Consider the following 60,948-nt stretch of genomic DNA (forward strand, 5'->3'; position numbering starts at 1 on the left):
TTAACATACGAGCGAAAGTGAGAATCAATGAGCCAGGTTTTTTTTATGACCGTGCTCTGCTGCGGTGCTTTTTGGAACAGAAAGAAACTCCTCAGTGCAACGGCGATGTGTTCAACCGCGACGAAATATCCACCACAGCACTTTAAAGGTAGAGAGGGAGATGATTTTATGGAGCTTTTTTGTTTACTGTATTACTTAAAAACCTCTTCACAACAGCAGTAAAAACAACATCCAAAAACAGAGCTTCTATCAAATAACCACACATACATGACAGACACAAAGGCTTTTTGCAAATTGCAACCAACAAAAATGCCGTAAATAATGCCAGCTGCACGTAAAAATGCGACAAAAACTCGCCAAATGCAGACAAAAGCAGCCCAAATTTTATTCACCCGCTCAATGTATTGTTTTCCCGCCAAAAGTAGCCCAATTGGCCGGAAAACCGCACACTCTGATAACACCGCCGCTAATCCCGCATGCTCACAAGACAACGCCAGAGCTTACGCTAGCTTGCTAAATCCAACGAAACAGTTGCAGAAACGTTATGGCGGAAAATAAAAGCTAACAACAACAGGTGTCGGTCGCAAACGAAAGACGTTTTTTAGGGGAAAGCTACTGCTAAGACAAATGCTAACGCGGAGCTGATCCAAGACAAGACTCAAACATCGGGATTAGGGCTGCAGTATTTTTGTAATGGAGTATTCTATCAATTATTCTTCAATTAATCGAGGATGCAAAACGCAAAATCATTATTATCATTTATTTTTTTTGAATAATTTTTATCCAATTACTCGATTAATCGAGGAATAATCGTTAGAATACTCGATTATAAAAATATTCGATAGCTGCAGCCCTAGTAAGCTACATTACATCAGCTAACATCGATGTTTTCGTTAGCGTGTGCCGGAAGTGTTAGCAACTGGATGCTATCAGCTCAGATGCTGAATCTTTGAGGATGTGCTGTTGTGGTACGCTAGGCTTCTTGTTTAAGCGTGAAACGGTGGCATCGCAGCAGCTGAAATCCAGATGTGTAATGTGCATCTGCTAAAACGGTCCATGTGGAACAATGATCCCTGCGCTGAACAGGCCACATAATGCGCAAAATAGAAATTAAACTAATAATTAAACTCTGCCTTGAGGAATTTTTGTCATCAGGTTACTCGAATAACTCGAGTAATCGTTGCAGCCCTTACCGCGATATATTACTGTATGTACTTCCCCCTCATCCACCGCTGCTGAATAGGTGTGCGTCCATGTTTTTTTCCCCCACTTCTCGCTGCATTAGCGACGTCACGCCCAACTCCAACTTCCGAGTTTTGAAGTAAATGGAACACGGCATAAAAAATGCATGCATACATTAAAAAATAAAAAATATCTCCGCTCCCACTTCCATCATTTCCACTTAAGAGCTAAATCACAACGCCCAGGCCTAATCTACAGCGACCTGTGAGCAACCGTCCCACACGCTTATACAGTGTATGTGTGTGTGTGTGTTTGTGATTTGTGCAAAAATATGCACATTGCATTGTGCATTGTGTCTCTGTGTGCGATCAATACACAATATGTGCCTGGAGCTACGGCTACGGCAGGCAATCAAAGTGATTTAATGGTCAGGTAATGAAAACAACTGCATATTGATCAGCTTTACAACAAAATAACACACACACGCACTTGTTTTTATGTCTACGTGAGGACACATTATAGACTTAATGCATTTCCTAGCCCCTTATGCTTCAATGTACAGTATATACAGAGGCTATAATATAGAGTGTCTTAAATCCTTTTTTCCAGCACAACCTACTATTTCACCAACTTTATAAAACACACTTGAGCAAAAAAAAAAAAAAGCTTAAAATTGGAAATGCGTCACAGTTCAAAGCTCACGTGGCTCATTTTTTATTAACTAAAAGGAGAGAAATACACGTCTAAAATGCATTTCGGTGACCTATAAACACACAGCCCGAAGGATGTCCATAAAAGGAGTTGTGTGTTACTCCCACGGCAATTTACCAAGGGTGCACCTGCGGCTCAGATCTGTGTCGCGTGAGCACTATAATCACAACTCAGTGCCAAAACATAACACTTAACCTAAGCCTAAGCTAAACCAAATTGAAATCTGAACCCTAAAACCAGATCTTAACCCTGAAAATGCACATTAAAGTTGTCTCATGTATCAGCATATATACAAACATATATACAAACACACACACACACACACACACACACACACACACACACACAGTGTTTGGAGGAACTCAGCTGCGCTTGGGGTAAATAAACGCCACTTTGTGCATCCATATACACGTGTAAGTGTGTGTGTGTGTGTGTGTGTGTGTGTGTGTGTGTGTGTGTGTGTGTGTGTGTGTGTGTGTGTGTGACTCAGCTGCATCCCTCACTTTCCATTAGACTTCTCATGCATCTATAATACAGCCCACATGCATCCACATAACTCTCTCTCTCTGCTGGGGGAAGGAACACACACACACACACACACACACACACACACACACACCAATATGGACGTACACACTGTATGAGATTTATGCAATAGAGCACGGGGGAGGGTATACTACTACACAAAAAGAAAAAAACTCATTTTTCATATCCTCAGCTTGAAGTGAGACACCGTCAGCGTCGCTCTGCTGCAAATCCTCATCAATCATTGACACAAAATCGTCAGTAAATTAGAAACGAGCGGAGAATATGTGATGGAAACTGTCAACACAAACGCTTACAGTCAGGCGACACAATCACCTGCACAAGCCCAAGTTTCTGCTGAGAGTTCACTTAAGGGAAAAACACATTGAGGTTTCTGTGTCACTGCTCATGCGACTCATGTAAAATATTAATAATAATAATCTGCATTCAGCAGTGGGGGTTTTTTTTAAGAGAGACTTTCTGCAGACCACGCCTGGGAGAGCAGGGAAATACAATGAGAGGCTTTGCCGCATGTTATTAAATCAATTATTTACCTTTTCTCAAGTTCGTACGACAATTTAATGCGAGTATCTTAAATGCGGAGAGAAGTGGGGGGAACAAAACATGGACGGAAAACTATTCAGTAGCGGTGGTGGATGAGGGGGAAATTGAAACATTAAAATATCGCGATTACGGCTGCATAAATTACTCGAGTAATTCAAGTAACACGATTGCAAAAATTCCTCAAGGCAGAGTTTTTTATTATTCCTTGAATTCCTATCTCAACGCATAATGTGGCCTGTTCAGCGCAGGGGTCATTGTTCCACACGGACCATTTTAGCAGACGCACGCCCGGATCAGTCAGGCTACACAATCACCTGCACAAGCCCAGTTTCTGCTTAGAGTTTCAATAAAGGGAAAAACACATTTAGGTTTCTGTGTCACTGTTCATGCTACTCATTTGAAATATTAAAGATAATCTGTTTTGAGAGAGAGACTTTCTGCAGATTATGCCTGGGAGAGCAGGGAAATACAATGAGAGGCTTTGTCGCACATTATTTAAATCAATTATTTACCTTAATATGACAATTTAATGCGAGTATCTTCTTAATAAACTACATGACATCATCAAGTTTGCAGTCAAAGTTGTAATATATTATGATATTCAGATGAAATTCACTCTCAATATTTGATTTTCTTATGTTTACACCACGTTGTGACGCATTATTATTGAAATATCATCATCATATATTAATTATAGCTACATTGTGACATAATTCAAGGGTAAGACAAACAAAATGACCATTTAAATTACGGTTGCTGATTTTTATTGACATTTTTAAACACCCTGTGCATAGTCACGCGCGTGCTACAGACGAATCCGGCGAAGGAACCGGAAGTAAACAAGCCGCCATTGCTGCTGCCGTCTGCTGCCTCGATGATAAAGAAATTAAAACATTTTGCTGCCACATGGGTGGATAAAAACAACAACAAACAACATTTAGCTGAGGGATCTGTGATAGGATATCGATTAATCGATGATCGGCCGGTCAACTCGACTCACAAACACGGACACACACACACCCACAGACACGCGCACACACCCAAACCACTCTCCGCAGTCATTATTTATTCGGTCAACAAAAAGTGCGCAATGTGCACACGTTAACGCTCAACAAGTGCGTACATTTTCACTCACCCGCCGTTAGCGCCACCACCTGTCCACCTGCTCCTTCTCCTCCTCCTTCCGTTAGTCCATCAAACACGAGCACTTCCACTTCCGCATTTAAATAGTGTCAATTCGCGCGCTTTTGGTAGTCAGGTGACCAGCGCGACCAACACATGTATGTACATGGGGGCCACATTAAAGGTGCATTACGTGACTTTATCCAAGCAATGTGACCAAGTAAGAGGCATTAAACTGTGTATAATTATGTTTTTTCATTTATCTTTAAGCCTGGTGGGCGGGGCAAAGCGTTTAAAAGGGGTTAAATAAAATAAAACCTTAAAATGGTTTTGTTTTACTCGTTGCTGGTGGTTTCTTTTGGGGGCGTGTCCTTCGTCCTTGTTGCGATCAGGTCTTGCATCACTTTGACATTTTTAATCCATGCTTTCATCACGACTCGCTCACACTACGGTTTGTTTTTGATCAATTTTATTCTCCTTAGTCGTCCCTAAGACCTAAGATCTTAGAGATTTACTGTGGAATGCGTGAACACATCAGGTGACCGACCCACTTCCTGTTTTCTTTTTTCTGTCCGTCTTTGGCGTTCTCAAACTCAGTTTGAGATGTTGGCGTTGATTTGCTTTTATTGTCCCGTGTGACTCACGTCTGCGTGCAGCACTTTGGCCGACCGTGTCGTCGTCGTTAAAGTGCTGCATGAATAAAGTTGGATTGAATTGGAGTGGATCGGAATGACACTTCTTAGCATTTCATTGTTGTCGCTCCAACGTTCGAACTTTAAAGGGCTCTGCGATGAAACGACGTCAATACTTCACGGGATAACTTCCTCCAATGGCGACATCATGTTTAAAGTCAAATTTCAATATACAATCACAGATTTAGATATTAAAATACACATTTAGACATAAAGTAAACTAGTAGAGAAGAAATGTTTATAAGATAAAATAGCTTTATTTTATCCCACAGTGTAGAGTACAGTGTTACAGCAGCTAAATATATAGAATATGTATATATATATGTACATATATGTATACACACTAACCACACACACACACATATGTGTATATATATATATATATACACGTGTATATATATATACACACAAACACATATGTGTATATATATACATATATATATGTATATATATACACACACACACATATGTGTATGTATATATGTATATATACATACACTTATATGTATATATTCATACACTTATATGTATATATACACATACATATATATGTGTGTGTGTATGTATATATGTGTGTGTATATATATGTATATATACACACACAGAGACACATATATATATACATACACACATAAATATATGTGTGTATATATTTACACACATATATACACACATATACATATATATGTATATATACACACATATACACACATATATGTATATATACACACATATATACATATATATGTATATATACACACATATATACATATATATGTATATATACACACATATATACATATATGTGTATATATACACACATATTTACATATATATGTGTATATATATATATACACATATATACCCATATATACACATGCATATATACATACATACACACATACATACCCACACACACACTTTATATGTACTATATACTATATAGTATATACAATATACTATATACGCAGTACTATGTACTGACAGAAAAAAATGGGAATAAGGTGCAGAATGCAATTTGAAAAAAATGCAATTATTGGTAAAAAAATTAATATATATATATATATATATTCTGTAATATATTTTGAATAGTCTCAGAAACTGACCTTCTTTATGATAAAGCAAATCAAATCAAATACTACATAATATTAGAGCAACGAAAGCCCTTTAGTCGCCCTCGTTTATTCCTGCAGCTACTTTACGTCTTTATTCTTATCAGACCCTCTGTTTTGATTATCCCTTTTTCACCTCACTGACCGAAGGAAAACACTGTCGAATCACGCGAGGAGGGAAAAAAAAGAGACGTCATTAACGAGCGTTGGAGCGAGCGCTGCTGAAGATGCTCCGCAGCACTTAATGTTTCCTCCTCCTCCTCCTCCTCCTCCTCCTCCTCAGCAGAAGATGAGGTAACGATGTAGCAACTGAGGAGCAAAGTGAGGCAGAGGAGGCAGAGCGTGGCAGTGATGGCACTCGACAAGCAGAATATTTCCATTTTTAATCAGAATTTAAGATTGTAAAAACCAAACTGTGAAAGTGCCAAGAGTCAGATCTCATCTCTTTCTCCTCCTCCTCCTCCTCCTCCTCATCTTTCCCCCTAATACCTCTCCATCTTCTCGTCCTCCCCCTCTCTTCTTTTACTCTGCTACACTCTCTTCACTCCATATTGCTCGTCTTGCTCTTGTTTTCACGGCTCGCCGCCTCCTCCTCCTCCTCCTCCTCGCTGCCTCCATCCCTTCACCTTAATTGTGCTGCTTTCTCTTTCCCCCACTGGTCTAGTTTTTTCTATCGTGTCACTGACCGTTTATTTAATACAAACCCTTCCTCCTCCTCCTCCTCCTCCTCCTCCTCCTCTTTCATCCACCACTTTCACATTTTGCTTTATCTCTCCTGTTCTCTCCAAATGTCATTTATTATTCATGAATCTGGTTCAGAGGGAGGGGGAAAAAAAAGAGACTAAAGATGCATCTGCAGTTTCAAGAGAACCCCTTTTTTGCCAGAGTGTGTTTATGTGTGTTTTCATATATGTGTGTGTGTGTAGCTTATGCTGGGCTCTGCATTGGTGCAGTGAAGGAGCCTCACATGGATCTTTGCTGCCGTTTGTGATGGATTTACAGTTTGCCATCCACGAAGCTTAATCTAGACTCTTTTAGGAAGTGTTTTTTTAATGGTGTACAATCACTTTGATGAATTTTAACACATGAAAGGGTTAAATATGACATAATGCTGTCAGTAAATAATATCCAGGGTACTACGGTGGCCCTGAGGTGCAAAACACAAAACACAACACAAATCAAAAACACAAACACAAATCAAAAAACACAAAAACATTAACTCAAAACGGAAACACAAATCACACATAGTTCAAATCCCACCCCAAGCAGAAAACACAAAAGCATTTAACACAACAACATTATCTCACAAGGGAAACGCAAATCACAAAACGCAAACAAAAAGCAGACACCGCAACGGAAATGCATGTCAAAAACAGAAACACAACTCAAAAAACAACGAAAAACATTGTTTCCCGCGATCGACCAGTGTCATCACTCATTGCAGTCCGTGTTTTTAACATTTTGCGTTGCGAGTGAATATTTTTGTGTTTTCTGCATTTGTGTTTGCGTTGTGAGTTAATGTTTTCGTGTTTTCTGCATTTGTGTTTGCGTTGTGAGTTAATGTTTTCGTGTTTTCTGCTTTTGTGTTTGTGTTTCCGTTTTGAGTTAATGTTTTTGTGTTTTTGATTTGCGTTTGTGTTTTTCTTATTTGCATTTGTTTTTTTTATTTGCGTATGTGATTTTTTTGATTGCGTTTGTGTTTTTTGATTTGCTTTTGTGTTTTTTTTGATTTGCGTTCGTGTTTTTTTATTTGCGTTTGTGTTTTTTTTATTTGTGTTTGTGTTTTTTGATTTGCGTTTGTTTTTTGATTTGCGTTTGTGTTTTTTGATTTGCGTTTGTATTTTTTTTGATTTGCGTTTGTGTTTTTTTGATTTGCGTTTGTGTTTTTTTTGATTTGCGTTTGTGTTTTTTTTGTTTTGTGTTTGTGTTTTTTTTTATTTGCGTTTGTGTTTTTTTTGATTTGCGTTTGTGTTTTGTGATTTGCGTTTTGTGTTTTTGTATATGTGCGCAAACCTTTTAGAACGTTCACTCTATCAGACGGTCTCCTAAAGGCTGATTTATTCTCTATCGTGCAACAGTTTTAGATTACAGTTGAGATTATCACCTCCTGTACTTTAACATCTCTTCTTCCTCCAAATCCATTCACTGTCAAATGAAAACTAAAGATCATCATCATTAAGACGACTCAGTTTCAACAGCATCTTCTGCTGAAATTTGAAAATGTCACCAAGTATTTTTATACTCGAATGATCTGTCGATTGTTTTCTCAATGAAATCCAGTTTGTTTGGACAGAAAATGTTGAAAAGATGACGATGATGTTCTGACTGAAAAATTAAGCCGTTATCGAGCGACAATTATCTAAACTGGCAGATTTAGACGAGTCTCTGATGTCAAATCAGAGAATTTTAAAGCACTTTGTAACATAAGAAAGAGTCAATATGAGAAAAAACACTAATTTTAACTTTGAAAATGGGAAAAACGTTGATTGAGACGTCTAAAATAACGGAGTCTGATCACGTAGACAAAGGCGCCGCGGTTACGCGCTGATTAATTAAACATGGTCGTACATCACACACGTGAAAATAAGACGCCTTTGGTCGTTTGCCAGATGTTTAATATTCAATATTGACATTAAATACCGAACATGAGCCTATAAATAAACACCGACTGCCCTGAAGAATGACTTATATCCTGCTGAGCCCACAGCTGCTGCTGCCCCCTGTGAACACACACACACACACACACACACACACACACACACACACACACACGCACACACGCACACACACCTACTTTAAATTCACTCCTATTCATCAAACAACCTCTTGTGGATATGATTTGCATCAACAGACCTATCGGGTTAATAAAAACACTGCATCTGCAGATCAAACGCGTCTTTTCTCCCTTTAATGTTTTTGCCGCTTCAGCAAAAATAATTAAAAAGCGTTCACGGCGCCGTGTTAACGTGGTTTAAATGGTAACTCTTTTAACACCATTACTTATTATTTAGTGTTTTACCGGAATACTGGGTCTTATTTTGTCAAAAGCACTTCTTCACGTCCCATTGTGCGTATTCTACGATTATTCAACGTTCTAATTACTGCTTATTGATTTTGAGTTTGTTATTGGAGGCTAAAGAACATGTGAAATTTCCATATTATTTTTTGACAGTATAGCGAATAAAACCTTAAAAAAGACAAAACGTCGTCCAATAAACAGGCAAAAGGGAACGACAAGTCGGATTTTTGTGTTTTTATGTTCCTCGAGGAGATAAATGCTATGGAAGCACATACAAAAAAGTGAAGTGGGCTGTTCAGTATTACGTTATAACGAGAAACTATCACGTTATTTCGAGATAAGATTGTTTTCTCGTTATAATGAGAAACAATCACATTATTTCGAGAAACTATTACGTTATATAACGAGAAACTATCACGTTATTTCGAGATAAGTTGTTTTCTCGGTATAACGAGAAACTATCGCGTTATTTCAAGATAAGTTGTTTTCTCGTTATAACGAAAAACAATCACGTTATTTCGAGAAACTATTACGTTATATAACGAGAAACTATCGCGTTATTTCGAGATAAGTTGTTTTCTCGTTATAACGAGAAACTATCGCGTTATTTCAAGATAAGTTGTTTTCTCGTTATAACGAAAAACAATCACGTTATTTCGAGAAACTATAACGTTATATAACGAGAAACTATCACGTTATTTCGAGATAAGTTGTTTTCTCGGTATAACAAGAAACTATCGCGTTATTTCAAGATAAGTTGTTTTCTCGTTATAACGAAAAACAATCACGTTATTTCGAGAAACTATTACGTTATATAACGAGAAACTATCACGTTATTTCGAGATAAGTTGTTTTCTCGGTATAACAAGAAACGATCACGTTATTTCAAGATAAGTTTTCTTGTTATACCGAGAAATTATCATGTTATTTGGAGAAGCTCTTACGTTATATAATGAGAAACTCTCACGTTTTTTCGAGATAAGTTGTTTTCTCGTTATAACGAGAAACAATCAAGTTTTTTCGAGAAACTATTACGTTATATAACAAGAAACTATCAAGTTATTTCGAGATAAGTTGTTTTCTCGGTATAACGAGAAACTATCACGTTATTTCAAGATAAGTTGTTTTCTCGTTATACCGATACACCCCAATTTTTTTGTATATGTGGCGGCAATGCGCTTCCCTAAAATGGTGACCCCATCTTCAAGTTCTTCTTTAACGGCGCTCTTAAGTTAACAGTACCCCGACAGTACGTCATGTCTCCTCATGGCGGCGCTGCCCCAATGAATGAGGGAAAAACTTGGGGATAAAATTACCTGGATGTAGAAGACGGCGGGATAAAGTTGGAGAAATCTACGTTAAGCTACGATCAATACATAGACTTTATGCAATTCGTTGTGAATAAACAGAGAAATCCTTTATAATGACTCTAAAAAAGGGTCAGTATTCCATTCATATATGTGCTTATAAGCAGCTAGCTAATAGCGTAATATGTGTAGCCTAATATAAAGTGATTATAAAGTATTTTTCCTACCCGTCCTATCCCGCTACCAGCGCCTACATTATCATAAACACTGTGAAAACTGCATCCAGTTGAGAGGCTGTTTGAAGCAACTTCAAAGAGACTTCAATGACTGTGAACGCGATGCGTTCAAAGACGCACGTGAAAAAAAAACTGCTTTACAGCGACTAAAAATAGCCTCGAATCGTCCTCAATGGGTGTCGGGCGGAAGCGCAAACAAACCTTTAGAAAAAAAGTGAATGAACACGACCTGATTTTCACTCCCACCCATAGTTCACCCATCCTCAGCTAACGGATAAGATTGGTTTAGATGCATCGTAGCTTAAAAACAGCTAAGTTTGTAATGCTAATTCTGATTTACTGTTGACACAGATCTGGGATGCATTTGCAAGCGCGTGCTTCAGTGTCCGTCATCCCAGTCCTGCAGAAACACTGGGTCACATTGAGATTTGGTGAGTTTGTGTAGCTTGACGCTGTGATTTAAGCTTTAAAACAGTTTAATTCCCTCATTATTGAGCATCAGGGTTTCAGTTTTCTCTGTGTGTTTTTTTTGTGCTCAACGTGTCCTACATTTTTTTGGGTAGGAACTGTTGTTAGTCATAGTTGCCGACTGCCAGGTTTGCCTTCTGTTCTCGTGGTGACACCAGAGCCTAAACAGATGGCACCATTAGCAAACCTGCTAATTCTGTATAGTTCTCTCTGTTTGTGTGCACATTGTTGGGTCTCGACCTTACTACGAGCCTCGAGATGATGATGATGTACATTGTGATTTCGAGTTGAACTGAAGACGTTTGTCTTCTTCTTCTTCTTCTTCATTTGTGACTAAAAGAACCAGGTATTTAACCTCTGGGGCTGAAACCTGTCGCGAGGGTCGTCACGTTGAACAATGCGGATCAGTTCATCCCCTCTGATCCACTGTCAGCTGAGTCAAGGTGTGAAAGTGGGTCATTAGGTTCACATGAGAGACTTAAGAGTGTGCTATTGTGTGGGTGTGTTGGACTTTTCACTTTTGATGTTCTCTGTGTGCGACTGTGGATCCTTTTAGGGAAAGGACAGCATTGCAGGTGGGCTGAGAGTTGGTTTCCTGACAGGAAACGGCATCATTTCATGGAACATCTATATACTATATAAGTCGTGCTGTAACGTTACACCAAAAACAGAGAAGAAGACATTTTACACATTGCAGATATAATAACAGAAACGGAGACAGAATCCAGGCTAATAAAGGGAAATAATGTCTGGTTGTTTACGCTTTGATGCCATTTCAAAGTGTGCATATTTAGCGACTTTACAAATCCCTGACAAAAGATTGTCCCTGAACCTTCAGATGTAGGTGGACAGAGGCGATTCTAGAGTCTGTATGGGCCCTAAGCAAAAGTTCATAGGAGGCCCTTCCTTCCAACCAGTGTTCATCACCATTATGTTTTAAATAATCTGACACCAACGAAAAATGTATGAGTTCAAAATATTATTTTTTCTTCGAAATGAATGAAATAACATGGAAAAACCTTGTAATTAAAAAGTATGTGAAAATATAATGTATAATAAAATAAATAATAATAATAATAATAAATAAAAAATATAATGTAAAGAACAATAAAATACTGTAAATAGCTTTTAAAAAACTATATAAACTTGGTTAAAAAAAATACATTACACTGTAAAGAACCCACATTATAAAACAATATAAATATATAGAACAATAAAATACTGTAAATAACTGAAAAAAACACAAACTGAGTAAAAAAGATGTGCATTACACTGTAAATAATCCTCTTCATTTTCCAACTTGCAGAACGATAACTTCACACAGGTTAAAGTGAGGTGGGGCCCCTTAGGGGGGGTTCCTACTGAGATGTCATTGCAAATCGCCCATTGTTTTTTAAGGGGGACGCGGAGGCGGCTGCTCACTGCACATTTCAGTAAAAACAGCCCTCAGGCTCCGAGTGTCGGGGGCCCCCCATCAGCTCGGGGCCCCAACCAGTTGCCTGTTCGCCTGTTGCTGCGCCTCTGGATGGACAGCCGAGTCCTGTCCAGGTGAGTCAAGTCGTAGTTGCTCTTGTGGATCGGTTCAGAAGACGACTACGACGTGGACGACTGAGAACCTTCACAGACTTCAGAATGGTTTGAATTTTAAAATCTTGAAACCTGATGGCAGGAGTGGAGATGGTTTGAAGACTAAAGCACAAGGGAAAAACTCTGCAGCTGGAGGTAAAGTTCAAGAAGAGGCGATTGACCCATTCCAATGCATAAGTTCATGATCAGAATATATCGTTGTGTTTTTCCAACATCGATTGAAAACGCAAAGACTCCCCCAAAGACTTGGAAAACGATCAAATGTGCGGCGTGGATTTCAATTTGGCAGGAAGCGTTTGAGCCAGAGCGCCAGAAACTATTCTGAGGGCTTGTTTTGGAGACCTGGCCAGTTTGGGGTTTTTTTTTGTTTTTTTTTGAAGACGGCAGACACGGACTCTCACAACGTTCTCCAGTTTCCCTCGTAAACACACACTCTCTGCTCACAGCGAGGTGAGGCAGGTGTCTATAAATAGCTCCCACCACACCCACCGATGCTGTAACACACACACACACATGCGCACGCAAGCATCCATAAAACATAAAGAGAGACACACTGCGCTGCCACACATGACATGATTCTCCTCGTTTTTCCCGTCCTCTCCTTTCGTCTCTCCTACTTCATCATCATATGCTCTGTGACAGATGGTGGACGTGATCGTTACCAAAACAGGCCAAACAGTAAGAGAACCAAAAAATCCAACAACCTTTTTTTCGAGGAGAGAAAAGGAAGTCGTCCCAGGCAGCGTAATGGAAGCGAGTGCACACACACACACATACACACATAAGTGGAAGATGAAGATGAGAGCTGTGCTTCATCTCCTCCCCACACACCATCCAAACAAATTAGAAAGCCAACACATCTCTAATGAACCCTTTCATTAAAAAAAAACAGCAACATCAAAATGCAGGTTTGGTGCAAAATCCCGCACCTCATTACAAACCACAATAACACGTCCTCCTCTTCCTCCTCCTCTTCCTCTTCCTCTTCCTCTTCCCTTTCTCCAAACATGACCCACTTCTTCTACCTCTGCTGCAACCAATGCCCTATTTTTGTCGGCAAAAACGTGGAATAATAATCAATGTAAATCAGAGAAATGACCAAGATGTACAGTAGATATGTAAATACGGTGAATTTTCTGGTTATGTAATACTGTTTCACACACACACACACACACACACAGGCTAGTGTCCTCCTCCTCCCCTCCAAGGAATAAGCAGACAGCTGCTGAGGCGACAACAACAACAACAACAACAACAACAACCAAACACCTGGACCAGATGATCAGGGGGGGAAATGTGAGCCGACATCAATTATCATCCTAACTTCACAAAGCATCTGCGGAAGAGGAAAAGGAACTAAAGATGATGTACTGTGCTATATATATATTTATATACATATATTTATTAAATAAAACGGGGAAAAAAATTATCATTAAGTAAGTTTTCCTGTGACAAAATTATATCACTTTTGCAACACAGTTAGTTGTTGTTTTTTTTATTTATTATTATTTTTAACTGAAATTACAAATAAACTTTTTATGGATTAGCATTGAAAAAAACAAAAAAATAAATTGATGTTTCCGTCCCCTAGGTGGTGCCAAATTCTCAGTCTCATTGCGTGAGCGCGTGTATCGCAATAAATCTAAATATTGTGATAATATCATATATATATATATATATATATATATATATATATGTGTGTGTATGTGTACTTTTATGTATTGACAAACTTGCCAATGCCTACTGGTGTATTTCTATATTCCGTGTGGCCCTAATCCTCTCCATGTGTAAATGAGCCGCTGAGTTATTTTCTATTGTCTGCGACTCCTGGGAGGAATTGTTAAGAAGCTCTGTCACCACTGTGGCTCTGCTGCCTGACCCTGATGCTCCTCCTCTAAATCATTAGTGGAACAGGAGTAATGGCTCCTGTCAGCCCTGGAGCTGTGACCTGCTCCTCTGCAGGCTCTCACTGTAATATCATCAACAGTCTCCATTCAGTAGAGTATTTTATGGCTACTACTGCTGCTGCTACTACTGTTACTTTTACTACAACTACTGCTGCTGATGCTGATGCTACTTATACTACTACTACTGTTGACTTGTGACTACAGTGACACAAGGAGACAAATAATGTGACTTTCTTTTCAAAAACAAAAAGCATCAGGGCAAATGAATCATTTCCTGAATTTCAAAAATTCATGAAAATTATTTATTGAGTGGTTTGCAAATATTTTCAACGGATTCTTGTTCAGGGTGATGCCGACTTTTATGATGGTAAATTTCAAGTCATTCCGAGATACTTTTTTTTTTTTAGAAGAAAGTCAGCTCACTGTCAGAGTGCATCAGGGCAAGTGGATCATTTCCTGAATTTCAAAAATTCATGAAAATTACTTATTGAGAGGTTTGGAAATATTTTCAACAGATCCTTGTTCAGGACGATGCCGACTATTATGATGGTAAATTTCAAGTCATTCTGTGATACTTTTTGTTTTTGAGAAGAAAGTCAGCTCACTGTCAAAGTGCATCTGGGCAAATGGATAATTTCCTGAATTTCAAAAATTCCTTAAAATTCTTCCTTAAGAGGTTTGCAAATATTTTCGACAGATCCTTGTTCAGGGCGATGCCGACTATTATGATGGTAAATTTCAAGTAATTCCGAGAAACTTTTGTTTTTCGAAAAGAAAGTGTAAGTGCATCAGGGCAAATGGATCATTTCCTGAATTTCAAAAAATTCATGAAAATTATTTCTTGAGAGGTTTGCAAATATTTTCGATAGATCCTTGTTCAGGACGATGCCGACTATTATGATGGTAAATTTCAAGTCATTCTGTGATACTTTTTGTTTTTGAGAAGAAAGTCAGCTCACTGTCAAAGTGCATCAGGGCAAATGGATAATTTCCTGAATTTCAAAAATTCATGAAAATAATTCCTTAAGAGGTTTGGAAATATTTTCGACAGATTCTTGTTCAGGGCGATGCCGACTATTATGATGGTAAATTTCAAGTCATTCCGAGAAACTTTTTTTTTTTCGAGAAGAAAGTCAGCTCACTGTCAAAGTGCATCAGGGCAAATGGATAATTTCCTGATTTTCAAAAATTCATGAAAATTATTTCTTGAGAGGTTTGGAAATATTTTCAAAATATCCTTGTTCAGGGCGATGCCGACTATTATGATGGTAAATTTCAAGTCATTCCGAGAAACTTTTTGTTTTTAGAAGAAAGTCAGCTCACTGTCAAAGTGCATCAGGGCAAAGGGATCATTTCCTGAATTTCAAAAATTCATTAAAATTATTCCCAAAGAGGTTTGGAAATATTTTCAACGGATCCTTATTCAGGGCGATGACGACTATTATGATGGTAAATTTCAAGTCATTCCGAGATACTTTGTTTTCGAGAAAAAAGTCAGTTCACTGTTACTAATGACGTTTGTATTATGTTAGCCTTTACGTTCCTTATCATGCATTACCATAACTGGAACATCTTCTGTTCTTTATTTATTAATCTCCGATGTACAGCACTTTGTTTCCGCTGTTGTTGTTTTTAAAGTCCTTTATAAATAAAGTTGGATTGCAATGTATTTAACCCTTCGTTCTCACGCGGCACAGCTCTGTGCCACAGTTTGAGCCAGAGTACAGTGTGTTGAAGGCAGGAAACAGAAGCGTCGTCTTCACTTTACGCCTCCTTCGCTCTTCTCTCCTCGAGCGGTGACGATTAACGAGGTTATCCGTCTTAATTAAGACAAAGATAATAATAATATAATCTTCTTCTGCTCTGGTGTTTTAATGAAGCTCTCGTGAAATGAAAAATGAATCTTTAATTGCTTCTGCGGGAGCATATTTGATGCGACGCCTCTGGTTTTGGTCCAACACACTTGTCTCTAATTCTCTGCTGCTTTCAATGCAGCAAAAGGTGAATCTTACATTTCTGTTCCTCCAGCTGAGGATTTATCAGATATGCAGCCATATTTCACAATCACAGCAAAAATAATGTCTTATTTTTGTGCGTCTCTCTTCAGGTGTAATTACATCTCCTCCTCCTACTCGATTTTACGATGAAACACAGCTTTTCAGTACATGAGGGAAATTTGTTGTGTGTGTGTGTTCGAGGTATTAATCATGTTGCAGGGACCTAAATGTGAGGACACAGTCACACTGTGGGGACTTTAAGTGAATTTAATCACAAAGCTTTCAATGAACCTTTTGAATTTACCTTAAAATAACTCTAAATTATTGTACATAGCTTTACTCACACTGTGTGTTCAGTCCAGGGATTCTTTTTTTTTTGTCATTTAAATCAGGCCTGAAAACCTTATTATTCACTGCAGCTTTTTCTTAAATAATGATCCGAGTTATCAATTCATTCTTGTCTTTAATGTCATTTTAATGTCTTGCTTTTATTCTTTGTCTATTCTGTGTGTTCTTGTAGTTGCAGCATACTGAGGACCAGTGAGGGTTTTTAACCAACAAAGTGAGGTTATTTTCACGGAGTGAGGACATTTTGGCCGGTCCTCACTTTGTTTTCATTGAAATCACTTCCTTAGGTTGCTATAAAATGCTATACTCAATTTGTCAAAAAAAAAAATCAAATTTTGGACGACATAGTATAGTATGACGTTTTTTTAAATTTTGGACCAAAAATTTTGGTCAATTTTTTTTTTTGAAATTTTGGACAACATAGTATAATGACGATTTTGTCAAATTTTGGACCAACATTTTTTGTCAAATATTTTTTTCAAATTTTGGACCAAAAATTTTGGTCAAATTTTTTTTTTTTTAATTTTGGACAACATAGTATAATGACGATTTTGTCAAATTTTGGACCAACATTTTTTTGTCAAAGATTTTTTTTAAATTTTGTACCAAAAATTTTGGTCAAATTTTTTTTTTTAAATTTTGGACAACATAGTATAATGACGATTTTGTCAAATTTTGGATCAACTTTTTTTGTCAAAGATTTTTTTTAAATTTTGGACCAAAAATTTTGGTCAAATTTTTTTTTTTTTAATTTTGGACATCATAGTATAATGACGATTTTGTCAAGTTTTGGACCAACATTTTTTTGTCAAAGATTTTTTTTAAATTTTGTACCAAAAATTTTGGTCAAATTTTTTTTTTTTAATTTTGGACAACATAGTATAATGACGATTTTGTCAAGTTTTGGACCAACATTTTTTTGTCAAAGATTTTTTTTAAATTTTGTACCAAAAATTTTGGTCAAATTTTTTTTTTTTTAATTTTGGACAACATAGTATAATGACGATTTTGTCAAATTTTGGACCAACATTTTTTGTCAAATATTTTTTTGAAATTTTGGACCAAAAATTTTTGTCAAATTTTTTTTTTGAAATTTTGGACAACATAGTATAATGACGATTTTGTCAAATTTTGGACCAACATTTTTTTGTCAAAGATTTTTTTCAAATTTTGGACCAAAAATTAGGTCAAATTTTTTTTTTTTTTTTTTGGACAACATAGTATAATGACGATTTTGTCAAATTTTGGACCAACATTTTTTTGTCAAAGATTTTTTTCAAGTTTTGGTGTGTGTGTGTGTGTGTGTGTGACCCCAGGGTGCTTGTTTTGCCCAAGGCAGCCAGGCCCATAAATCTACTCTGATAATTCCTTCTATTCATAAACACACATCCATCTTTAAGTGCACACGCGCAAACACACACACACACACCTGATCAATGAGATCACACCAGAGCGAGCGAGGCAAACACAACACACAGTATGTTATTACACATCTGTGTTAATGCACCTGCTGCAGAGCTACATTCATAAAAAAACATAAAATAATAATAAATATAAATAAATATAAATAAATAATAAATAAAATAAACTACAAAATCTATTAGAACTGAAACTATGTTGAATTCTCCAACACCAAAGTCAAACTTTACATCAACACATTTTTTTCTCTCAACGCTTTTGTGATCGCAGCAATTAGTCAGTAAATGAATGAATGAAATGATTGATAGGGGAGTTAGGATTTAAGTCTAAATGATGAAGCGTCTTTTCCTCCAGATCACTGATTCTGCACTCTGCACAAATTCATCATGGCACAGTTAGTGATTAAATATTCACATCTAATTGATTTTAGATAAATGCTTTCTGAAATTCCCTAGAATCAGCAAAAAAAACAAAAACATTATTCACTAAGTGAAACTGTGTTTCCATCAGTTTTCAGTAAATCTGTTTCTCCAGGCCAGTAGGGGGCAGTACATAAATCTCTTTAATACTACGTTTCATTCCTGTTTGACTCATGTTAGGTTTATTATTAATTTTTGCACTATTATGCAACTGAAATGTCACAGCTGTTAAAAGTGTAACAGTGAACGCTAGAAGAATTCTGACCTGCCAACAGTTAAGCTAATGCTAACAGCAGCTTAGCTAACTGAATTGTTTTTTTTTTTTTAACTTATTTATGTATTTTCAACTTTAGCTGATGAAGTAAAAGAAACGACAACGCAACCGTGAACGCTAGAAGAATTCTGACCTGACAACAAGCTAAGCTAATGCTAACAGCAGCTTAGCCAACTGAATTGCTTTATTTTTAACACTTATTAATGTATTTTCAACTTTAGCTGATGAAGTAAAAGAAACAACAACATAACCATGAGCACTAGAAGGATTCTGACCTGACAACAAGCTAAGCTAATGTTAACAGCAGCTTAGCCAACTGAATTGCTTTATTTAACACTTATTTATGTATTTTCAACCTTAGCTGATGTTGTAAAAGAAACAACAACGTTGCAACAGTGAACACGAGAAGAATCCTGACCCAAGAAACAAGCTAATTTGATGCTAACAGCAGCTTTTGGTAGCAGAACACCGCTAGCTAGCTAGATTTGATCAACAATCAATGAATCGTCTTACGAGCAACATACACCTTGGTCTTTTAGCATTGGTCTTAAACCATCAGAACACAAATATTCATACGATTTCACATGAATGGTGGTTTTTATGTCTTTAAAAAGGGTGAATTTTAAGGCAGAAGTTGCTGATAACAGATTCACTGATCATATTGCCATGAGACAACATTTGATGAGTGGGTGTCAGATCCAGAACATGATCCAAAGATGAAGCGTTACAGAAAAAGAGAAGCGGCGTCGTCAGGAAAATGGGTCAAATCCGTCGTCTTGCAGCTAATTCCTCACATGGAGCTGCAGTCAAAGCTCTGCAGTAAACCAGAGAACATCTGCCTTCTGCTGCTTCTCTCTCCTCCATCATCATCCTCTCAGTGATTTTATGTTTCCTGTTACTTGTGATCTTTGATCCGTTATCTCCTTCGGCCGCGGGGCTGATATCAAGAAATGACACTCAAACCTTATTTCATTGGAGCTTCGTCCAGGCTCAAATGGCCAGTAAATCTTATTTCCCCCCGATCCCCGCTGGCCTCTAACCAAGTTTACCACGGCGACTACCAGGAACAACAACGCCCCCCAGAAAGCCACGCAACAACAACAACAACAGAACACCGACAACAATGGTCTTTAGCAGACGTGGGACTTCAAAAACCCGTTTAAAAAAAGGATAATAATTGTTCTTGAGAACCTGAGAAGATGTTTTATGACTTACTGACACAGTAGATCTCGCTCCAGAGATGCAGCCACGTCGATTTGGACCTAATTCCTGGAAAAACACAAGGTTTTGTAGATTAAATATCATTGTGCATCATTGAGGATAATAGTGTACAGTATGTGTTCAAACCAAGATAGAAAACTCTATTAAGGTGCACTAAATGAGCAATAACCACCAAAATAAAAGACAATAACTAAAGATAAACAGTATCTAAATACATACTAACAATATCTAGATTTCTATTGGGGGGGGCCACCTGGTGATGGGGGGGGGGGGGGGGGGCTTGGAGCGGCCCTGTGTATGTGTTAGATAAACACAGCTCAACAGAGGTAAGTGTTTGGGTTTAATAACCTGCATGTTTGCTGTTTTTGGTTTGTCCGTGTGTGTGTGTGTGTGTGTGTGTGTGTGTGTGTGTGTGTGTGTGTGTGTGTGTGTGTGTGTGTGTGTGTGTGTGTGATGATCAGAGAGAGAGAGAGTGACTTGGCCAGGCCACCGGAAAATGTCCGGGCCAGAGACGATGACGTTGCCAGAGCGGAGAACAAACTTCACTTCCTGAAAACCTATTCAACAACTTTGAACACACTCTCAGAAACAGTCCACACACACACACACACACACACACTTGATCTGAACGGTGTCACAAAGACAACAAAGACTTTGCTTTTATATAAGTTTACAACAAAGGAAAAAAAAAAAAAATCGCACTTTAACCATTAAAGTTGGACGTTTGGAAGATTTTCCATCATCCATCCATGATAGCAATAATATCACAATACATCACGATATCTGTCGAACAGAAGAAAACAAAGAGAGCACAAGGTCATAAAGTAACAGTTAAAAGTGTATATACCTTTGTAAAACCTTTGTAACAGTGAACGCTAGAAGAATTCTGACCCGACATCAAACTAACAAGCTAAGCTAATGCTAACAACAGCTTGGCTAACTGAATTGTTTTACTTTTAACAATTCTTTATGTATGTTCAACTTAAGATGATGAAGTAAAAGAAACAACAACAACATAACTGTGAACGCTAGAAGAATTCTGATCTGACAACAAGCTAAGCTAATGCTAACAGCTTAGCTAACTGAATAGCTTTATTTTTAACACTTATTTATGCATTTTCAACTTTAGCTGATGAAGTAAAAGAAACAACAACGTAACTGTGAACGCTAGAAGAATTCTGACCTGACAACAAGCTAAGCTAATGCTAACAGCAGCTTAGCCAACTGAACTGTTTTATTTTTAACAATTCTTTATGTATGTTCAACTTAAGATGAAGTAAAAGAAACAACAACGTAACTGTGAACGCTAGAATAATTCTGATCTGACAACAAGGTAAGCTAATGCTAACAGCTTAGCTAACTGAATTGCTATATTTTTAACACTAAGAACTCACTCAATATTGTGGTAGAAGTCATTAAAACAACCAGTAAAAGTGGCACAGACTGGGTTTTTATATGATGTTAAAGCTGCTGCTGTGGACTCTGTAGCGCCTCCCAGAGCTCAACGGCTCAAACTGGCTGCAGACGGGATTGGAACCATCTGCCCAACACTGTCCTCGCTGGGCCGAGTCAAAGGTTTTTTTGGGGGGTTTTACCAATTATTTTGTGTTTGACATCATTTTAGAAAGACGAGTTTTCTTACACCGAGGTCCCCGAGCTTCCCGAGAGCTGAGGATGTTCTGTGGTTTTTTCTGTGAAGCTTAACTGGAAATCCAAGACTGAGACTCGTAGGGATATGAAGACGCGCCAAGTACAGGAAACTGGCTTCTCTTTCCTCTTTCCTAAACACAGCTCTACACTTTCATTCTGCTCCAATTCAGTCAGTTTGGTGGTCATGAGCTTCTGCAAGCTGCTGTTGGCGACGGTCATTTAATCACCGTGTGTAAAAGTCTCAACGGGAAAAAGATGGAGGTTTGTGAGCCGGCAGCTGCAGTCGCCCGTGGATTAAAGACGTTCATGGACCTGATTCAGCAACGAGGGGAAACCCATCCACTCCAAAACAGACATACACACTCAAAGTAACACGAGGATAAGTGGCTCCGTCTTTGCTCCTGGACACATTTTCCGGATCATTGGGTCCATTTAGAAACGACGGCCTGTAGCTGGAGGTGAGGATGAAACCGGGAAACTCAGAAAAGTCTCTTTAACGTCTCTGGTTTCCGGTGGTAAATGTTTATCGTGACGTCAGGATATCACACATATATATATATATATATATATTAATTTGATTTAACTGTATTTTGCACATAGGTTGAACGAGTTTGGATGAATATCGTCTTACAGAAGAAACAAATTATGCAGAAAGCTGCACAATAAATCGATTTAAAATTCCGAATATGATTCAAAAATTGTGACAAACGATCATTTTTTGCCATAAAAAATATCCGAATCAAGTCTCAACGGACAAATCAAGGGAGATTTTGGGGCATAGTGAATTCCTGCAGCACTGCGCTACATCACCATATCACTGTTTGCTAATTGCACTGTGATTTAAAAAAGATGGTTCAGTCTTTTTGATTCTCCTCCAGAGAGAGTTCTGTATTCAACAGGACGCAGAACAGCTCATTAATTATTGACACTGCAGCAGACACAGTTACAGTCCACATCTCCCGACTCCCGACATCGCCTCGTTTTCCCCCATAATGCAACTGTCCGATACTGATCGTTCAAATGTCTTCCCCGTACTCTACAGCGTCGAGATAAGACTGCTCCTGAAGCGACAACAAAACCCAACGCGTTAGCCTGCAAATGCACGTCGGAGAGAGAGAGAGCGACGCGGCCTCGACAGCAGAGCGACGATAGCATCTTCAGGCCTGCGTCTTCTGCATCGAACGCGAGATGCATTCAAGGACGTCGTCACCAGACAGAGCAGAGCAGCAGCTTTGTGCTCGTTGACAGCATTTGTTCGGCTCGGTACACGAGAGGTAAAAAGGAAAAAAAAGAGGTTAAAGGTTCAAATCAACAATCGTGAGTCGCTGGAATAACAGACGATGTTCTGTTCAAGGACACATCACGTGTTTGTAACGTCTTTTTTTTTTTTTATCACCGAGCTGCAGTTGACGGGTAAATATGAAGAGAAAGAAGAAAAGAAAGTGAGCTCAAACCAAAGTTATGTCTTACTTAAAACTTAAATTCACACCATCAGAACAGAATGTAGATGGTGACTCTTCCTCGTCCACAGTGGAGTCCCCCAGGGCTCAACCCTGGGCCCTATTCTCTTTGCACTTTACCTCCTAATTTACCCTCGTTTAGCCTGTTTGTGTGTTTTTAAAACCCTTAAATTCACAAAAAAATCACTTAATCTTTCATTATGGTTTGTTACAACCTCTGAGACCAAGTTCTGCTCAAGTCATTAAAGGTGCAGTGCGTGAGTTTGAGAAGACGATGCATTAAAAACAATTCATGTGAGATTTGTCTTTTTTGCACAATACAAGAAAGAACAGTAACTTTTACTCTTTTACTCTACTACTACTACTTTACTGCTCTGTGATTCTAAAATAGCCGACATACTTTAACTTTTCAGTTTCTGGGTCTCGTTCTGCACCACGTGAAGGAAAAAAACTGACAGCTTTTACCCACAAGACTTTGCCTTTAATGAGCTCCCAGGACGCTCATGTTATATGTGGAGGATTCACTGAGGATATCAGGACAGGTGATGATAACATTGGTAAATCTGTGTGGACCCAAAAATCTGAGACACTCGCGATAATTCTGTAAAAACGTTTAAAAAGACGCAAATATTATTCGTCTCATATCTGCTGGGAATATCTCTCTATATCATGAGTCAGAATTCTGACTTTAATCTCAGAATTTAGGCACATTTTTGGTTTGTTTAAAAAAAAATTCCTTCATGTGGCCCTAATCCTCTTCCATACCTGAATTTAATCTCAGAATTAGGTTTTAAATCAGAGAATTCAGATTTTTTGTTTAGTTTCCCAAAAAAATTAAATAATTAACATTAAAATATATACATAAATAACATGTGGCACTAATCCTCTTCCATACATGACTTTAATCTCACTTTTTAGTTTTAGATTTCCCCCCAAAAAACACTAATAATTCACATTACAGGCTTTAATCCTCTTCCTTAATTCAGAATTCTGAGTTAAATGAACCTTTAATTTCTCGTCCTCGCTCACATTTTATGAAATAAACAGAAGCAAAATCTCACCTCGTGTTGCACCTTAGGTGTCATCATCATGATCATCGTCATCGTCGTCATCACATGGAAGGATCCATGAAAACAGGTCACTCAAAAAATCAATCAATAAATAAATAATCTTAGTCCAGTAAACGTTTGGTTGAAAAAAGACATTTCAGTCGACTAAAACCAGGATTAAAAAGACATAAAACGGTCGGATTAATCATCCAAACACTGAATAAAGTAACTTCTAAAATGTTTGTCCTTCACTCTAATTAAGAATCACCTGTGCTGAAAGTGGACCGTACCATTCTGTCCTCAGGAGGAGGAGGGTGCAGAAACATATGAGTCACATGTAATGATGTTATTAGTGTTCTTTTTTAATGTCATGTTTATTCTAATTGACTGATTGTTGGGGAACATTTTGAATTTGTTAGATTTTATTATTATTCTTGACTTATTTAAATAAGGTTAGAGGTGAATTAAGGATTAAGTATATTTATATTATCTATCTATATCTATCTTTATACGTATTAAAGCTTTTTATGAGTGTATGTTGCTAAGAAACAGGATATTTAAAAGCCTTTATGCATCATTTTATTGCTCATATGAACAAATTAAAGTTTAAAACGACTCTCGATCTTATTCTGTTGATAAAATAAAGAAATAATAATAAAATAAACAGATTATAAGAAGACATTAACAGTCCATTAACAGATAAAACAGAGAATATCTTCTGTGTGAATTAAGCTGCTGCTCGTGGGTCAGAGGTCAGGTGACTTTGACTTAATCACATTTAAGACTAATAACAGTATTTTGAATTCGTTCTGCTGCGTTTGGTTTGATTTAATTTGCCTGTTCTACCTTTTTTTGGGGTTAATTTAATTAGGATTTAATCTAATTTCCACCGTCTGAAAGGAAAAAGGAGGATTTATCTCCTGAGCTGAGAGGAGAGGCTGCAACATTATTATTGTGTTGTTGTTGTCGTTAACCAGAGGGAGAGACGACGACAGCAGATCCAGACTAAAATCATTCATCATTCAAACAAATAAACGCATCATTATCAAAATGTAAAAGGGATTCATTGAAATACAGCGTTCGTAATTCAGATTTTAAGTCAATTAACTGTCAATTAATGACGATATTTACCATTTACCACGCGTTCTAATTCAGATTTCTCCACTTTTTTATCTCCAAAAATACAAACGTGTCAAACAAGCAGAGGTCAGTGTTTCTCGCCAGCTTGTTCTTGCATTATTCATAGAGTCTGCACGAGTGTTGGCATCGCTGAGTCCTTTTGTTTAATTCATCACGGCCTCATTAATCATTCATCAGCCGACCGTCAGAGAGAGAGAGAGAGACAAATGGAACTGAGCGGCAAACAACGGCCGATAAAAGCTGCTGATGTTTCACCTCCGTGATGAAGCTGCTGACGGTCGCTAACGTGTGCTCCACGTAACCCAGAAGCAGGAGAGCTACTGCAAGTGAGCTAGTGCTGTGTCGGTCAGGAGTGATTCGTTCCAAAGTACGAATCATTTGAGTGAAAAAGAACTGACTGGGATCACTTCATGAACTGATTTGTTGCTCCTTCCTTAGTTCAGTCGAGCTCAGCAGCGAGCGTTTGACGGGCCCGGGGAAGCGGAACACGCCGCGTTCTGTGAACCGCTCGCGAAGTCGTTTCGCCGACGCCGTCGCTCGCTCGTGAATCTTCGGGGCAACGACGCCTGCCGACGTGCGCCCGAGCGGGGCGGGAGCGACTCGTAAGAAGAACTGTGTCCGCCGCGTTGCTGTGATTCGTTCGCGGATCATGAGTGAGTTGGTGACTGACGGGTCGAACGAATCACAGCAGCACGGAAGTGACTGAACTGGTGAACTGTGGCTGAGGACGTGAATCTCGCGAACGAACTGACACACAGAGAGCTGGTGAACTGTGGCTGAGGACGTGAATCTCGCGAACGAACTGACTCACAGAGAGCTGGTGAACTGCGGCCGAGGACGTGAATCTCGCAAACGAACTGACACACAGAGAGCTGGTGAACTGTGGCCGAGGACGTGAATCTCGTAAACGAACTGACTCACAGAGAGCTGGTGAACTGTGGCTGAGGACGTGAATCTCGCAAATTAACTGACTCACAGAGAGCTGGTGAACTGTGGCTGAGGATGTGAATCTCGCGAACGAACTGACTCACAGAGAGCTGGTGAACTGTGGCCGAGGACGTGAATCTCGTAAACGAACTGACTCACAGAGAGCTGGTGAACTGTGGCTGAGGACGTGAATCTCGCGAACAAACTGACACACAGAGAGCTGGTGAACTGTGGCTGAGGACGTGAATCTCGCGAAAGAACTGACTCACAGAGAGCTGGTGAACTGCGGCTGAGGACGTGAATCTCGCGAACGAACTGACTCACAGAGAGCTGGTGAACTGTGGCTGAGGACGTGAATCTCGCGAACGAACTGACACACAGAGAGCTGGTGAACTGTGGCTGAGGACGTGAATCTCGTGAATGAACTGACACACAGAGAGCTGTAGAACTGTGGCTGAGGACGAGGACGTGAATCTCGCGAACGAACTGACACAGAGAGCGTGTGAACTGTGGCTGAGGACGTGAATCTCGCGAACGAACTGACTCACAGAGAGCTGGTGAACTGTGGCCGAGGACGTGAATCTCGCGAAAGAACTGACTCACAGAGAGCTGGTGAACTGCGGCTGAGGACGTGAATCTCGCGAACGAACTGACTCACAGAGAGCTGGTGAACTGTGGCTGAGGACGTGAATCTCGCGAACGAGCTGACACACAGAGAGCTGGTGAACTGTGGCTGAGGACGTGAATCTCGTGAACGAACTGACTCGCAGAGAACTATAGAACTGTGGCTGAGGACGTGAATCTCGCGAACGAACTGACTCACTAAGAGCTGGTGAACTGTGGCTGAGGACGTGAATCTCGCGAACGAACTGACTCACAGAGAGCTGGTGAACTGTGGCTGAGGACGTGAATCTCGCAAATTAACTGACTCACAGAGAGCTGGTGAACTGTGGCTGAGGACATGAATCTCGCGAACGAACTGACTCACAGAGAGCTGGTGAACTGTGGCTGAGGACGTGAATCTCGTGAACGAACTGACTCACAGAGAGCTTTTGAACTGTGGCTGAGGACGTGAATCTCGCAAATGAACTGACTCACAGAGAGCTGGTGAACTGTGGCTGAGGACGTGAATCTTGCGAACAAACTGACACACAGAGAGCTGGTGAACTGTGGCTGAGGACGTGAATCTCGCGAAAGAACTGACTCACAGAGAGCTGGTGAACTGCGGCTGAGGACGTGAATCTCGCGAACGAACTGACTCACAGAGAGCTGGTGAACTGTGGCTGAGGACGTGAATCTCGCGAACGAACTGACTCACAGAGAGCTGGTGAACTGCGGCTGAGGACGTGAATCTCACGAACGAACTGACACACAGAGAACTGTTACCTCCTACTGCTTTGTTTTAAGAAGTCCCGTTCCATTTTTTTATGTCGATGACTTGCAACAGAGTCGGCCCACAGCACAAGCCAACCTTCTTAAGGCCCCGTGACCACCAGGGCGCCCCCTAGAGCATTTAATTGACTTGATTTTGAATTTTATTGCATAGTTTTCACATAAAAGTTCCATCTCATTATGTCTTTTTTAGGCATTTGTGTATCTTATATGTCCATTTGCACTTATTTATGAATTAAATAGCAAATAAAACCGTGTTTGGACCCAGTCGGACCCTGAACGCCTCATCCTCTGGATCTGGGTCCCCACTCCTATTCTGGCTTTTCTCCACCGGCTTCCCGACTGAATTTTTAGGATCAATTTTTTGAAAGTTGACTCTTTGTTTTTAAAGTCCTTGAACGGGGGGATCGGCACCACGGAGCATCTCAGACCTCTTTAGAGTGGAATTCTCCTCTCTGGGGCACTGAGGTCTGACTGCAGATCAGCTTCTCCTGAGGAGACCGAACGTTGTCACTGTCGTTTTTATGTCTTTTATTGTATTTTAGTCTTCTGTGTGCAGCGCTTTGGCAACCGTGTGTCTTTAAAATGTGTTATATTAATAAGTGGATGGGATAATCTGCCTTTAATCTGGGGTATCTGCTCATTTCCTATGGGATTTTTTTGTTGTTGCCAAATTTACTCCACATTTTTTTAAAGTGCATGTGAAACAAAAAAACTATTATATATCGTTGCTTTTATCGATATATATATATATATCATTGAGGAGGATTGATGTTGCATGTCAGGTGTCAGACCTGGTCCTATAAAGCAGAGATGTACTAATGTGTGTGTGTGGGAGGACACAGATAACACACACACATAGATAGAGCAGCTGCTGCAGTGAAGCTCCAGCTTGAAGCATAAAAGGATCCTGGATTAAGATCCCACTCGCTCGGTGTAAACTAACAACACCCACTTATGCACAGAGGATGTAAATAAGTGAGAAAAAGCTGCTGCTGCCTCAGTGCAGGTCATGTGAGGTTATAGGAATCAGCCGTCGTCACGCGTTAACGACTGATATTCAAGCTGCTTCTGAGCGGCGCACACGCCACGTTTCTGCTTTTATTTCGGTCTCAGAAGCGTCAGAAATGATAAATAAGAATCAGTTCTCTATAATTAAGACGATAAGGTTAGAAGACAGTTGTCAGCGCTGTGTTTTTAAGCAAAGAACGACCGTCCTTTTGTTGATTAATAGATAAAAAATAGTGAATATTTTAAAGGGAAAACCCTCGTTAAGGAGTTCATGTGCAGCATCTTGAATGTGATTGTGTTTCATTTGGAGTAAGGACAGACGCTCTTGCCTTTTTCTAATCTAATTTCCACCGTCTCAAAAGGAAAGAGCCGGGTTTATCGTCCGACCACGAGACTGTTGTTCATCAGCGAGTGCGTCGTTAACATCGAGCCCCAGATTAATGACTCGTCTCAGCTTCAGATTAGGGCTGGGGGGCGATTCATCGATTTTAAGTGGAAATCGGATTTATTTGTTCGGACAATGTTGAAAAAACTGCACTCTCTACGTCAGGGGTGTCAAACTCATTTTTGTTCAGGGTCCCACATACAGCACAATTTGATCTCAAGTGGGCCGGACCAGTGAAATAATAGCATAATAATCTGTGAACAACAAGAACTTTATGAATAATTTTGTGATAATAAGTATCTTTTTACGAAACATGACATTTCCTTCCTGAGGACGTGAATCTCACAAACAAACTGACACACAGAGAGCTGGTGAACTGTGGCTGAGGACGTGAATCTCGCGAACGAACTGACACACAGAGAGCTGGTGAACTGTGGCTGAGGACGGGAATCTCGCTAACGAACTGATACAGAGAGCTGGTGAACTGTGGCTGAGGACGTGAATCTCGCGAACGAACCGACACACAGAGAACTGTAGAACTGCGGCTGAGGACGTGAATCTCGCGAACGAACTGACTCACAGAACTGTAGAACTGTGGCTGAGGACGTGAATCTCGCGAACAAACTGACACAGAGAGCTGGTGAACTGTGGCCGAGGACGTGAATCTTGCGAACGAACTGACACAGAGAGCTGGTGAACTGTGGCCGAGGACGTGAATCTCGCGAACGAACTGACACAGAACTGGTGAACTGTTGCAGAGGACGTGAATCTCGCGAATGAACTGACACACAGAGAGCTGGTGAACTGTGGCTGAGGACGTGAATCTCGCGAACGAACTGCCTCACAGAGAGCTGGTGAACTGCGGCTGAGGACGTGAATCTGGCGAACGAACTGACACACAGAGAGCTGTAGAACTGCGGCTGAGGACGTGAATCTCGCGAACGAATTGACACAGAACTGTAGAACTGCGGCTGAGGACGTGAATCTCGCGAACGAATTGACACAGAACTGTAGAACTGTGGCTGAGGACTTGAATCTCGTGAACGAACTGACACACAGAGAACTGTGGCCGAGGACGTGAATCTCGCGAACGAACTGACACACAGAGAACTGTAGAACTTTGGCTGAGGACGTGAATCTCGCGAACGAACTGACACAGAGAGCTGGTGAACTGTGGCTGAGGACGTGAATCTCGCGAATGAACTGACAGAACTGTGGCTGAGGACGTGAATCTCGCGAACGAACTGACACAGAACCGGTGAACTGTAGCTGAGGACGTGAATCTCACGAACAAACTGACACACAGAGAGCTGGTGAACTGTGGCTGACGACGTGAATCTCGCGAACAAACTGACTCACAGAGAGCTGTAGAGCTGTGGCTGAGGACGTGAATCTTGGAATGAACTGACACAGAGAACTATAGAACTGTGGCTGAGGACGTGAATCTCTCGAACGAACTGAGCGATTAATCGATTTTAAATTGAAATCGGATTTATTTGTTTGGACAATGTTGAAAAAACTGCACTCCTGTGGGCCGGATTGGACCCTCTGGTGGGCCAGTTCTGGCCCCCGAGCCGTACATTTGACACCCCTGCTCTATGTGCTTCATTTGCACATACGTAGTACCTCATATGAATAATTATTTTGTATTAGTAGTTAAAAAAACACACACACAGGACGCGTCTGTGGGACCTGACTCGAGCGCATTTTTATTGAGTGTTCATAACTGTTAAAAACATGTATAAAATTGGTCCTGTTTCAGAAACAAGGCACGCATAGTCATGTCATTGTTCAGTGTTCATGTCATTATTAGCATTATCATCATCATCATCATCATCAGCACATTCCATCTCAGTATGTCGTCTACGAGTAGTAATCAAGCATTCCCTAAATATAAAAACAACGTTCCCAATTTGATGAATTTTTTCTTCTTTTTCTTCCACAAGAGGTTAAATTTTTTTACTTTTTTTTTCCGAGCAGCAAGACAATATTCATGCAAAGACGGGAGTGGAACGAGGAGAAGATGCGGAGGTGAGGAGTGGACTGACGACGGGCTGACGGGCGGGCGGGCGGTGGGGGGGGCGGAGTCTTTAATAGTAGGTCTCGCGTTCCACCCAACCTGGACACACGGGGAGGAAAAACAAACGCACACATGGTTAGAAGAAGCAACTCCGATGAAGGCTTTGAACTTTATGTAAATCTGGAGTTTAAAAACGTTTTTTTGTTGTTGCAAAACTATCAGACCCGACTGAGGGAGCGTTTGTGTGTATACACTGGAAGCGCAGGGGCGGGTGGAGCCAAAGAACTGGTAGAATTAACTGTTAACGATTACTTGATTTATCGATTACGAAATGAACGGTCAACTATTTTGAAGCTTTCTTTCATGATTAAAACAACATTTTTGATTGTTTTAGCTTCTTAAATGAATATTTTCTTTGTTTCTTTGCTCCACATAACAAAGAAATCATTAAAACTGAATCATGGACAAAACAAAGACATTCGAGATCGTCATTTCCACGTTTGACAAACTCTGATCAATAAATCCAGAATGCAATCGACAGATTAAGCGATGATGAAAATCCTTAGCTGCAGTCGGCTCGCTTTACTAGCGCAATATTGCAGTTGCCTCTGACAATACATGTGAATATACATAGACTCATTTGACAGGAGTTTAAAAAGTGTTTTTTTTGCTATTGCAAAACTATCAGACCTGACAGAGGGAGCGTTTGTGCGTATACACCTTAAGCGCGGGGGCGGGTGGAGCCAAATAACTGGTAGACTTAGCTGCGTTTTCATGATTAAAACAAGATTTCCGATTGTTTTAGCTTCCTAAATGTGAATATTTTCTAACGCACATTAACGCATGACGCGTTTCCATGGCGACTGACGGGAAAAAGACACGCGTGACATGTCGCGGCACCGGAGTCCAGGCACCGTTTGCCATTTAGTTAGCGGTTAGCTGCGTTAGCTACGTGAGCTCCTTTAACGCTATTAGCTGCGTTAGCTCCTTTAGCACCGTTAGTGCGGCTACAGGCACGATGAATCAATTAATCGATTACTAAACAAATCGTACACTAATTTGAAGCTTTTTTTCATGATTAAAACAAGATTTCTGATTGTTTTAGCTTCTTAAATGTGAATATTTTCTTTGTTTCTCTGCTCCACATCACAAAGAAATCCTTCAAACTGAATAATTTTGATTTGCGGACAAAAACAAAGACATTCGAGAACATCGTCATTTCCAGGTTTGACAACTCTGATCGATAAATCCAGAAAATAATCGTTAGATGCAGCTCTGTTGCTCGCTTTACTAGCGCAATGTTGCCGTTGCCCCTGTAGACAATACACGTATATTCACACAGAATCATTTGACACTTGCTTTAAAAGGTTACGCACTCAATTTCTTTTAAAAATAGGAAGTGATTTAACTGAATTGAAAGTGTCAGATCCACAGAGCAGCTGAGAGGAACGTGAAGAAAACAACAAGAGTACAGAGGGAGGGGGATGAGCAGCAAGAGATAATAAAAGCCTGGGTTTCGGAGCTCACCTCCTGGGCTGCGTCTGAGGATCAGCTTACGGATTTCATCATAGATAAAGATGAGCAGGGAGTAAGGGAAGGCGCAGAACCACCAGTTGGGCCTGGAAAACACCAAGGAAAAAAGGTCATGAGACGCGATCCTGAGACTTTCTGGTCGATTCTGAGGCGACTTTATCTGTGTTTTCACTCACTTGAGTGGGTACATTCTGAGGGCCACGTCCATGCCGGGGCAGTAGGAGAGGAAGGCGGCCAGAGCCGTCTCCTCAAACAGTCCAAAGATCAGGATCTTGTTCCTGAAACACACATGGGGATCATTTCATTTCAGACTCTGGGGCCATAAAATATGAGGCTAGATTTGAATGATTTTTATCAGCTTTTTTTCCCCTCACTTCATGCCCTGTTGGAAGACAGAGTTCCTCCTGGTCTTGCAGATGATCAGATCGGCCCACTGCACGATGACGATGCTGACGAAGAACGCCGTGTGGCAGGTGAACTCCACGATCTTCCTCTGCTCGTAAGTCTGACAAAGACAAAAGGTTTCTTTAATATCGCGATATCGATGGCCAGATTACAAGCTTTACAAACTTCCACGGCAGAGATTACTGACCCACTGCTGCCCGTAGCTGTCCTCCAGATCGTTGACGTATTTGTTATCCCAGTTGACTCGGATGCCCAGCAGCGTGGACGGCAGGAAGCCGTTTTCGGCCAGAATCACAAAGTAGGTGAAGAACCCTGCCAGAGCCTGGATCATACCTGCAGGAGAGACCCGGAACTTCAGGGCTCGTCTTGACAAAAACAATTATTCATTCTTCTTCTGAGGATTTGAGATTAAACCTAGGCCAATATTTTTCACCTAATCATGTAGGGGTTATGTTCGTTGACTTATTCGGGGCGGGTCAATTATTTTAAGTGTGACGTTTCGAGTCGATCGGTCGCTGTCCGGCAGTGTTACAGGCCACTTCCTGTTTTGTGGAGGATGCTCGGAAATTCCGATGTTTGCCATGGCCACGCCCCTTTTGAATCTACAAGCATTTTTGACATCTTTACATGCGTCTAGTACAAATTGCCACTTTTAAAATTTTTTTTGCTTAATTGCTCAGACGAGGTTGTTCAATTACGAAAAAAAGCAAAAATCGCCAAAGATGGACACCAAATTAAAAATAGCAGACTTCCTGTTGAGTTGAGGCCATGGTCCCAATAGACTTTTTTGTTCGCCTTGGGCTGCGACACGTTTCCACCAAGTTTCGTGAAATTTGGTGCATCTTTAGTTTCTGCTTTGTGGTACATGGTTGCACCGACTGACCATTTTGCACCATTTCTCTTCTTTCTCTTTGAAATTAAAATGAATTGAGAAAGTGAAAGCAAATCTGATTTTGAGATTAAAACCATTAAATCACTGCCTCAGTAACTGAGTTTATAAATAAATAATGAGAATAAACATTCATTCATTTTACAAGATTAATAAACCAAATATGGCTATTTTTGAACACTTAACGGGAGAATGAGCAAATAAACACAGGTAAGAAGCCCAAAGATCTCATATCTTTGCAGTGTAAATGTAGGTTTCTATCAATTTAAATGTAGAAATTAAAATCTAACAAACAAATACTGCATTTTTGGGAGTTCAGCGTGGTTACAGACCTATTCTTGACTTCATTAGTGAAGTGTGACAAAGCAAAGACCAGAGGCATCATCACACTCTATCAGTATCAGACTATTTCTGGTACACGTCACTCTCGTGCTCATCGTGGACCACATTGAAAGCTGCCTTTTTTCACAGTATAAAGAAAATCAGAAGAGGTTTACCGATCTGTCCGTAGGCGATGCTGATGAGCCTCTCGTTCACCAGTTTGTCCGTCTTGGGGTTTCGGGGCTGTCGCTTCATGATGTCGCTCTCGGCCGCTTCGTAAGCCAAGGAGATGGCAGGAACCTGGGAGACGCAACGCGACATGAATCGGTGAACAAAGAACCACACAATTGTCTCCCCGTGTGAAGGTTCGAGCAGATCGGTCAACGTACGGCAAGGTAGCATGTTTCGTGGGCGAAATGGCGGCTAAAATTCAAAATGGCCGACTTCCTGTTGGGTCAATTTTATGTTCGTAGACGTATTCGGGGCGGGTCGATTCTTTTGCGTGTGACGTTTCGAGCCGATCGGTCGCTGTACGGCAAAGTAACAGGCCACTTCCTGTTTTGTGGAGGATGCTCGGAAATTCCGATGTTTGCCTTGGCCACGCCCCTTTTGAATCTACAATAATTTTTGACATCTTTTCATGTGTCTAGTACGAATTGCCACTTTTAAAAAAAATGTTGCTTACGATTAAAGTGCTCAGACGAGTTCGTTCATTTACGAAAATCGCAAAATCGACCAAGATGGACACCAAATTGAAAATGGCTAACTTCCTGTTGGGTCAATTTTATCTTCGAAGACTTATTCAGGGTGGGTCAATTCTTTTGCGTGTGACGTTTCGAGGCGATCGGTCGCTATACGGCAAAGTTATAGGCCACTTCCTGTTTTGTGGAGGAAGCTCGGAAATTAAGATGTTTGCCGTGGCCACGCCCCTTTTGAATCTACAAGAATTTCTGACATCTTTTCATGAGTCTAGTTTAAATTGTCACTTTTTCAAAAAATGTTGCTTGCGATTAAAGTGCTCAGACGAGTTCGTTCATTTACGGAAAGCACAAAATCGACCAAGATGGACACCAAATTGAAAATGGCTAACTTCCTGTTGGGTCAATTTTATCTTCGAAGACTTATTCGGGGCGGGTCAATTCTTTTGCGAGCCGATTGGTCGCTGTACGGCAAAGTTACAGGCCACTTCCTGTTTTGTGGAGAATGCTCGGAAATTCCGATGTTTGCCGTGGCCACGCCCCTTTTGAATCTGCAAGACCTTTTGACAGCCTTTCACCTTTTCATGTGTCTAGTACAAATTGCCCCTTTTTTTGTTTAATGTTGCTTACGATTAAAGCGCTCGATTACGAAAAAACGCAAAAATTGCCAAAGATGGACACCAAATTAAAAATAGCCAACTTCCTGTTGAGTTGAGGCCATGGTCCCAATAGACTTTTTTGTTTGTCTTGGGCTGCGACACGTTTCCACCAAGTTTCGTGAAATTTGGTGCATCTTAGTTTCGGCTTTGTGGTGCCGGGTTGCACCGACTGACCATTTTGCACCATTTCTCTTATTTTATAAGTGCCATTTTAAAGTAAGAGTTAGTACCTGGAAAATGCGATCTTTGGGGTTGAAAAAATCCCAGAATTCCAAGAACATGGAAAAAAAAAAGAAGACGTATAACGCTCACCATGTCAGTTCCCAGGTCGATACAGAGGATGGTGACGGTTCCCAGCGGCAGAGGGATGTTGGCGATGATGAAGAGGAGGAAGGGCGTGATCTCGGGGATGTTGCTGGTCAGAGTGTAGGCGATGGACTTCTTCAAGTTGTCGAAGATCAGGCGACCTGACGAGAAAAGACGCAAAAGATGATTTTTGACGATTTTAACATAACGAATGATAAAAACGGCCTCGTATGCTCGTATGTATCTTCTTACCTTCTTCAACGCCGGTGACGATGGAGGCAAAGTTGTCGTCCAGCAGGATCATGTCAGCTGCCTGTTTGGAGACGTCGGATCCGGCGATGCCCATGGCGACGCCGATGTCGGCCTTCTTCAGAGCGGGAGAGTCGTTGACGCCGTCGCCCGTCACGGCCACGATGGCGCCCTGCAGAGAGAGAGACAAAAGGAGGAGGATGAGGACGAGATGGCGAAAGAACCTAAACTCCGTACTGTCGGTGGGGTTAGGGTTAGGGTTAGGGTTTGGTGTGCACCTGTCTCTGGCAGCCCTCAACGATGATCAGCTTCTGCTGTGGGGACGTCCTGGCGAAGACGATCTCCGTGTGATACTTGAGGATGTCGTCGAGCTGCTCGGGGCTGAGGTCCTTCAGGTCTCCACCGTGGACCACACAGGCCTTTGCATCTCTGGAGAGAGAGAGACGACACGTAAACTCAAATACACTCCCACAGGAAGTCTTTTTTAAAATCACAGAACAGTCAAAAGTACCTCGGGTTGACTTCGTTGATTGGGATGTTGAGGCGAGCGGCGATGTCCTCCACGGTCTCGTTGCCTTCCGAGATGATGCCCACGCCTTTAGCGATGGCCTTGGCTGTGATTGGATGATCACCCGTCACCATGATGACCTTGGAGGAGGAGCCAAATTTGACCCGTGAAGAACTTGGCAAAAATGTAGTTGCGTTTCCGTGACAATTTTTTTTTCGCAAAATTAAAGCGATATTCTTAAAATTTCGTACAATTGCTAGGTACGGGGCTTTTCCATTGAAACGTTTTGCGCACGGGACGCAATTCCGCGTTTCTCGCTCACGCTGCCGTTGCTGTATGATTGTTTTCAACAGAAGACGAAGACAATCTTGGGTCATGTGATCGCCCTACGCCAATTCCGAAAAGCGTTTCCGTTACACTTTTTGCGATAAACTTTTATATCGACACGTCTGGGGAAAAAAACACCTCATGAGTTTTAGCGATATTTGAGAGGTCCTTGCGAAATGTAGGTAATTAAGGATAATGGGAAGACCGTCCTCTTCATTGGTTCTCGGGTGTATGTGGGCGGAGCCATTCCTCATAAAGTACAATTGCTAGGTACGGGTGTTTCCATCGGAGGGCGTTCTGCGTACGAGGCGTAATTCTAGCCTCGCGACGTCCCGTTTTTCTCTCGCTCACACTGCCGTTACTGTATGATTGGGTCATGTGATCGCCCTACGCCAAGTCCGAAAAAAGTGTTTCCGTTACACTTTTTGCGATAAATAAACTTTTTTATCAACACGTCTGGGGCGGAAAAAACTTCCCAGACGATAGCGATATTTGAGTGCGTTCTTGCGAAATGTAGGTAATTAAGGGTAACCGGAAGACCGTCCTCTTCATTGGTTCTCGGTGTATGTGGGCGGAGCCATTCTTCATATGCACGGTTAGCAAAATAAGACGCGTACATTTTACGTATTTGGTGGCTCAAGTTGGTGATGTTCAAAACAGCGTAGCAACACGATTGTTGATGACCCATAAACAACTTTCCGTGACATTTTTTCGCAAAAATAAAGCGATATTCCGAATTTTCGTACAATGCTAGCCTCGCGACGTCCCGTTTTTCTCGCTCACGCTGCCGTTGCAGTGTGATTGTTTTCAACAGAGGACGAAGACGATCTTGGGTCATGTGATCAAGTCCGAAAAGTGTTTCCGTTACACTTTTTGCGATAAATAAACTTTTATATCAACATAGCGATAGCGATATTTGAGTGTGTTCTTGCGGAATGTAGGTAATTAAGGGCAATGGGAAGACCGTCCTCTTTATTGGTTCTCGGGTGTATGTGGGCGGAGCCATTCTTCATATGCACGGTTAGCAAAATAAGACGCGTACATTACGCATTTGATCTACTGTAGCAATATGGTGGCTCACGTTGGTGACGTCCCCTCAAAACAGCGTAGCAACACGTCCACGGATAACGAAACAATACGATGTGTGCGACTGATTTAGCGTGAATCAAATACAGCAGAAGTGCGATTAGCGGTAAAAGTAATAGATTTTAAGGCCACACACCTTGATTCCAGCGCTCCTGCATTTCCCGACAGCGTCGGGCACGGCGGCGCGAGGAGGGTCGATCATGGACATGAGGCCGATGAAGCACAGGTTATCGGTGGGGAAGTTGACTTCCTCGGTGTCGAAGGCGAAGCCCTCGGGGAACTGCTCGTCGGGCAGGCTGTAATGGCAGAAACCTTTGATGGAAACACAGAACAAACACAGTCAGCTCTCCGGCCTCCAAAGTCACTCCGCATCTCGACAGCCGAGCTCCGTCTTTACCCAGCACTCGCTCTCCCAGTCCTCCCAGTTCCAGGTAGGCGTTCTGGAAGGCGTCTTTCATCTCGTCGTCCAGAGGCTGCTCTTTGCCCTGCATCATGATGGTGGAGCAGCGGTCCAGGATCCTCTCTGGAGCTCCTTTCATCACCAGCAGGTGTTTGGTTTCTCCTTCAGACCCGGAGTTGTTGTGGATGGACAGCTAGAGACGCAACAACATCATCAGGGTGAGCATCGAGACCTGGCATGGAGTATTTCTTATATATTTTTTAAAACTTATAACTCTGTATACCTGGTACTTGTTGGTGGAATTGAACGGGATCTCGGAGATCTTGGGGCTCTTGTTTCTCATTTCCAGGACCGAGCCGCAGCACAGCTCGATGCATTTCAGCAGCGCCGACTCGGAGGCGTCGCCGGCCACGTCTCTCTGGAGAAGAGGGGACGCAAACGCTCACATTTACTAACAACATACGTATATACAGAGCCGTTTCTTGCTATACGGGGACTATGTAGGGCAGCTCGTAGGGCCCCGCAGCCACCAGGGGGCCCCCAAACTGCAAGTTCAGACTCATATTTTAGAGAATTAAAAGTACCTGTCTTTATTTGCATGTATTGGATGCATTCATTATGCATATATTTGCAAAGTGGGGGTAATCAGAAAAAGTTAGGAATCTCTACCTCGAGTTTGAAAAAAATACGGACCCCCAAATAGTATCTCGCATAGGGCCCCCAAACAGCTAGAAACGGCCCTGCATATTATATATACACGAAAATCGCTTTTTTTTTTATATGTACATAGGTGTATAGAGGCCCATTTCCAGTGTTCTAATGGTACATTGTGTTTGCTAATGGCGTTAGAAGGCTATTGGATGATTAGAAAACCCTTGTGCAATGATGTTAGGACAGCTTTGGAATACAATTTACGATTTCTAATCTCGTCAATGACTCGACTATATTTTCTATTCATTTTGCAGCTCTTTTGGTGAATAAAAGTCTGACTTCTAATGGAAAACATTGTAAAAAATCGTGTAGGTGAGCCCAAACTTAGCATATTCTTAACTCAATGGTTCGTCTGCGGCATAATTCATTAAGACTTGACAAATACGAACAACCCTCCCCTCACTCCTGTATCAGTGACAGAGGGAAAAGATAATGAGCAGTGAGGGACAATGACTGGTAATTAGAGCCATGATGCCAGACAAGACATTTATAGGTAATTAACACACACACACACACACACGTACATATATATAGCATATGTACATTTACGTATAATATACAAGCACAGGCATGTTGTACACACACACACACACCTCTACAGGTTATTAGCACAGTGTGGAAAACTCCGCAGTGGGATCAAAGTCAAGTGTGTGTGCCAAGATACACAGTAGGTTTGCTGTCTGGTGTGTGTGTGTGTGTGTTTGGGGGCGGGGTTAGGGATAATTGTGTGTGTGTGTGTGTGTACTCCAGGGAGTCATATAACATGGAAAACAAAGTCTGTTATTGTCAGTGGTAAACATCTCTGTCACTGTGACAAGTAAACATGAGTAAAATACGTAACAAAATTCTTTATGGTAGGTTAGCGGCGTCAAAGTTAACGCACGTTAACTAATGACGCGTTTCCATGGCGACTGACAGGAAAAAGACACGCGTGACATCATGTTTACGTGCCGGAGTCCAGGCACCGTTTATTTAGCTCTGTTAGCTGCGTTAGCTCCTTTAGCTCCGTTAGCTCCGTTAGCTGCGTTAGCTCCTTTAGCACCGTTAGCTCGCCTACAGTCGAACTGGAGCGGTCCGTTTATTAAACGAAAAGAGCAGCGCTACAAAGAGCCGCGTTAATGGCATCAAAGTTAACGCACATTAACGCATGACACGTTTCCATGGCGACTGACGGGGAAAAAGACACGCGTGACATCATGTTTACGTGCCGCGGCACCGGAGTCCAGGCACCGTTAACCGTTTAGTTAGCTCTGTTAGCTGCGTAAGCTCCTTTAACGCTATTTGCTGCGTTAGCTCCTTTAGCTCTATTAGCTCCTTTAGCACCGTTAGCGCGGCTACAGGCACCGATGAATCGATTACTAAACAAATCGTGAACAATTTTATCATCGACAATTTGAAGCTTTTTTCCATGATTAAAACAAGATTTCTGATCGTTTTAGCTTCTTAAATGTGAATATTTTCTTTGTTTCTTTGCTCCACATAAACAAAGAAATCATTAAAACTGAATCATTTTGGTTTGTGGACAAAAACAAAGACATTCGAGAAGATCGTCATTTCCAGGTTCGACAGACACTGATCGAAAAATCCAGAAAATAATCCTGAGTTGCAGCTCTGTTGCCTGCTTTACTCGCGCAATGTTGCCGTCGCCTCTGTAGACAACATTTTCTGGACCAAACGGTTAACCGATTAATCGAGGAAATAATCGTGAGTAGCAGCTTTTCAGAGCGTGGACAAACCTTGAGGATGGGCACGGTGCTCTGCTCGGCCAAAAACACGGCGCGGTTGCAAAGTCCGGCGATCCTGGCCAGGCCGGCCCACGTGGCAGAGCTTCTGTCGAAGGAGGCGCCGCTCTGGTTCTCCGTGGTGTCGGCCTCGTGGATCTGGTTGTCGAACCACATGTGGGCCACGGTCATCCTGTTCTGGGTCAGGGTGCCGGTTTTGTCCGAGCAGATGGTGGAGGTGGAGCCCAGCGTCTCCACGGCTTCCAGGTTCTTCACCAGGCAGTTCTTCTTCGCCATGCGCTTAGCGGTCAGGGTCAGACACACCTAGAGACGGGGGGGATTTCTATGGTTAGCTTAGCGCTGAGTCATCTTTTGGAACGCACGATTGGGCAGAAACTCACGGTGACGGTGGCCAGGAGACCTTCTGGCACGTTGGCGACGATGATACCGATGAGGAAGATGACGGCCTCCAGCCAACTGTACCCCAGGATGAGGGAGAGGACGAAGAAGGACACGCCGAGGAAGACGGCCACGCCGGTGATGATGTGGATGAAGTGCTCGATCTCGATGGAGATGGGCGTGCGTCCCACTTCCAGTCCGGACGCCAGCGTGGCGATGCGGCCCATGACGGTGCGGTCGCCGGTGCTGATCACGATGCCGCGAGCGGTTCCTGTTAAAGCGAGAACGAAAAACCCCCGTCTTTAAACCCACGTCACCGCGGACAGACTCCTACGTGTAAAAAAAAAAAGACAAACTAGCGTCGCACCTTCAACGCAGTTGGTGGAGAAGAAAGCGATGTTCCTGGTCTCCAGAGGGTTCTCGTTGGAGAAGTCGGGAGTACGAGTCTGGGGCTCTGATTCGCCGGTCAGGGAGGAGTTGTCCACCTGAGGAAAAAAACGGCACAAATAAAAAGGTGGTTTGCGAATTGTGTAGGAATCGAGCGTTATCTCAGGACCAAAAATGAGGAAGTACATGTCAAAAAGACGAGCAGCAGCAGCAGCAGCACTTACCTTGCAGCCGTGGGCGGAGATGATTCTCAGATCCGCGGGGATCCTGTCGCCGCCTTTCACCTCCACTAGATCTCCAACCACCACCTCCTCGGCGTTGAGGCTTTTCTTCTCGCCGTCGCGGACGACCAGAGCTTGCTGCGAGACGACAGAAGCGACAGACACCGAGTCAGACTTTGGTTCGCTCCACAGACGTCTACTGAGATTTAGACTCAGCGAGACCTTAAAGCATTGGTTCTCAAAGTGCGGCCCCGGGGGCCAATGGCGGCCCGCAGAAACATTTCTGGCGGCCCCGCAATGAATTACAGTTGATAGTTTTAATCCAGGAGCTACTAAGCTTGTTAAATGTTTATTGGACATTACTGGATACAGACCAATAAGTGTAAACAAAAATTCTGGGTATTTACCTGGTTTCTATATGGTGAATTTTAGTGTATTATTGAGTTATAAGCTGGTAATAAGCAGGTAGCTACAGCCCCCAATTACTAGCTATTTACCCAGTAAATATATGGTAACAGAAATGTGTAACTTGGTATTAACCTGTAATTAGAAGGTAAGAACAATGGCCAAAATACTGGGTAATTACCCAGTCAATTATAAAGCGTTATTATATTAATGCTTAAATGACATTATATTAACGCTTATATTACTTAACGCTAAACTGTAGAACTGCAAACTGGTCATTAAAATTATTATAAATGGGATTTATTTCTGTTTTTTTTCCTTTGGCGGCCCCTCAGTCCAATGTTGGGTTCCTAAATTGGCCCTCAGGTATCAAAACTTTGAGAACCCCTGCCTTAAAGGAACTGCAGTTAAAGGGATACTTCACCGATTTGAATGTGGCTTTGTATTGCTAGAATAGCAGTAGTATTTTTTAGTAAATGTGCTTCCCTCCCTCAGTTTTTCACTGAGTTGTAAAAAAATCAGTTTTCCCTTATCCAAATGTGCCCTACTGTGAGTCAAATGACGCGTTTTGCATCACAGTAGGGCAAATTTTGAAAAAGGAAAACAGATTTTTTTACAACTCAGTGCAAAGCCACATTCAAATCGGTGAAGTATCCCTTTAAGGTTGTTGTTCTCATTCAACACTTGAACACTGAATGCTTGTGAGAGGTTCCTCTCTCACCTGTGGGACCAGGTTCTTGAAGGAATCCATGATCTTGGAGCTCTTGGCCTCTTGATAGTAGGAGAAGCAGCCGGTGATGATGACGACAGCCGACAGCACAACGCCCAGGTACAACTGTCGGGCACAAACATCGGCGTCAGCATCAAAATAACATTATCCGACGTCTACGTTATCGTCGCGCGGAGGAGAAAAACCCCGGTCTTACGTTGTCGTTGGCAGGCTCGTCCTCCATGGCGGCCTGGATGCCGTAGGCCAAGAAACAGAGGAGGGCGCCGGTCCACAGGAGCATGGAGAAGCCGCCGAACATCTGGACGACGGAAAGCGAAAACAGACGACTTCGACGTCACGTTTTTGTTTCACCTCGGAGAGTTTTAAAAACACGGGAGCTGAACATTTTAAAAGGTTCTCACCTGTTTGCAGAACTTGACCCACTCCGGCGTGGTGGGGGGAGGAGTCAGGGCGTTGGGCCCGTCGCGAGCCAGAACTTCGGCGGCTTTCACACCGGTCAAACCCTGGTCGCGAAGACAAACAGATTCAGTGACGAGCTGTTTCTCACAAAAGTAGACTAATGACGTCTTAAGTCCGGAGGGAATTGCAGGTGTTGCCTAGCAACGCTGCTATCAACGGGACAAACGGGGACAACATCCTCCTCCCGTCGTACAGCAGGTTAAAGGAAGGAAAACCAGGTAAAAACGGGGCAAGAGAAAACTAGGAGGCGGGAGAACGATGTGAAGCTGGTGCAGAGGGGGATTCTGCAGAACTGCAGCTCATGAATTATTCACAAATTGCTGCACACAGAGAGAGAGCTTGGAGACCCCAGTTTAGAGGTACTGATTAACTATTCTCCTTGATCTTTCCTGCATGACCAGGAGCACATTTGCATGAGCAGAGTGGAGTGTGTGATTAAACATGTGTGTGAGAGAGAGGGTTTTGTATACACTCATCGTCCTCAACACGGCAGAGGATTCTGCACGCGACGACGACAAGAAACGACGCAGAGGAGTCGAGCGGAGACGCTTTTCTCAGTTATTATTCAACACATTTGGCATTTGTCACATTTAGAATGTGTGTGTGTGTATATATATATATATATATATACATATACATACATACACACAATGTATCTGTCGATTGCTTTATCGATTAATCCAGTACTTGTTTGGTCCATAAAATGTCAGAAATCAGCGTTTCCCAAACCTTTTTTTGATATTTAAATCTTAAAACCATTTCTAGCTTGACATGAAAAAGGGAGCGTTTATTTTTCGTTAAAGCACTTCTTTGTATTTTTAAGTGCCCAATCCAAACGACAGCAGCGTTATCGTTAAAACGTAGAGCTGAAACGACTACTAAATTAATCGTCAACTAACTGTTTTGATCATTTTGAAGCTTTTTTCACGATTAAAACAAGATTTCTGATTGTTTTTTGCGCCTTAAATGTGAATATTTTCTTGCTTTTATTTGCTCCAGATAAGAAAGAAATCATTAAAACTGAAAATATCATAATTTCCAAGTTTGAAAAACCCAAAATCGACAGAGAGTGGAGGCGGGACTTCCGCTACAAGTAAAGCGACGCTTGATTTGTTCTCTCGCGTTTTGTCCTTACAGGCTCCGGTAGAAACATGGCGTCTCTCTGCTAACAGTGGCTATGCAACCGCGGGCCCGCGACCATGTTATTTTACATGACTTTTTGAAACGCTACGAAAATGAAACTAAAACTATTATACGGCGACTAGACAATGCAGGAGCACATAATATGTATAAAAAAGTGGATTTTGGGTTATATAAACCCATAAATACTACACAGTGTCCCTTTATATTATTATTATTATTATTATTCTGCGAGGGAACGTTTTGTCGAATTGGAAAAACGTAGAAATCTATTAAAGTCTTGCATAACAATCGACATCCATCTCCGTTTCTCCTCCCTTTGTCTCTATTCATCGTCTTTCCACTGCAATCCTCCTCCTCCTCCTCCTCCTCCTCCTCCTCCTCTACCTCAATCGACCTCCTTTGTTCAATAAACCACAGGAAGGCTGAGCCTGTAGTGGCTGCTGATCACCACCATCATCATCATCATCATCATCACACCCTCCGTGACTCTTCCTCCTCCTCCTCCTCCTCCTCATCATCATCCCTCTTTAGTCTTGTTCACCCAAAGCCTCGTTAATGATGCATCGGCAGAACTTTTAACGAACAAACAAACAAAAGCGTCTCGCGTTTCCATCTTTTGTCATCAGCTGGTCTCACTCACGTTGCTGAGGTCCGTTCCATATTTGCGAGCGAGCTCGTCCAGAGTCAGCTTGTGGTCGTCCTGGAAGAGACGAGAGTGTGCGATTAATGCGTGTGTGTGTGTGTGCGTGCGTGTGTGTGTGACATTTACAGGTGCATCATCGTGCGTCGTTGACCTTTTCATTTAAAAAAAAAACAAAACAAACCGAGCTGCGACAGAGACGAGATGAACAGGTAAAGAAGCGGAACGTTGACGCTAAGAAGTAGAGGTTCACAGTGGAACCAGTAGACTGTCATTTGTTTACAAATTTCAGCAGTTTACGTCTTGTAAAGGTCAAATACTGCGATTAAATCGACACAACTGGCGATTGGTGCTCATTATTTCATGTTTTCACGAGTGCTGGGCGCGCTAACGGCGTCAACGTTAGCGCATGGCGCGTTTCCACAACGACGGACCGAAAATAAAAAAAACGCTCGCGTTGACGTCGTGTTTGCGTGACTCCCCCGATTGTTAAAATGAGTCGCTAAAGTAGCGCTGAACTTTAAAAACAGAGGCACGCATACTTGGCACACAGGTACGCTAACGTTATTTGTAGCGATGTAGCTCTTTTCGTTTAAGAGACAGACCGCTCCAGTTCCACTGCTAACGCTGCTAAAAGGAGCTAACGAAGCTAACTATACGGTAAACGGAGCCTGGCATGACGTCACGCGTGTCTTTTTTCCGTCACGGAAACGTGTCATGCGTGAATACGCGTAAACGTCGACGCCGTTAACTCCATTAACCGCCGATAGCGCGGCTATTTGTAGTGCTGCGCTTTTCGTTTGATAAACAGGCTGCTCCGGTTCCGCTGTATGCGCGCTAACACTAAAGGAGCTAACACGGTTACCGTAGATAAGTAAACGGTAAACGGAGCCCGGACTCCGGTGCCGCAGCACGTAAACATGGCGTCACGCGTGTCTATTTCCGGGTCAGTCGTCATGGAAACGCGTCATGCGTGAATGTGCGTTAACTTTGACGCCGTTGACCTCCGTTAACGGGGCTAATTGTAGCGCTGCCATTTTCTTTTAATAAACAGACCGCTCCAGTTCGACTGTAGGTGCGCTGAATAGAGGCGCTAAAGGAGCTAACGCAGCTAACTAAGCGGTAAATGGAGCCTGGACTCTGGTGCCGTGGCACGTAAACATGACGTCACATGATGTCTTTTTTCGGGTCAGTCGTCATGGAAACGCGTCATGCGTTTTGACTTTGACGCCGTTAACGCGGCTATTTGTAGCAACGTTGACGCCGTTAACTCTTGTCGTTTAATAAACAGACCGCTCCAGTTGCACTGTAGGCGCGCTAACGGCGCTAAAGGAGCTAACTAAACGGTAAACAGTGCCTGGACTCCGGTGCCGCGGCACATAAACATGGCGTCACACGTGCATTTTTCCGGTCAGTCGTCATGGAAACGCGTCATGCGTTAACATTGACGCCGCTAACGTGCCTAGCGCTAGTTTTCACACGTCGCCAGGGCAATAAAACCTAATCTGTCCTTGATCTGTGCTCGCCATTCTGTTCTTTTTAGCATTTTTTTTGTGATTAACGTTCATAAAGAGTGCATATAAAGCGAGGAAAAATCTATAACATTCAAAAAGTTGATGCTTTAGCGAGGATCAAAGCGGACGAACGTCGCAAAATGTACAGAATAATTAGCGTAAACACTTGTTTTTAACAATTAAGCACTTTGAATTTTCGCTTTATGTGTCGTTTTACACAAAAGAGAGGAAGAAGAAGACTTTTAGGAGTTAGTCGAGGACTCTCACCATGTCCACTTCCTTCTTCAGCTCATCCATATCCTTCTCTTTCTTCTTCCCCTTCGCTTTCTTCTTGCCGCCCTGCTCGGAGGTCGCGGCGAGCTCATACTGCTCACGTCCTTCCTGGAAACATAAAAATCGTAAAAAAAAAACAGGTTAATAATATGTGAGTCGGATTAAAGTCCGCAGTGACAGAACAACAAGGTTGTTCAAAAATAAACTTCACGCGTTGTTATAACGACGGCAGTCACGCGGATCGCGAGCGCTCGCACGTTTAAGACCCTGGAGAGACTTTGTCAAACCACTGGAGAGAGTTGTGCGGCAATGATGCAACACAATAACAGTCACACACACACAAACACACACACACTTCACCGTCTCGTTTCCCAATAACAGAGACGATAAACGCTCACAATCGCTTCAAAAAAAAAAAAAAAAGGGAAAATATTATCCACCTGTTTTCGTTTTCGACGCATTCTGGTGACGTTTGAACTTTCAGGCGAGGTTTTATCATTTAAAAACAGAGAGATTTCATGGAAACGACAAGAACGATGGTTAAGGAGAGTGTTTGGTGAATCCTTTCAAGTGTGGAATCTGCACAAAGACGACAGAAAAGCACTCGACGGCGGAACGTGACCATTCCAGAGGAAATTTACTGAGGCTCCAGGGTTTGAAGAGCGGTTTACTTTAAAAGATCAAAGTGTCGTTAAAACTCTTTTTCATATGCAAACAAAAGGATTTAGAACAAAAACATAAAAGGCAAAAATAAAGAAACAGATATTTAAAATAAGTCCACCGTGGAAACTTCATAGTCGAGTACTCGTTTGGGCGATAAAATGAAAAAGAAAACCTGGAAAAACCAAAAATGACTCGGTTTTAATGATTTCTTTGTCAAATGGAGCAAAGAAAACAGAAAATGTTCACATTTAAGAAGCTGAAATATCAGTAAATGTGTCTCAATTAGATAAAAAAAACAACTTCAGCCTATTCAGGGTTTTAAATATCTTCACATATGGATGCTTTTGTGTGCTTTTGAAACTATTATACTTCCTTATATTGTTTCTATTGTATTGTGTAATGTTACCAGAAACGCAGCAACATATCGAAAAAATGAGAAAACTGTGGCGTGGACTGAAAATATGGAGATGCCTTAAGGATAAAAAAAACACTTTAAAAAGTCAGACTTTCCATCGTATCTTGTCTTTATCATGAAAAAGTGGTACAATCCAGGTTGAAGGGTAACTCGGGATATAATAAAAAAATCAAACACTCAATATTGCTGCGTTATAGAAATGTAAAAAAAATTAAATCAATGATAACTTTACGCTCTTTTGCAACGGAGAGAAATTTAAATTACGATTTGTTTCTAGATTTGGTGATATATAGATCGTCGTCCTTCTTCGTGCAATACAAGAATCAATGCTGCATTTTTGATTGGACACATTAAGGCGCTGCCTGTTTTGGGCGTCACTACTTCACGCGTCCACACGGTGGCGCTGCTGGGACAACGGTGGAGAAAGCTACGTTAAAGCTAATTTGTCGTCCATGTTGAGAACAAACAGAGAAATCCTTCACTTATAACTTTTCACGTTCCGTTTTCTTTCCAGTTCAGACGGATATCGCGATGCATCGTCCGACGAATGTCTAAATTGATCGTAAACCGTTAGCTTCTTAAATGTGAATATTTTCTTTGTTTCTTTGAAATAGTTCAAACCGAATCATTTTGGTTTGTGGACGTCGTCATTTCCAGGTTTGACAAACACTGATCAACCCTTTATGGACCATAAAGGTTAGTTTCAGCTCTGATATGATCACAGAATCGTTGTATTGTGATGTTTTTGCTAAATAAAAACACCTTTTCTCACACGGCAAATGAGAGATTTCAAGCCTGGGTCTAAACAAATTGCTCTCGTTTACACGACGACATGCGAGGAAGGAGGCGTCACCGTCGCCGGCGTCTCACACAGAGCTTTTATTCATCCACCAACAGCTTCTTCTAAACATAACCTCAGTAAGTAAATATATAACACAGATGACTCCGGCTCCGGTGGAGTCACGCCACGTCTTGTTAATCACACACGGGGACATTTTAAGACATTCTGAGACACATTTTTAGACAAGTTTGTCTAAATGTGGACTCTTTTTGGCATAGAAGTGTGTGTGTGTGTGTGTGTGTGTGTGTGCGCTTCATTATCAGCCGACACTGTAGCCGACAGAGCAACAAAAGGCCAGAGTGAAGATTGTGTCTCGTATGTGGCTGTGAGGGTTTGCGTGACATGGAAGTGATGGAGAGGAGGAGGAGGAGGAGGAGGAGGAGGAAGAGGAGGATGAGGAGGATGAGGAGTCTGAAGTCCAATACGTGCAACGATTCAATAGACGGTTGAAGCTCCTACATCATCATCATCGTCATCTACTCGACACACAAACGCTTCACTGACTCTGTGATTATTTTAATCTCTCTGTTATTTTCTTGTAATAATAATAATAATTACTTCTAAATGCGATTTGAGTGTTTGTTTGTTTTTTTTAAACAATGAACACAAGCGTCTTTGTTCCATATAAATCATCAGAAACCCATTAAAAGGTGAATTGTTTTGGTTTAAAGACAAAAACACGACATTTGAGAACATCATCATTTCCAGGTTTTTGGACCTTTTCTGATGTTTAACAGACCAAATATTGACTGGATTCATCGAGAGAATAGTTGATTATGACAATGATTGTTTGTCAAAAGGCCTAATCAACACTCAAACACTTGATTATATCTTCTTCATTTTCAAAATATTCAGTACGTTTATGTGTATATTTCTAGATTAATTCATCAGAAATTGCACGTTGCAGCTGAATATAATAAGTGATGAAAGGTCTTCAATGTTAAATCAAGCAAGACCAGTTCCCGATAGCTAACGTGATGATGCGTGAAGATACGTGAAGATACACGTGAAGATACAAGTGAAGATACGTGAAGGTTTGTGAAGATACGTGAGATACGTTAAGATGCAAGTGAAGATACGTGAAGATACGTTAAGATATAAGTGAAGATACGTGAAGGTTTGTGAAGATACGTGAGATACGTTAAGATGCAAGTGAAGATACGTGAAGATAAGTGAAGAAACTTGAATATGCGTGAAGATACGTGAAGATACTTGAATATACGTGAAGGTTTGTGAAGATACGTGAGATACGTTAAGATGCAAGTGTAGATACGTGAAGATAAGTGAAGATACGTGAAGATACTTGAATATGTGTGAAGATAAGTGAAGATACTTGAATATACGTGAAGGTTTGTGAAGATAAGTGAGATACGTTAAGATACGTGAAGATAAGTGAAGATACGTGAAGATACTTGAATATGCGTGAAGATATGTGAAGATACGTGAAGATACTTGAATATACGTGAAGGTTTGTGAAGATACGTGAGATACGTTAAGATGCAAGTGAAGATATGTGAAGGTAAGTGAAGATACGTGAAGATAACCAACATGGTTGCAACCAAATATCAGAAAAATCAAAATTTATGGAGATTATGATGAGAGAAAAGTAAACTGTTGTTAATTCCAACTGGACTCTGACTCTTTGTTTGCATATTTTGCGTCACGACTCTCTGACCAATCAGATTTTAGTATCAGAACTAACGGAAAAGCAACAAAGTCAAGCCGAGCCGAGTCGTGCTAGAGCTGTATAACGTAAAAGCTCCATTAGAGGGAACGTTAAGCACATGTGAGCTTCAGGTAGGAAACAGGAGACGACAACAGCAGAGGCCGAGCCCTGTTAAGCTGTTAGGGTTCATCTATATTTCAGCTGTGTACAAGGATCAGCAGCGTTAGCATGTTAGCAGAGAGAGGGCGGCTGCCAACTGACTCCACTAATGAGCCATTTGTCTGCATTACAGTGTGCAGCCGCCCGCAGCCATTTTGAAAAACCTTTTAAACGGCAACATTCTGAGCCACAGGCGAGACATTTGTGGGACATCCTGTACAAAAAGAAAAAAAAAACTCCTGGTCGTGGAAATGTGCTAAATCATATCGTCTTGCTATTGCACTGGACTCTTCAAAGTTTCCCAGGCAGCCACCAGAGCCGAGTGTGTGATCCTAGCACATGTTGTTTTCCTTGCTCCAAGCCCCCCCGGTTGGTTAAGCTGGGAAAACACGGAGCCAGATTCCGGATCACTGCAGCCACAGCTTAGCCTCTGGACCCCCAGTGGGCCCCCGAGGGGCCCATCTGGCCCCAGGCGAATAAGTCACAATCAGTGTTGCGGCAGAACTGCAGAAAACATACAGTCAACACCATCGTTTTCACCATTAATCGATTAGTCATCGTTTTTGGTCCAGAAAACGTCAGGAAACGTCGATCGGTGTTTGTCAAAACCTGGAAATGATGACGTTCTCGAATGTCTCGTCTTACACGGAGCAAAGAAACCAGAAAATATTCACATTTAAGAAGCCGAAACAATCAGAAATGTTGTTTTAATCTTGAAAATACCTTAATATATATTTATATTTAGCTTTAAATGACAGTTTAAAAGGTGCATTATGTAACAAATCTAAAGCAACTGGCCATAAAATCCTCCTTATATGTCACAGAGACTCAGGAATAATGTTCATATAACAAACTGAACTCACCAACAACAACAGTACAGACAAAATATTTGCATTAAAAACAATATTTTTGCAGACTGCAAATCATGTTTATGTTTTGAAATTATGTTTTGGCATGTGGCGCCACCTACCGCCGTCTACCAATCATTGCAGTCAGTAGAGTCTCAGTTGCCGAGCAACCACGGGTTGCCAGTTACGTCAAAACTTAAAAAAAAAACTAAAAGACCTCGGTATTTTGAATTTGAATGTAGTAACCGTTTTTGGCCACATTCTCACATATGGCACCTTTAAGTCGGAATGTAGTCGTAAAAAGTATTAGCGGTTAATGCTAATGATTCAGGTGAAAAATTTGAGAACTTGTAAAAAACAAATTAACATTCAGAGGACTGTAAATTGTCTATAACCTCAACACTATTAAAGAACGCTGTAAAAAAGGATGTATTTTGTTTGTTTTGATTGACAGTGACGATCTGTTTAAGCTAGCATTCATTTTTAATGACAGTTAAAGGAATAAATACAAAGAAAATGTCTGATATATTAATATAATTGCAAAAAATAATCAAACGGGCAATACGACCAGGTGCCATAATCCCTGCAGTTACTTCATAATGATCCAAAAAAACAGCATGATGATGAAATCCTGCAGCACTACAGGAATTCACCGGACGCTCCAGTCCGGAGTAAAATCTGTGTCGTTTGTTGACAGAATCCGAACCAATGAAGAATCGTATCCCAATTTGCAACGCATGTAAAAATAATCTCAATATGCATCTTTTTTTTTTTTTTTTTTTTTGCTAAGCAACAAATCAAAGACGGCTGAAGAAGAAAACAAGTGCCCTGCACGACCCGGCTCCTTGGTTACCTGAAGAGTTTGCATAGCAACCGCTAAAGACCTGCGTGATCCGAGGCACCAGGTCTCTGAAGAGCGAGCCAGGAAAAAAGAAATGTGAAAAGCCACTTCAGAGACACGACGTCCCCGACAGAACACAGCTGATATTCAAACAGATTCAAATACTAACCCCCCCTCAACCCCCCCCCCCCAACACCCACTGCAGCGACACAGTTCGTCCCCATCTGGTCTTGACATTTCCTTTTTTAGACGACGGAGCAAAGAGAAAAAGTCAAGTCGACATTTGTTTGAAGTGCTGCTGCCTCCTCTTCGACATTTGCGTTTACGCCGTCGCAGCTTTGGACTGGAGAGCGTCAGCTGAAATCAGCATTTCAGACTTTTGGTAAGAGATAGATACCAAACTAACACACCTGGATAATGTGATTGTAGTGGAATTACTACAGCCAGTTCCACTAAAGCTGGACGTAGACGAAGAAGACGACATGGCCAATGCATTCATGAAGTCCATGAATGGCAGGAAGTCAAATATCAGGATTCCCAAGCCTTGTTTGGCATGAAATTCAAGAACTTTTCAAGGACTTTCCAGGACCAATTTCCCTCAAATCCAAGGGCCGACACGTCTTAAGATGGGAGGGCAACTTGTAAGAGCTGCCCCTTTGTCCGTGATGGCGTCCATTTTTATTGATCTGCATATGGACGAGTGATCGTCCTTGGGATCCTTGGACAAAGTCACAGTCTTTGACATTTTCTTTGGTGAGTCTGAGATCTTTGGAATTTGCATTTCCCAGGCATCACATCGTTGCGATTTGCGATCTCTTGCTTAGCTTTACTCGCTCGTTGTTCTGCATGGAATCTTGCGTCAACGGCAGAGAGAGAGAGAGAGAGAGACAACGGACAGTGTCCACAACACAACGCTAGTAATTTAGTTAAACATTTACCTAAATATCAACTTCTTTCTTTCACAAAATTCAAGAACTTTCAATGACCCACGTCTCTTTAGGGTGATTTACAAATTCACAAGGTCCGAATTTTTGAATCTACACGAGTAGGCAAAATATTAAGCCTGAACTACCTTATTGTGACAGGCTGCCAGGGTGTACTGCCCCCTAGTGGAGCAGAGGTGGACATACTTCATTCAATAAAGTGGTCAGAAAGTGAGTGAGGAGGAACAAAAGCAGAGGAAAGAGCAGAACGTTGACACAACAAAGGCTCTTTTTGAGCGACTGCACGAACAACACAAAACAAAAGACCCTCAAATCTTTTCGCGTGATTAGTAAAACCACAGAGAAATGTGGACCACTGTATCTGCCAGAACCCCACGTTCTCCACTCATTATGTGTGGTAACGTTCCAGCAGAACAAAACCCGGACAAAAATGCAGCTGATGACTGTAAGCCAGACTACTGAGCTGAAATGTCATCGCATTCTTGGTGCAGATTACAGACGGAAATCCCCGTCTAATACTAATAAGTGAAGTGACGTTGGTTTTACGGAGTGAATGAAGCTCAACTCTGGTCCTGGTTGAGCTGGAGAGTGAGAAGTGAACCCTCAGAGGTCAAAAAAACCCAAGTGGGGGGATGTGAAGAGAAGGAGAATTATGGAACAAAGGGGGGAAAAGTAGAAGAAAATCAGGGACAGTGAAACGACGTGGTCAAGCCAACACATTATTTTACGACGTTGAATTGAATTCTTGTGTGTGGCCCTTTTCCTGGTCCTGGTGCCAGGGTTCAGTGCCAGATTCACAAGCTGCTCATTCAACAGTGGTGACACACACACACAATCAGTCATGGAAGTTGGAACTTTGCCTGGTTGCTATCGGCAACTATTACAGCACCTCGTGAGATATGTGAATGGCCTGGTCACATGACGCATAGCCCCCCCCCTTCCCCCCTCTCTTTCTTCCCATGTTCCCTCACTTCTCCACCTCCTCCACCTCTTCTATTCTTTCACCTCCTCCAATCATCAATCCCTTTCATCTGCTCAAAAAGGGAAGTAGATTTAAAACAAGGTAGTGTTTAACACTCCATACACGTCCTGTGCAACTTTCAGCTTCCGAAGTGAATGAATGAATGAATGAATGAATGAATGAATGGCTTCCCTTGTTGAAAACTTCGCTGGCACTCCACAAACTACCGGGGGGGCAATGGCGGACCAACCGACGACACGTCATCCATTCATCTTGCCTGAGGCCAGCATGAACAACAAAAAGCTCCATAAAACTGTTTTATGGAGCTTGGAGCATTCAGCGAAGTGAATGAACCAATGAATCAAACCATTATCTTTGTCAAAAAAACTTGACAATGCCTTCAAAAACACCCCCCTTATTCATTAAAGGTGAATAACTTAAGGTGCAAGTCTTCGAACAAGACTCTTTCCAACTGCAATTTTGCCATTTTAATTTCCAATAACTGGCTCCAAACAAGCAGGCAAACTTGAGAAGAGTTTGAATGGCGGACCAACCGACGACACGCCATCCAGTCATCTTTCCTGAGCCGGCATGAACAAAAAAAAAGCTCCATAAAACAGTTTAATGGAGCTTTCACCTAAGTCAGGGGTCTTCAGTGGCTCCTCGTAGCTTTAGAGACAAATAAAAGTCTTTTAATATCTCGCGCATCGCATCCAACGTCGACGTAAAATGCTATATTCAGTAGACTTTTGGATGTGTCCCGTCCATCTTTGGGATCCACGTACCGTTTTCTCGAGCCTGAACGACGCACAATCCAAATATTTGCGTCATTTATTTCAAAGTGGGCTCATTTTTAATGTCTTTATTTTGCCACAAACGATGAAACAGTGGAAGAACCAGGTCTACGGGGTCCAGAAGTTGGGTATAAACTGAACAGTAGTTCTTAAATGTCATAAATGAAAGAGACTATTACTATTGTATATAGTTTGTCTGTATAAAAACCTTTATATGTGCTATTAGCTTCATCTCGTGTGTGTTTTTTTGCGGCTCCAAATGAATTTTATGTTGGTGGAGAGACGACAAAAATGGCTCTTTCCATCCTAAAGGTTGCAAACGCATGACCTGAAGTGAATCGAACCATTATCTTTGTCAAAGAACTTCAAAAACATCCCCTTATTTATAAAAGGGGATTAAATTAAGACTCTTTCCGACTGTAAGAAAACATCTCATTTCATCTTTTCCCATAATAACCGGCTCTAAACTAGCAGGCAAACTCAGGAGAGAGAGAGTTTGGACTGGAATGAATGAAGCAGCAACAAAATCAATGCTTCTTTTCTTCTTCCTTCTTCTTCTTCTCCACTTTCCAAACGTAGCCACACCTCCACAGCTACACGACGTTACATCATTTCCTCCTCACATTTTCATACTTTCAACTGTTTTTTTCCACGCCGTCACAAACACATGAACACACGCGTACGTGAAGTGCGGTGACTTCACTCCTTTCCGATTCCGGTCCACTTTTTTACCGCAGTGAAAGCTCAAAGAGCTGCTGCAGTAAAAAAAACAGAACTGTACGGCTCAGACAAAAGAGCAAGAGAGAGAGATTGCAACAATAATAATAAGGATAATAATAATAATAAAAAAGAACGTACAGCAGGGATTCACAGATGGAAAAAAGGAGGAGGGGATGGAGTGAGAGTGTGTGCCGTCACAGACGAGGGAGGGGTGGAGTGTGACAAAAGCCACGGCTTAATACGCTCCGACTGCCGAGCGGAAGGAATGTTAAATCCTCGGGGAGGAGAGAGAGAAGCAGGTAGAAAACGCCGAGGGAAACGGACTGTGAAGAACGGATGTGAAGGAGGTGGACGTGAAAAGTGGAGCAGCGGCCCGATAGCAGGAGTGGTGTTTTTAAAAAAACAACAACAACAAGCCAACAAAGCCATCGCTCCAAACTAAATCTATAGCCACTGGTGAGATTATTCGTCCCTGACAAATGTTTCTTCCTCCTTCCTCCTATACCTGCGTCACAGCAACACAGAAGGAGATAAAAACGACAGAAAGAATATGACCTACATTAACTGGCCTACATTAAACCCATTCAAGGAAGTCGATGACATGAAAAGCTGCTGAATGAAAAAGAAAACTGCTCCTTAAAACTTCTTATGTCATTAACTCTCACTCTTATTTTCCACGTTCATTAAAACGTAACGCAATCATGTGGCTAATGAGCATAATCTGACATTTAAAATGATAATCTGTGGTTCAGAGGGTACAGAATTAAAAACGGATTTTAGCCACTTCATATATGGAATAAAGTCTCTACGCCTGCGTCACACTGCAACATCGTTAGAATACGTCTGCCAGTACTTAAGACGGCCTTTTCCAGCTGGAAACAGAAGTCTCCCACACCAACGTCCTGAGAGGAAATCGGCGATTTTTAACATCCTGGCACAGAAACACACGAGTTGTTAATCCGCTGCTGTTCCCTCCTTCAGTGAAATCAAACGTGTTATCTCGTTTACTTTGGTGTTTGAAACCCTTGCTTCGGATTTATCCAAGTGACGAAAAAAAAACACGAACCAAACCTGTGTCTCCTGTGAGCTAAAAACGATTCGGTTCATTGTCCATGGACTTTGGTGCAGGAGAGTGAGCGTTTTACAAACCTCTTTTTCCAGCTGGGAAAAATCGGGCTAACTGTGAGATAACGCGTTGAATGTGTTCTTAGCATGTTAACAGACTTAAGAAGGCATAGAACTGGTAATGGAAATGCCTAAATATTGCGCTAAAACTGGTAACGAAAACACCAAAGTATCGTGATAAAAACTGGAAACAGAACACCTAAATATCGCAATAAAAACTGGTAACGGAAACACCCAAATATCGCAAAAAAAACTGGTAACGGAAACACCCAAGTATCATGATTAAAACTGGTAACGAAAACACTTAAATATCGCAATAAAAACTGGTAACGGAAACACCTAAATATCGCGCTAAAAACTGGTAACAGAAACACAAATATCGCGCTAAAAACTGGTAACGGAAACACCCAAGTATCGCAAAAAACCTGGTAATAGGTAACATCTAAATATCGCAATAGAAACTGGTAATAAGACACCTAAATATTGCAATAAAAACTGGCAACGGAAACACCTAAATATAGCAATAAAAAACTGGTAATGGAAACCAGCAAGTAGCGCAATAAAAACTGGTAACGGAAACACCCAAGTATCGCAAAAAAACCTGGTAATAGGTAACGCCTAAATATCGCAATAAAACTGGCAATGGAAACGCTTAAATATCGCAATAAAAAACTGGTTATGGAAACCAGCAAGTAGCGCAATAAAAACTGGTAACGGGAACACCTAAATATCGCAATATAAACTGGCAATAGAAACGCCTAAATATCGCAATAAAGAACTGGTAACGGAAACACCTAAATATCGCTCTAAAAACTGGTAACGAAAACACCAAAGTATCGCAAAAAAACCTGGTAATAGGTAACACCTAAATATCGCAATAAAAACTGGTAACGGAAACACCTAAACGGAAAAACAAAAAACATTTTTAACGCTCTCATGAGGTGTTTTTTCAGACGTGCCGATATAAAAGTTTATCGCAAACATGTAACGGAGTGACCAGACATGACGTGATTTGACGATGAAAAATGGGACGTCGAGAGGCTAGACTACGCAAAACAACCTCCAATGGAAACGCCTGCAAAGTATTTTTTCCGTAATATTACTTTCATTTTACGAAAAACTGTAATGGAAAACACAACTGCGTGACTTATGTTAGCGCAAAGATCCCTTAATTTGCTGTTTTCGCAGGTTTGTTTGTCTGTCTGTCTGTTAGCAACATAACTAGAAAAGTCAGGGACGGATTTGGATGAAATTTTCAGGAAATGTCCGCAATGGGACCAGGAACAAGTGATTACATTTTGGGCCTGATCCGTAGTGGGGGGTGGGCTGAGCTGCCTTAGGGGAGGTATGCGCTCTCCGAGTGCTTTTCTAGTTCAATAATAAACTGCTGCCAACCTTATAAATTCAGCTCGTTGTCAAAGGAAAAACACAGATGAAGACTGCGGAACATTTAAGTTGGACTCCCTGCGTTTGACAGCTGTCGCCCGGTGAACCCCGTCAGCAGGGAGACGGCAGCGAGGGACGTGATGTGATGCATCAATTAGCCTCAACTTCACATTACATAATCGGAGGAAAGGAACGTGCAATTACGCAAAAAAAAATTAGCTCAAGTCTGAAGTTGCCTGGCTGTGCTTTGCAAAAGCCTCCTTCATTGGAGTAAGTGGAGGAGGCATTTATGGCTCCACATAACCCTTGTTTTTTTCCCTCTGCTTCCACTAAATCATGTCTGGGAGCAAAGTTGATTTAACAGTGGCAACGCTGCAACTGGTGCCTCCTGGCTCCTCTTTAATATACCCCCGCCTGCACCTCCCTCTCTCTCTCCAGCAGTAACTCCCTCCTCCTCCTCCTCTCAGCTCACTTGCTCCCCCCCCCCCGTCTGTTTATTGCAATGTGCTGCATGTGTGATGAAAACGACAAGGAGCACGGAAAGGCCAGCGCAAAGCAGTGATCTCATCCTCCTCCATAACAACTTCTCATCCGTCCTGTTCTTTTTTTTTATTCTCACACGATTAATAAAAAAGGCTTGTGAGTGACCGGGGGGAGTGTCAACATTTGAATGCACCGGGGAGGGAGAAGGAGAGAGGACTCGAGGGGGCAGGAGAAGGAGGCACAGTGGGGGGAGTGGATGGAGGCTGGATGGGGGGCAGGGCAAAGGCTTTCATCACGTACGGTAGTTTGGAGCCAAGAATCCAGCGAGAAACGAGTGTCAAAGGAAGAGGAGGAGGAAAAAGAAAAGGAGGAGGACGGAAGCGAGACTCAATGAGCACAATCTGCTCCTCCATCTCCCGCCAGATCCATCTTTTACCTCCCTCTGTCCATCTCCGCATCCCTCGCAGGCTCGACGTCTAATGAAGGTTTGACACGGCGCCGCATGGCAGGGTGTGGCGACCACTGTTATTTCATTTCAAGGGGCTCAATTTCACGCCTCATGCCATGTTAGGTGTGCGGGAAAACAACAAACAACACAGGCGTGATTTAGCACGGGTGCAGAAGGACAATTAGCGCTGCTGGTGACGGAGCGGTTTGTGCATGATTTGTGCCTTTTAAAAAGGGAATAAATGACATTTTAACGTCAAAATATTAGAGTTTAGTTACAGTGATGGGAAGAAAACAACCTTTTCCTGCAAAACAGCACCTCATGCATGACATTTAAGTGTGTGTTTTCTTTTGTTATTATCTACAAAAATGCGTTTCTAAATTGAAGTTTTCATTCAAAACTGGTTCACAGCTCACTCCAAACATAACATAACATACAATCCCCCAGCAGGGGAGAGGAGATCTGTGGGCTGAGCTCCTCTGAACCTCCCACACTGGCTCAGGGTCTGGAATACCCAGCATTCACAGCTGCTCCGAAGGAAAAAAATACAGTTTAATGTGAAACAATAATAATAATAGAAAAAAAAAAAAAAAAGGTCCGTGAACGCACCACCGCGGTATCGCTATGTAACGTTTTTGCGCACACACGCGGGGCGTCTATTCCACGGCGGAACTTTGACAGTTTTTTGGAGAAACATGCGGTTATGTAAGCGGACACAGAAGCATCTTTTTCTGTGAGCCACGGAAAACTTCTTCCCTCCTCCTCCTCCTCCTCCTCCTCCTCCTTCTCTTCATCCTCCTCCTCCTCCTGCCTGACTGAAAATGGGGTTCCTGCCTGTTTTCTCCCTTTTTAAAAAACACGGAAGTTTGACGTAAAATAAACACGAGCCTCTTTTCGTGTAACACACGTAAAAAAAACACCGCGGATTTGTTTGACCACCTGTTTGAGTTTGTTTTTAAAGACACAGAAACAACGGGAAACACAGTTCGTTTTTCTACTCACTCCTCTTCCCATGGTTCCTCCGGAGGAATTCTTCCCACTTCAAGTGCAATTGGAAGAAGAAGAAGAAGAAAAAATCCACGTTAAAAATCTATGTACAATATATAAAAAATAGAGATATCTGCGTTCAACGAGAAGTCCACGTTTTTGGTGTTGTTGTTGTTGTTGTTTGTTTGTTTGTTTAAAAAAAAAAATGTTTTAAAATGTTTTTTGTTTCTTTTATTCTTCAGCACGTGCCACTTCTCGTGAACGCTCCTCCGAGCTCTCGCGGCCGCCGCCGCAGACCCTGCGCTTCTTATACACGGCGTTCCGTCCTTTGTGACGTACGCGCCGTTTGCCATGGTAACCCCACGGAGGGGGGCGGGGCTTCATACAGTACTGGGCGGTTTTTCCCCCCCTTTTTTTTTTATAGTACCATGCGACACACACACACACACACGCGCGCACACTGAATATAATATAATAATAATTAATAATATGATATAAAATTATATGATATAATATTATGGAGGACCAGACCAGACATA

General features: G+C 41.7%; 1 protein-coding gene across 1 annotated transcript; it reads right to left on the bottom strand.

Moving 5' to 3' along the window:
* Positions 1 to 30,848: 30,848 nt before the first annotated feature.
* LOC310943103 (sodium/potassium-transporting ATPase subunit alpha-1) lies at positions 30,849 to 60,657 on the bottom strand. Its single transcript, XM_083908617.1, has 23 exons — positions 60,425 to 60,657; positions 47,123 to 47,236; positions 45,342 to 45,401; positions 43,501 to 43,602; positions 43,296 to 43,397; positions 43,091 to 43,204; positions 41,968 to 42,102; positions 41,724 to 41,841; positions 41,359 to 41,627; positions 40,973 to 41,281; positions 38,809 to 38,943; positions 38,523 to 38,718; positions 38,262 to 38,437; positions 36,716 to 36,852; positions 36,483 to 36,633; positions 36,208 to 36,376; positions 35,962 to 36,116; positions 34,469 to 34,592; positions 33,270 to 33,415; positions 33,052 to 33,182; positions 32,854 to 32,955; positions 32,672 to 32,763; positions 30,849 to 31,243 (listed from the first exon to the last, which is right to left on the bottom strand). Exons 1-23 carry the CDS (start codon positions 60,434 to 60,436, stop codon positions 31,215 to 31,217), a joined length of 3,078 nt encoding a protein of 1,025 aa, XP_083764743.1. The 5' UTR covers positions 60,437 to 60,657; the 3' UTR covers positions 30,849 to 31,214.
* Positions 60,658 to 60,948: the final 291 nt, after the last annotated feature.

Source organism: Microchirus variegatus (assembly GCF_963457635.1).
Source record: "Microchirus variegatus genome assembly, chromosome: 22".
In the NCBI taxonomy this organism is placed as follows: domain Eukaryota; kingdom Metazoa; phylum Chordata; class Actinopteri; order Pleuronectiformes; family Soleidae; genus Microchirus; species Microchirus variegatus.

What these genes read in the sequence shown, in the direction of transcription:
- LOC310943103 (XM_083908617.1), bottom strand. An exon ending in ATCAACGAAGTCAACCCGAG is followed by an intron (nt 36,634 to 36,715) that starts GTACTTTTGACT and finishes CTCTCTCTCCAG; the next exon opens with AGATGCAAAGGCCTGTGTGG. An exon ending in CGTCACCGGCGTTGAAGAAG is followed by an intron (nt 36,117 to 36,207) that starts GTAAGAAGATAC and finishes TTTTCTCGTCAG; the next exon opens with GTCGCCTGATCTTCGACAAC.